Raw genomic sequence first — 70900 nt, 5'->3', positions numbered from 1 at the left:
GCATTTCTTGTTTCACTTTTAGACTAGCATGATCAACCCCTAGATCACTTGATATGTTAGGCATAGAGGGGCTAGGAGATGATACCTCGGAGGATTTAGCCATGAGACAACTTTCTTCCTCCACATGAATGACCTCATTGGGGGATTCACTTGGTGATGAAGAGTTAGTGGAGAGGGAGGCAAGAGCTACCAATCCATTAGAGGTTGCATCTTCTTCATCATCAACATCATCATCTCCGGAGGTATATTCTTCTTGAGTTGATAGCACAATAGATGTGCCAAGGAGGACCTTGCCATGAAGCAATGTGCATTCTTGATATGAGAATTCTCATTGGGGGATTCAAAGAGAGAAGAAGAGGGAATGTTGGTAGTGACAATGGCGGCCACTTCCTTTGAGCTTTCTTCTTCTTCATCATCACTAGAACTTTCAACTTCATCGGAAGAATATTCTTCCCTAGTCACTAGCACAACTCTTGAGGGCATCTTGCCCTTCTTGGTCTTGTTGTTGTAGTATTTCTTGTTGGGGGCTTTTGCATATTTGCCCTTTGAGTCTTTGCTCTTGTCCTTGGGAATGAGCCTTCCATTATGATTCTCCCTATTCTCATAGGGACATTCGGTGATGAAATGGCGCTTGTCATCACAGTTGTAGCATGTTCTTGTTTTTGGACAAAAGCTAGTGAACCCACTTTTGTTGTTTCTCTTGATGTTGTCTTCCTTGGCCTTGGAAGGATCAACCCAAAAGGACTTTGCATGGAAGGCCATGTGATCATGATAGTGGCATTTCAAATCTTCCGGATAGGTCATACTCCAAGATGCCATATATTGTTCTTGAGGGTGCACTTCTTCTACGGAGTTTATCATCAAGGCAAGATCGTTCCCTTTTGACATACCAATGGCACGATTGCGAGAATCACGGGAGTTTTGCTCGAGCACCTTGAGGGCTTGCATCTCATGCACGACTTGTTGAGAAGTGAGAGAGGAATAGCATTCTCTCCCAACAAGGGTCTTGACATCAATGGGTTCAAACGGCATCATGCACTCGATGTACTTTTCCTTGATCCAAGAGTCATTGATGTGGGTCGCACCCCACATTCCGGAACGCATCGGCAACGGTGAGAAGCCTTCCATACATGACTTCATGATCTTCATCCGGTAGCCTCATGAATCCTTCGGCTTGATTCCGAAGATACTGGTACTTGTTCCTTCTCATGCTATCACTTCCAATGCAACTAGCGGCCAACCCATCCCAAGCTTCCTTGGCGGTGGTGTAATTCCGAACACGAGACAATTCTTGTGTCCCCACACTAGTTTGGATCATGTGCAAGGCGGTGTTATTGAGTTGACTATCAATCGCTTCTCTTCTAGTCAACTTTTCGGGGTTGTATGGCTTGAAGCCTTCCACGATGATTCTCCAAAGTTCATTGGAGGCACTGCAAACATGAGAGCGAAACTCAAATTGCCATGTATCGAAATCTTTAACATTAAACTTAGGTGGGTCGCTCCGAATGTTTACATGAGGATGGGGAACCGGGATATCGGGAGATAGGAAAGGCGGAGCCACTCGATTGTAGCTCTCACCTCCACTAGTTCCCCTAGGAGATGCAATGGGAGATTTGATAGAAGTTGAGTTATCACCATCCACGGGTTTGGTAGAGGAGGGTAATGCCGAAGCACCTCCCTCTTCTAACACACCCGTGTCCTTTACCTCTACGGCGGGAGCCATGGGAGGGACCGGAGTCAAAAGCTCGGAAATCATTTTTCTCATGCTTTCCATTTGAGCTTCCATGGAGGACCTCAACGAATTGAAGTCATCCATGGAGACCATCTTAGCGGCCTCTTCCGCAGGCCCATCGTCCGGCATACTCTTAGGCGGTTAAGCCCGAAATAAGAGCCGAGGCTCTGATACCAATTGAAAGGATCGTATGCCGCACCTAGAGGGGGGTGAATAGGTGCTAACCAATTTTTAGTTCTTTTTCAATTTAGGCTTGACACAAAGGTAAATTCTCTAGATATGCAACTAAGTGAATTTACCTATATGACAAGGTTACCAACTAAGCAAGATATAGCTACGCAATATATAGGAGATAGAATAGGATAGAGGTAACCGAGAGTGGAGCACGTGATGACACGGAGATGATTCCCGTAGTTCCCTTCCTTTGCAAGAAGGTACGTCTACGTTTGGAGGAGTGTGGTTGCTACGAAAGCCAAACCAACAGCCACGAAGGCTTCACTCAGATCTCCTGTGAGCAACGCCACGAAGGCCTAGCCCACTTCCACTAAGGGATTTCCTCGAGGCGGAAACCAGGCCTTTACAAAGTTCTTGGGGCACACATCCACAACCGAATTGGAGGCTCCCAAATCTGTAACAACACAACAATCAACAACAATACATCAACACAAATCAACTAGGGATCCAAAGAGGAACACTAGCAAGGGGGCCCTCAAACAAATGAGGGGGAAATGTAAATCGCTTCGGTGAGGATGTAGATCGGTGTCTTCTCCTTCGAATCTCCAAAGATCAAGAGCTTTGGTTGGGGGAGGAAGGAGATCTTGCAAATCTTGAGTTCTTGAGGTGGCTCTAATGGTGGTGAAGCTTGGCAGATTTTTATGCAATGATTGAGCAACGAGCAAGGTAGAAGAAGGGGGGTATAAATACCCCCCTCCAAATTCCAGCCGTTGGAGCTTCCGGGGGGGCGGATAATCCGGCCTAAGTTAGGGCCGGATAATCCGGCCCAACCAAAAGTCCGGCCTCTGGGAAAATCCGGCCAAATATCCGGCCAAATGTTCGGCCCTTGTTCAGAGCCGCATTGCCTCAGGTCCTTAGCCGATTTGGGGGGGGGGGGGGGATATTTGGGAAATATCCGGCCCGGATTATCCGGCCCTGGGGCAAATCCGGGCAAATATCCGGCCCATGTCCAGGGAGTACTGAGCCACAAATCCTCGAGTCCTTAGCCAAATATCCGGCCAAACATTAGTGTATCACATACATTGACATCAAACACAGAAAACATATTATGAGAGATGTTCTTTCAGATGGCTATGCTCGTGTCACGGTTGAGGACATAGTCCAAGGGTTTGAGGACCTGGAGATTGACTATGCTACACCCGAAGGGGAGACAAGACTTGGAGATGTCAAGCGCCAGTTCATTCTATGGAAAAAGAAGTACATAGTGTTTCCAGACGAGGCGCCACGGCCAACAAGTCCACCCCCCCTCCGATGGTGGTGGTGGTGGTGGTGGTGGCGGTGGTTGTGGTGGTGGTGGTGGTGGTTCACCTACACCTCCTTCACGTCAGCCGACGCCGCCCCCCAATCCACCTCCGGTGGGTAAGCAGCCGCCGCCCCCAGTCCGCCTCCAGCGGGTACGCCGCCCCCCAATCCACCTCCGGCGAAGAAGCAGAAGAGTCCTGGACTATTAACCCGGACCCTTATGTACCTAAGACCACAAAGGTACCGGAGCCATCACTGAAGCCTCTCACCCCGAGACCTTGGGAATGTAGTGTCGAGGAAACCAACGCGGCCGCGGCTGCTCACCATGAGAAATGGAAGGCGGATATGAAGGCGAAAAGCGAGCCTGAGCCCAAGCCAATATTTACTGGGAAGGAAAAGAAGTGGGCTAAGTCATTTTTGACGACACCGTCCCAAGCCGAGAAGAATATGCCTGGCGACTATGGACGTGAACTTCGTAGGCAAGCAGAAATATTGGTGGAGAAGAAAGCCTTGGCGGAGAAGAAGAAGAAAGCCTTGGAGGAGAAGAAAGAAGAAAGTAAAAAAAGTGGGAAACAAGTTGCCCAGCTCAGGGTACAGAATAAACAATCGATCCCCCCGCTCATAGTGAAAGCCGCCGGTCCGGATGCTATGAAATTATCCTTCAGAGCCGATATGGATAAGGACTTTGAACTAATGGACCCCGCTATCATAGCAGCTGCGTTAGAACAGGGAATGACTGTAGCGGGTGCCAAAGAAAAAGCGGCCGAGTTCGGTATGACTCTTCGTGCAGCGTTAGGCCTTAAGGATGCGCCAATGAGTGAGGTAGCATTTACATATGTGCCGAATGGGCCTCTCGTCAAGCCTGCGCAGGAAGAGGATCTACCAGCTGTTGCTGTCAGAAACCCACCGGCGAGCAGCGACGGGCAACACAGTAGAGCCGGGAGGCTCCCAGGATTGCGGCTGACCCTGGTCCCTCGGGCGATGGCCCGCAATGCCTTCTGGCACACGTGTCCTGGTGCTCACGAGGGCGTGCCACCTGACCTATACCTGGTCAGGAAGGTGATGGATTGCTTCGACTAGTTTCCTGCATGGCAAACACGTAAACATTAAATACGAGCCCCAATCGGCTCTTAAATTGTTCTGTGGATCGGCTCAAAGAGCCGATTGCCCCATGGTTCATGTTAGATTTATAAGGACATGGGGATCATGCTTTATCAATATCAAGCTAAACTAATCTACGATAGTCTAGGGTTTTCACCGTATAATCGGAACATCCTATGCGTAGTTGAGCCTAACGGATACGCAAGATAATGGAAAACCAGCCCTAAAGAGGCCTAAAAACCAACGTGAAGTTGATCCCGGAACAATCCCTCTAGAGCTTAATAAACCACACCTTACGCACTACCGGATCGTTCAACCCGTTTATAAGGCCTAACCATACAGATATCAAACCAATCCTTGAGGAACAAGGAGCAACTATAACGGATTAGATCTACCAAATAAAGAACAAGCAAGATGCTGCCCCTACACCTAAAATAGGTGTAAGGGCAGCTAGATATCGAGGGGTAGCGTAGCTAAACAAGTACATCGTGAAAGCATCGACGTCAACCCCAAAACACCTAAGATAAGGGTGTTGCTCGCCATCAAAAAGGCTTCAGCACGAGCAACACCAATAACGAATAAACTAGTACTGCCTAGATCGCAAGATGCGATCTAGGCAGCATGTTGCTTACCCGGGAGAAACCCTCGAAACAAGGGGTGGCGATGCGCCTAGATTGATTTGTTGTGAACGTATTCGTCCTCCTTCTCAATAACCCTAGATACATATTTATAGTCCGTAGACTTTCTAACTTTGGGAATAAACCCAACTGTGTATGAGCTAAACTCTATCTCTTAATTCTAACCGACACGTATCCTACTATAATTTACAGATACACGGGCAATCTTTCCCAAACTTCTTGTACAAGGCCGGTTTGGGAATATTTTCCGTGCATATCCCTTAAGCCCATTTAAACACGGCCCATCTCCAGACTTGGTTAAATTCTGGTGATAACACATGCCCCCTGGTTTTGGCAATGATAATTTCAAAACCACTTCGTTCTTTCCGCTTCGTAGGGTCACGTCGTGGCAGAGCAGAACCGCCGCAGTATCCTTCATCATGATGCCTTGCCTTCTCAACTTCTCTGCACGATTTGACAGTTCTTTGGCACCACTTCCTCGGAAACTGCTGTAACATTAACTCTCCCCCATATCCCTTTATTTAACCGCGTCGAGCAGTTCGCCTCTTCACCCTCTTGCCCCGTACTAGCCATCGGCAAAAAAACCCCTTCCTCTGTAGCCATGTCTTCTTCCTCCTCCTCCTCCTCTGGCCTCTCCTACGTATCTTCTCCCCTCCGTGAGCCCACGTCGGAGTGGGACCCGGTGGCGGCGTACAACCGCCGCGCCCCGGAGGAGTGGGACATCGAATCCCATGATTCCTCCGTCTGGTCTGAAGACGACAAGTCCTTGACCGACGGAGAGGACGACTTCCAGTTCTTCGTCGACGGGGAGCTGGAGGCGGGGAGCGAAGACGATCGCTTCTCGTGGGACGGCTACACCTCCTCCGACGAGGAGGACGAAGAGGAGGACGACGAGTCCTCCGACAAATATCCCCCGGCAAAGCGCTTCCGCGCCGGATCGGACGACGACAGCGACGACGACGACGAGGAGGACGAGGCTCCCGTAGAGGGCTACGGGAGCAGCGACGAGGAGCCCACCAGCAGCTGCGCCGGCGGCAGCGATGACGACGACGAGGGCAGCAACGGCCCTTAGATTAGGGACTACTAGTATAGGACTAGTAGTAGTAGTAATCGGCTTTTGTTCTTTCTTTCTTGAGCAATCGGCTCTTCTCTGTAAAAGCCCTTTTATTAATGAAGAAAATATTTCTAAGCCGATTTCGCCTTTTTACCAGTTTTGTCGATTGTCAAAGCAAGTCAACACACCAAGAGCCGATGGCAGCGCATCGGCCCTTGCCATAAAACGCGAGCAAGGCCAGCTCTGTTGCCTATTCAAACGGTAACCTGCGACTTATCCGAAAGAGCAACACTCAGATCCCCAAATCGCCGCTCGAACAGATCCAACTCACGGCCACACGAACCTCAGATCTCAATCGTGCAGGCTCGAACCCGCAGCGGATCCAATGGCGGAATCATCCAATGCCAACGCTATGGTCTCCGGCCTGAAGGTAACCCTCAACCGCTCCTCGCTGTCCGAACATAGTGCTAGAATTAACGACAAACATCTGAATTAATGCTTCATTCCGTCATTGATTTCTAGGTATCAGACATTCTACTGCCACATCCTTCTCTTCCAAATTCTCTCTGTCTTGGCCCTCGTTCTACCGAGAGTCCTGCCCATCTGATTTCATGCGAGGCAAATAGAATTCCCTTCGTGAACCAAAACCTAGATCTGACTTCTTGGGCCGACTGCTTACGAGCCTGGCCTAATCCTCCTGAAGATTGGGTTTCATGGTACAACAGAGTCTCCAAAACTCACCACGCCACTTGGGAAACCGCAGGAATAGCCGATGCTTTAGCTTTATCACTGTCTCCCCTTGAGAAACATGAAAACCTTCTGAAAACCATCGGCTATTTTTGGTCCGATGCCATGAATTGCTTCATGTTTGGTCATGGCCCCATGACACCAACCTTACTAGATGTGGCCATGATCACTTGGTTTAGACATTGCATCCCCAAGCCCATCTCGCCTTTAGGCTGCCAAAGGTCCCCTTCGCGCTTTCTTCCAAAACGAGTGCACAAGCCGGGGTGCTTACCTTCGGCGCCACATGAAAAACAAAGGCCCAGAATGAGAGAAAGAACACACGGCCTTCCTGAATTTCTGGTTGGAACACTTCATATTTTGTGGTCCTTCACTTGCTCCAACCAAGAATTATCTTTCCCTGGCCTATGAACTTGCCAGAGGCACTCAGCTTGGCATTGGCAAACTATTTCTTGGAGAGGTCTATAGATATCTCCAGCTAATGTCTGCTAAACTGTTCTCCCAAAAGACAGTCAAAACTGGAGGTCCCTGGTGGTTTATTCAGCTCTGGGCTCAGCTGTACTTCCAAAACCAGATCCCAAACCTTCCACCCTTGGCCACTTGCACCTTCCCAGATACCAACGGGAGACAGATCCGATGCACTAGCTACGGCCAAGCTCTATACAACCTCCCAGGCAGCAAACTGACCTCTAAGGGAGCATCAGAGTGGTTCAGGACTTTCTACCAAGGCCTGGACGACCCTCTCTTCTTTCCTTATACGGAGTCTGAAAATTTTGAAAATCCAGTCTCCTTCAGGTTAGATAGTTTTGCCGATGATGCTGACACTCGGCAGTTGTATTCCATCATGATCCGTCCCTGCTTCCTTCCCGTTGGTATGAGCACCTCAAACAGGATCATCAAACCTGGTTATGAGTCTTATCAGCCGGTCGTGGTAGCCCGGCAACTTGGTCTTGGACAGGTATCTCCTCACTTCTTTCTGCACCACCTAACAGAGAGCAGAGCTGATCTACCTGATGTCCTCACCAGTCAAAGGTGTTATTCCTTCTTTGACGCTCTAGCCGCTCCAATTCCTCACAACCTCTCTTTTACCTCATCAACCGACGGTTTTGAGACTTGGTGGTCAATGTGGAAGACTCATGCCTTCAGGAGAGCTCTGGGACCATTGCTGAAACAACTTGATGCTGAATATGACATCCCTGCAGAACAGGTACCACTACTCACAATTTATTTTGAAGTGGCTTGCAAATGATTTCCTTTATGACATTGCTTTGCCTCCTTGCAGCAACAAGACGGTCCGGATCCTGTAGATGATGACGGCTCCCCTTTCAGATTTCTCCCACCAGCTCCGGTGGTCCTCTTCTGCAAAAACTCACCATCTTTGAAAAAGGTTGTGATGCGAGCCAGCCGATGACACCAACATCGGCTTCCAAAAGCAGAGTGTCTTCCAGGTCAGCTGCCCCCCGAGCCTCAGTCAAGGCGAGAACAGCAGTGAGGAAAGTAGCTGCCAGGAAGACTCTGAAGCGTCAAAGCCCTGCTCTGGCCCAAAAAAGTTTGCACGTAAGTTGACCCATGCTTTGGCTGATTTCATTCACTCTTCTAGGCTTCTGCAGCATACTTGTATTTCTTTTACAGACCTCCACTGAAGAAAACTCCAGTGAGGGCACACAGTCCAGTCGAAGGGACTCGAGCTCAGGCAACTCTGAAAAGACCCCCACGCAGAGCCGGCCAGACCTGCCACCGTCGGCTTCCAAGAAAAGATCAGCCCCTGAAACTGCTGACTCCCAAACTCCCACCAAAGCAGGGCAGGGCAGTCTACGGACAAAGAGCCGATGCATCAAGAGAGCTCGCAAGGAACCGCAAGTCTCTCCATCAAACCAGGAGATATCAAACGTAACCCCCTCCATACTCTCCTTGGCTCATTTTCCATGTTGGCCCATTGTTGTTCTCATCGGCTAACCATTCCCTTTGCAGACTGATGACACCTCTAGTGGGGAAGTCGAGGAGGTACCAATGCCATCCGCCACCCTGGACCTAGCAACTTCTAGGAGTGTAGCTGACAAGGTGGCCAGCTTGGCCGAACCGACAGCTGAAACACCAGAGCCGATCACCTCTTCATCGGCTGTTCCTCTGGTTTTAGGAGAGGTACAATCCTTCCCCTTAGCTCTACCTTACTCCTTTGCTGTCCCCTGACGTTTCTCTTGTTGTTTGTCAGGGTTATGATCTTTCTAGCTTGCTAACATTTGACCCCGAATCCATCGAGCCGGCTACTGCTAAAACAAGCGAAGAGCCAGGACCCAGCACTACACATGGTCAACTCCAGCATCTCAAGGCCCTGCTCTCCTCCTCCATCGAGACATTGGTTGAAGACTCCGAGGTAGTGAAAAACATTCTGGAAGATATCCAGCCTCATCTTCCGGTGACGCTGCAGGTGAAACTTTGGCCAGTCGTAACTCTGTCTGCCTACAGGTCAAGAGTGGCATCGGCTCGTCAGAGAATCGACCTGCGCCACGCCCAGCTTCCGTTGAAAGCCGATATTGCAGACAAATGCCAACGGCTTAATGAGAAAAAGGCTGCCTTGGACGCCAAAACTGACACATCCAACAGCACGGCTGAACTGGCGACCTTGCGCAAAGAATTGGAGGCCCTTGAAGAAAAGGTTCGGGCAACAAAACAGCTCATTGAAGCTAAGGAAGCTCTTATCGCCCACTCCCTCGAGGAAGCAGAAGGTCTCAAAGCTGAACTGAAGACTGATTTGGCTGAAATCCGCGCCTTGAACAAGCAGCTGGTAGCAGGTAGAGACGAAGATGACGAGGCCGAGATCGCCGAGGTGGATCGTGTTCGTGCTGATGCCCTCCATGCCCTTGAGATGTTCCTTCAGTAGAGTCTCCCTGTGTAATCTGGGAAACAAGTTTGAGGACTATAAATATGTTATCGTCCATTATTCCATATTATGTGCCCCCCGAGCCGAATCTTTCAAGTGATTGAAGATATCGGCTCTTGCTGATGCATGTTGGTCGTAGCTTATCCCACGGACCAATGTAGATCTCTTCTAGCTCATCAGCTGACGTAAACCCATACCCTAGCCTTCCGTCGCCTGTTAGATCGACGTTGAAAACAGGCAAAACGTATGGCGAGGATAGTTTTGGCCGATTGCTGGAATCGCCTCCATGTTGATTGAATTGCTCAATGAAGGTTTACAACTTGTATGTGCTCCCTTGCAGGAGGAAGCCTCCTTACCACGACTACGTGACATGTTTGAAGTAAGATCCTTGCAGGAGGAAGCCTCCTTACCACAGCCTCCTTGGGAACTTTGGGAATAAACCCAACCGTGTACGAGCTAAACTCTATCTCTTAATTCTAACCGACACGTATCCTACTATAATTTACAGATACACGGGCAATCTTGCCCAAACTTCTTGTACAAGGCCGTTTCGGGAATATTTTCCATGCATATCCCTTAAGCCCATTTAAACACGGCCCATCTCCAGACTTGGTTAAATTCTGGTGATAACACCAGCACAAATGCGAAATCTGCTACGTTGGTACAAGGGTTTCATAAAAAAATAAGGCCGGCAAAGAATATATTTATGCGGAAGTTAGACATGAGCATCACTTCAAACATTACTATGTACAAGTTCATATGAGTGAATTGTTCCAGCTGTTCAATCTGCGCGAGCTCGACAAATCTTTCCTGAGTTGCTACATTCTGTAAGTGATTTATTTCTACCTCATCTCGTTCATTGCCTGCACTATATATATTGTCCTAACTATATTGTTGTGTACGCTATTATGCAGAATGAAGATTGGGGAATGCTAAAAAAGGAACATCCATGATGTTGGGGTTCATTGACCCACATATCATTAATGGATATGTGTTAGAAAGACACCCCCGCGACGTGGAGCAGGACCTGTGGGATTTTCTTACAAAGCAGCAACTCAAAAGTCAAATTCTATTTCCTTACCATTTTGGGTGAGTGTTTCTGTCTTGAGCACATTCTCTTTTGTTTACTCCATGCATGGTATGTCTAATCAATGAGTTATGCATGACTGTGCATGTATCGTGTCCGCAGGTTCCACTGGATTCTGCTAATAATTGAATTTGACACCTCCAGAGTTCTCATCTTGGACTCTCTGAATATGGATTCAAAACTTTGGGCCAACATGAGAAATATGCTGCAAAAGTAATTATTTTCAATCATTTGCGCTCTATATCGATCGGCCTCTTTCGTTCATTTCCTAATATCAAGTAACTAATAACTCCCTTGTTCATTTAATTTTCTTTGCCTTGTAGGGTTTGGAGACGGTTCTCAGATCAAATGGTCGGTGAATTCAAAAAATAGCTAGAATTTAGAAGGTTACTTAATATGGATATTCAGCCACCGGGACCAATCTATGTGGATACTATGTTTGTGAGTTCATCCGGAGATACACATCTGAGCGGACGCCGTCGGATAACAATGTGCGGAGGAATAACTTGCGGAAGACGCTTAGTCCAGAAGCTCGCTTCCGACCAATTCAAGAGGAACTAGCAGGATTTTTGGTGAGGGAAGTCCTCCATCCTAAAGGAGAACACTATTACGAAGACGAAGAACTTCTGATCCCGTAACTTGTGTATGGAAACTTGTTCGAAGTTGTATATGGTCATCCAAGATTGAATATATATATTGTATATTTCTCTTGAATTCTTCTTGTTTCTAATTTCAAACTTATTTAAAATTGTACATTCATATGCATGTATATAGTAGCGTAGAATATGTGTACTGAAACTTCTTCAAAACTAGGTGATACCCCGCGCGTTGCTGCGGAATTTGTAGCTAAAATTTTCTAAATCCGAACATGTGCAAATTTAACATATATTGATCAGCCGCCTGGATGATATGTACAACTACACTTCTTGCTTGATTCGAGTGATCTAGAATTGAAAATTTGCAAAGCTTAAATGTATGAACAAAAGATTCACTAAATTCAGTACATAGTTAATACTTAATTGTACAATTACCTGAAAATCGATGAGGAAGATTAATGCAGAATCAACAGGTAAGCATAGGAAGAATTGATGTGGTGTTTTTAAATTTCTTGACCAACGGACATTTAAGGGAAATCACCTGTCACCTAACATTGCCGTCAAATAAAACATCAAAAATATTGAATTGCGAACACAGAGTAAATATTCAGTGCTACATGGGAATATCCAGGGCGGGGACTGATCCTCCTTGTACCATCCAGTGGTGCTGAACTGCACAATAGAGTCTCAAGAAGAGAATATGAACATACATTGGATACAAACATATTGCTCAATATGGATAGATACACAGCGGGAAGGGACATACATGAAGATAAACACTCCACGGAGGACCTTCCTGTAGCTTCTGTACCTTATCACCTGCACGAAATAGCAGGACACTTATTTTCACATGGAAATTCTATCAAACATTTGCAAATAATCCAGGAAAACCTGGAAGGGCAAGAAACTGAACAACGGCAAAGAAAAAAAGAGGGCAAGCAAATCGGAAGTGCAAATTGGAGGAGGTACTGTATGACATGAAAAAAGCAGGCACCTTGCCTCGCCTGCCCAACCTGCGTTGGGAGCAATACATTAGTAAGATCAAGATTTCTCCTGATATCTTACATGGATGAAACTGAAAGAATATAAATCTCATAGCTACACGCAAAACAAAGGAAAAAAGTGCAACAGTTGGAGGATTTGAGGATGAGGGAGAGGATGAACCGTATCTATGTAGAATGGTGGATCAGATCGACCACTCTGATTAGGCGGCTGTGCAGGGCGAGCCCCATGGTGTAGCTCGGGAGGGAGGCATCGTGTGTGGTGTATGATTTCATAATCCATCACAATCGCGTATCTCGCCTCAGCAACATCGGTACCCCACGAGTGAAAGATGAAGATGTTATGTACTCCACGAGTAGTGCTATTGTGAGAGGGGTGTGCTCCGGTGTCCCCCCCCTGGTGAACGACGTTCAGGTGGGATACCCGTTGGAGACGGTGGGGCCGTATTAGTCGCGTATAATTATACTCCACGTCATTTTCCACATAGATGATCGGATGCCACGTAGATATTGTACGTATCTTAGGTGAAGACGGTTTCCGCCGGCCCCACGTCATTAGAATTGGAGTTGGACCCGATAATTACGTCGATCAGGTGGAGTTGATGCCGGCGATAGGCGGTGGTTACGGGGAAAGATTCGAATCCTTGCGTGTGCGCCATTGCTGGTTCTCCTTAGGGTTTGAGAGGTTGTATCGGGAGTGAGACGGCAGGGACGACGACGTTGGGAACGGCAAGGCGTAGCGGTTTCCTTCGTGTGCGCCATAGCTCGTCCTCGTTTGGGTTTGGAAGGTTCTGTCCATCGGGAGGGAGACGGCAGGGAGGACGACGTTGGGGCGGCAAGGCGTAGCGCACGGCGACGAGGAGTCTGGGCAAGGTCGGACGTGGAGGCGGGAGGCGGATCCGGCGACGAGGAGTGCTGGGGCAAGGTCGGACGTGGAGCGGGAAGCGGATCCTGCGACGAGGAGGCTGTGCAAGGTCGGACGTGGAGGCGGGAGGTGGATCCGGCGACGAGGAGGCTGGGCAAGGATCGCACGCGGGTTGTTCCTGCTGCTAGAGGCGGCGTTAGGGTTTGGCGGATCATTGTTCGTTCGTGGTAGGTAATTGATTGTACAAAGTAATTGCATGTTCATGATTTGGTAGATGTTAGGGTTTGGGTTTGGAGCTCCTTTTTTGAGATGTACTTATTTTGGTTGTTACTTTGAACAGGCGATGGACGTTTCAGATTTGAGTGCAAGTTCAATGGAGTACGAAAGCGGAAATACAGATGAAGAGGAATTCAATATTTCGTCTGCCAACTATAATGCACCTCGTGAAGATGAACAAAGTTGGGGAGACGATGATGTCGACGAAAGTGTGAGTGAAACGGAAGTACTAGTTTTATTTAGTAGTTCCATGTAAGTTGTTAAATACTGATTGTGCTTATTTTTGCTAATAGATGGATGCAGATGGTGTTGATGTAGAAGATGATAATGTAGAGCAAGAAGAAGATGTTGACACTGATAATGTGAGTTTTGTAGTAATAATTGTGTGATTGCATAAAAATATGGAATGTGTGATAATGTGAATTGATGTTGACATGTTTTAAAATGAATTAGATTCAGAGTGATGTTGTGGAGGAGGCAACTGATGACGAGAGATTGGACTGTGGTTTTGTTGATGAGGTATGCATTTAAATATTATTAGGTGATATGTATGTTTAATTTATATTTAATAAGTCAACAATGCATTTTATATAGTCGTGACATGGCCGTTAATATTTCTTGTTTGGTCAGGTCTTAGTTGGCGATAATTCTTCTTACGACTATTACGGTGATTCAGACTTGGAGACTATAGAAGAACCTGTTAGAAGAAGACATGTAAGATTTATGAATTCATTCGTTGTATGACTCGCGGCCATGGCGTTAAAAAAATTGTTTTAAATGTTATCCAATTGTGCATGCAGGTGAAATCAGTTGGTAAGAAAAAGAATGGATCAGAGGATGAAGATGAGAGTGATACAGAAGATAAGAGGAAGTTTTACTCGGGAAGTAATGGAGAAGACCTTTGTGTCCGAGGCAGCTGCTTATACTTTTTATAATGGATATGCTCGACAAGAGGGATTCGGTGTAAGAAAGTTCAAGTTCAAAGAGACTAAGGGTGCTAACAAAATAGTTCGCAGAAGGCGGTTTGTGTGTTCTCGGGAAGGAAAACGTAACAGCAAGTTTCGACTATGGACAACCGCACTCGTAGGTTGAGACCTTTGTCACGTTGCAATTGTAAAGCGGAGTTGGATGTGAAGCTTGATAGAGGTTCGGGGGTTTGGCGAGTTGCAAAATTTGTTTACAAGCACGGTCATAAGTGTGCAGAACCGAGCGAGAGCCCATTTTTATGGTCACATAGGAGGATAAAAGATTTCCAGAAAGCGGAGATATTAGCATTGGCAGCAGCTGGGGTTAGGAAGCATGTGATCATGGATACCTTCCTCAGCAAGTATGGTCGGTACACCACTGTTGGGTTTACGAGGAAGGACTTGTACAACATGTGCTGCGGGGAGAAGAGAAAGTTACTTGCAGGTGGTGATGCTAGCTCAGCCATTGCCATGATGGAGAACCGGAGGAAGAAGTTTGCTGATTTTTTTTTTGAGTACGACGTTGATAGTAAAGGTCGTTTGAAAAGCTTGTTCTGGTGTGATGCTCAGTCCCGGCAGGATTACAATGATTATGGAGACGTACTTGTGTTTGATAGTACATATAAGATGAACCGATATGGTATGCCATTTGTTCCGTTTGTTGGAATTAACAATCACCGGAGGACGACAGTTTTTGCGTGTGCCATCTTATCAGATGAGAAGGAAAGCACGTATGTATGGTTACTGAAGACTTTTTTGAAAGCTATGTTGCAGCAGAAACCCAAGTCAATAATCACCGATGCCGATAGTGCGATGATTAGAGCTGTTCGAAGTGTGTTTCCGGAGCAGTCGCACCGTATTTGTTCATGGCACATTGAAAAGAACATGGCTCGGCACCTAAGTTTCAAGTCGTTGAGTGAGTTTTGGGCTCTGTTGTATTACACGACCACACCGGATATATTCGAGGAAAGATGGCACGCTTTTATCCAGAAATGGCAGACGGAGAAAACACAGACGTGGCTGAAAAGAATGTACAAGAAGAGGAGATTATGGGCAGCGGCGTACCTATCCGAGGGTTCGGCTTGGTATGAAAAGCAATCAGCGAAGTGAAAGTCTTAACTCATGTCTTCACCTACACCTAGACTACGGTATGACACTAGTGGATTTGATTTTGCACTACGAGAATGCTATAGTGCGCATTAGAGAGACGGAGGCAAAAGATGACTGCATCAGTTCACGGACATCACCTGTACCGAGTAACCAATTTGAGGAGAATTGAGAGAGCTGCTGCAAAGGTATTCACTCCGGCAAACTTTTATATATTGCAGCAAGAGATATACAAAATAGAAGGCATTGAGGTTATAGATCGAGTATAAGGGAACAGAAGGTGAGATGCAGTTTGTTGTTGCTTGGAAAAAGAGAAAGCATGCAAAGTTTTATGTTGACTATAAACCGGCCAACTCGGATAAATTAGTAGAGTGCAGCTGTCGAAGGATGATCCGGAGGGGACTTCCTTGCAAGCATATTCTGCATGTACTTGATGTGCTGGATTTGGATGAAATACCGGGTTGTTTAGTTCTTCTGCGATTCTCTAAACAAGCTAGGGGTGGCTTGCCAGCGAGGCGCACGAGCGATCTACATGATTGGGGTTTTCCCGTAGCGGAGGAGCGACAAAGATTTACGGAGTTGAATGTGTTACAAGCTGAAGCATTGCAAGTTGCATACAAAGATCCACTGTTGTTCGAGCGGACCAAGGCATTTTATGCTGACATTATTTCAAACAAGATGGAGTATGATAATGTACCCAACCGTCTCACAAACTCGGTGAATACTAATGTAAATGAATTGGGTGACCCTGCTCAAGTTGCTGCTCGAGGTGCGCCTAAGAAACGAAAGCGTAGAGATGATGGACAAGGACCCGTGACAATGAATGGAAGGCCATTATCGTATGACGAGCGGGGTAGGGGGATTCGATGTACCAGATGCAAAAAGGCTGGACACACCAAACGTAGCTTGAAGTGTGACCTGAATCCTAGGTGAGAGTATAAATTTTTCCTGGCGATCAATTATTTATGAATCCTTTTAAACTTTAGTTATTTACTTTATCATCTGTTTTGTTAATTGCAGGCATGTTGCGCATATTATAGGAGGTCAGGATGATGAATGACTTATTTTGAAGGACGAACTTGGCACGACATTATGAAGCTTGAGTTGGCATGCCGATATGTTTTATGTAGTCATTGGCTATATGAAGCTGTAGTCATTGCTCATTATGTGTTGTATTACGTCACTATACCCTCGGGTTTAATTACGTCATAACAGTTTTCAACATCATGCGACAGGAGATTCGAACTTCACGTGATAACAGATTTGAACTTCATGTCATATCATATATGAACTTCCTGTGAAAACACATCTGTACTTCGTCTGCTAACATGTATGAACTTCATGTGATAACAATGAAGTATTCCGTGTGGTAACATATATGAAGTGCAAGCTAGCAACATGAATCAAGTCGTAAGTACCTGAGGCTGGCTAAATACAAATAAATTAACGACTCAGTTACATAGACAAACATGCATGATTTCGTGGAGATACATGACTATGGGGATCGTTCATTTGTGTTGCATGTGATGACGACTATCTATACCGCATGTGCTGAGGAAATTACAAAAACCCACCACAATTGCGGCTATGGTTTAAAAAAAGCACCGCCTTTCATATTTTTGACAGAAAACCAACAGTTTGATCTAACAGCGTGACAGATACCCACCACTTCGCGAAATGAGCTCGGTTAAGCGGGTTAAGCATCAAACTGACAGGTGGGGTCCATAGTCAAGCTGACGTGGCAACGGAGACAGGTCAAAACGACCCGGCCAGGCCCGTGCGTTGGGGTCATTCTGTTCTTTTCTCCCCTTCTCCCGTCCGCCGCCGTCGCACGTCCGCCGCCGCAGGAACGCCGCCCTCGCCATGCCGTCGTGGAACGACGATGAGAGCAGCAGCCAAGACAGTCTGCTCTCTGAGTTCGCACATGGGGCCGATCTGAGCCCAACGTCTCGGGTACGTGTTGAGCTAGGGTTAGGGTTTGGTAAAATTTGGGAATTAGTTGATTTACTCTGTTCTATTCGAATTGGTTGCATTTTATCTTGTGATTTAGGTCCCAGAGAGCATGTATGACCCGGATTACGCCAGTGTTCATGTTGGGCCGGAGCACTGCCACCATCACTTGCCGTGCCACAAGTATGTGGCATTCGAGGGGACGAACACGGGCCGGAGGTTCTTGGGATGTGGATGCAAGGTACGAACATCTCTTCAATATCTTGTGCATTTAGAAATCCTTGTGCATTTAGAAAATGTTGTGACAGTTCTAGTGCATTTAGAAAATGTAGCAAAAGAAAACCTTGTGTCATATTTAGCACCATATTTTTGAGCTACATTGGTTTATGAAAACTTGTACTAAATTTTGGAATAAAAATACTTTTCAGGAAAATATTTGTGAGACGGTATTTTGGGTGGATCAGGAGTGGCCACAATCTCTGAAACATGCATTGCTCCAGTTGTGGCATTCATTTGAGGAGGAAAAGGAAACCAGAATCTCTGGTAATGTAGAGTATGCTACTGCCAATTACCAGCTAGTGCTTGAGAAGAGGGAGTTGGAAAAGAAAAACCTTGAACTGCATAAACAACTTGGTAACCTGAGTAGTGAGCAAGAAGCAATGGTTCCGAAATCTGCTGCTGAACTTGAGAAGGTTATGAAGGAGAAGGCAGAGCTGCAGATTGCCACTCTAAAGGAGGAGAAGAAGAAGCTGGAGTATTACGTTGCAGATCTCTTCAATATTAGAGATAGAAACCTGAAGAAGATGAAGGCCATACAAGAGATTTGTGCAAGTTGGGAGTGAAGCATGCCACTATGTTGATGTAATAAATGTAGTAGATGTTCTATGTCTGATATTTGTGTAACTGAACCAAGTACTATGTATGTTCTATCACTGTGTGGAGAGATGTACTGTGTGGACCAAGTACTAAGTGTTGTTCATATAAGTGCTGTTGAAATTTTGGTAACATACTTTTTTTCTGTCACACTACTAGCTTAATATATAGATCAATCACACTAGTAGATCAATCACACTAGTAGCTTAATATGTAGATGAATACTTAAAATCACACAATCACAGTACTTGCCAACCGTATTTAAATGTCATACATATAGATTCACAGAAGCCGAGATTGACACAAGCTGGGAAACCTTCTACGGGACTAAAACCCAACCTATGATCACTGCAGCTTTATCTACTTAGTAAATCTCTTGGAGATCCGGACAACCTTCGTTTTCACCGTCTCTAACAGATTTGAAGTTGCTAGAACTATCTGTGCGTTAATGAGGTTCCTTGATCCGTTTATCATCTCCTGCAAACAATAGGCATCGGTTATTCATTTTATGTACCATGGAACAAAGGTGTTTGGTCACCATGTAGAATATCAGTACCTGTGATATTTCTTTATTCCATTTATCTCCATCCCAATGTTCCATGCATTGAAGAACAAATAAGCCACATGAATTGCTGCACAATTAATTCGGTTCATTGAGTTAGTACATGCAATAGTAGCGTAATATGTATTTAGTTGTAGTTTGCATGTACTGACCCATCTTTTTGCTGCGGCATATCGTATGATTTTATATCCCAAGATATCACATCAGGGAAAAATCCAGATGTAGATTTGTTGTACTCTTGGATGTCAGCAGAAATTTGTTGTCTCTATACAAATATAGATAATTAGATGTTTACGTACGCATGCAATTTGAAGACGAGTATGTAGTAGAAGAAACAGTATCAGAGCCCGACAGTGTCTATGGTCACACTTAATGGAAATAATGAGTCAAGAACTTGGAATTCTTGCTTGGGTGTGTGCATGATCACGGTAGTCCAGTGATTGTTCGATATGTTAACTGGAAAATATGCCTGTGTGACAGGAAAAATTGTGAGTACATGCAATGTAAATTAGTATTACTACTAAATTTTGTCATATTGATGGATTACTTTACCTTCTCCCGCCTAAAATATTCGTCGATAACTCGTTGAATGGTTCCAGTTCTTACAGCTAGGAGATCATTGTTCTTATTATTATTTTTTGTTTTGTGGCCCTTGCGATGTGCTTCTAGCAGGAATGATGACCTCCACGCTGCACATAAGTACCGATCATCCCCAACACGATGAGACAAATCTCCAATGTAAGCATCGATAACCTGAAAAACAAAGGTTTCGTGTAGTTAACACACAAACATACATGTGCATAATTCATACATTAAAAGTATGTGCACAGTTGAAGCGTCAGCAATATACTTACATCATCTGTACACCATTTATGGTCTAGAACCACTTTAAGCCGTTGTGATGTCAACGTGACGCCAATATCATTTTTGTAGATAATTTTTTTCCCATTTACCTCACTCTTGCAACATAGTTGAACAAAAAGCTCTGCTGCTGCAATGTGTTCCGCTGTTAAGGCAGTAGAGTCTTGCGGAATTTCAACATCATTGGTGGACAGAGTAGCTGTACACAAAAAATGCATTGTGTTTAGTATCACATTACTAATCAAATATTTAAGTACATATCTTCCGTTGCGTACCTATTGCGGGAGTTGGCTTTTTTCGAGGTTGTCGTTTCGTTCGATTCTCAATGATGTAAGGATACTGCAGTTTAAGAGGGAGCTTTCGCTTCCTCTTTCCATTTACATCTTCATTCTTGCCGGTTGCACTGTTGACGCTTTTTGATCCTTCTGAGGCAGCCTCTTTGTGTTCGTCTTCTTTGTTCATATTTTTGAGGGCAGGTTCAAAAATATGTGATGGCACCTCCGATGAAGAGGCCTCCTTAAAATCTTCAGCAACTTGCCATGGATTGTCTGGCGTGCCATCCCCTATGAAGTCACACTTGGTCCTTGCAGGTGTTATGTAATCCTCTTCTTTATTGTCCTCTTTCGACACCTACGGAAAGGAAACATACAAGCACGTGACGCAGGTGAAAGCATGTTAATCTGCATTATTCACAATAGTGGAAGCATGTTAATCTGCATTATTTGTTGTGAAACTAACCTTGTGAACATCTTCTTTAGGTAATGACACACTCCGGGTGTCACTTTTTTTGTCGTAAACAAATTCTTTCCGTTCAAGTACTCCGTTGAGGTAAGATCCGCAGCCTTCGTCATAACAGTACTGATCTGAAAGTGTTTCCGCGGATGGCTTGTACCTAACACCTGATTTGTTTAATAATTTGACAACATCCTGCAACAAGGAAACAAATTTTAGGATGTCAATAATAATTAAATACATGGTGAACTTTGTTGTTCATAATTATTTACGCCTAATCACCTTCGCGCATCTCTCTGGTAGTTCTTCCATCATATCCCTCTTAAAATCCTGCATCATCCTCTTCATGGTGGTTTCCATCTTTATTTCCCACGACGGGCCGGGTTTTCTCGAGCTACTAGCCTTCCCAGTGCTCCTTCCATTGCCCTTTCCATTGCTCCTTCCAGTACCCGGTTTTTTAATTTCTGCACCCATGTTTTTTCCATCTGTTTTCTTCCCATACTGTCGCCTATATGCCTCTGTGATGTTATCTTCAATCTAAAATTAACAAATTTAATATGTCAGTACGATATTTGACAGTACATAGTTATATGCAAAACAACTATAATAAATGAAATGGCCGGTATATGTATGCTTACCTTAAGGATACCTTTGCCCCGGCCATTATCTTGATCATAGCTATCTCTCAAGGCTACAGCAGCTTCTGTCCAGTTGATCATAAGTGGGCGTGAAGAGATGCGAGCATATAGTGCTATCTCATCAAGAGGTTGCACTTTCTCCCAATACAAGTACTACATGCAAAAAAAATATAAAGGATAGTTAGTATATGTTGCAACATAATTAAAAAAAAACCATTAAAGGACATGTACCTCTAAAATTGCAACATTGCCTTTCGGCCACTGCCTAACATATATTCCTCTCCGACAAGGGCTGATCTGGTCCATGACATATGCAAGTGTGAATTGGTTCCAATTCAAGTTGTGTAACTTGTACATTGTTTCCACAAATGCATAGAACGGCTTGTAAACCGTAGCTGTCGAAGTAGGAGCTAGAACAAGCCCTATAAGAATTAAGACAGCTCTTCGAAGGAAGTCGTCATTTGTGGCTTTTGATGTAATGATTTCATCAATCATATCTTTCATGACTAAATTGCCAGTTTTTTTACTAAGAAATCTAGTAGGTATGTTTGTTTTCCATTCTTCTCCTTCCTCTTCCAAAATATCAGCAGACGACAAGCCTTCATCCTGTAATCCTAGCAAGCATTCCACATCCTCATTTGTTGCCGATATTTCACCCACCCTAGGTTCAATGATGAACCTACCCTTTTCCTCGTCATAAACCTGCATCATGTATTTGACCAATAGTGGCCGTATCTTTCTGGATGGAATTTGCATCATGCATCGGCCAACAGCACAAGTGCGTAATTTGTCTCGTTGCTCGTCTGTCATTGCTGCTACGACTTTCTGCCACCTAATTATGTCACAGAAAATCTCCCCATCCGGGTCTTGCATCCTGCAGACCAATTGAACAACATCAAATTAATAGGAGGTAGGAAATAAAATTGTACAACTGCATCACATGAAACTAATACACTATACCCTCGGGTTTAATTACGTCATAACAGATTTCAACATCATGCAACAGCAGATTCGAACTTCACGTGATAACAGATTTGAACTTCATGTCATATCATATATGAACTTCCTGTGAAAACACATCTGTACTTCGTCTGCTAACATGTATGAACTTCATGTGATAACAATGAAGTATTCCGTGTGCTAACATATATGAAGTGCAAGCTAGCAATATGAATCAAGTCGTAAGTACCTGAGGCTGGCTACATACAAATAAATTAACGACTCAGTTACATAGACAAACATGCATGATTTCGTGGAGATACATGACTATGGGGATCGTTCATTTCTGTTGCATGTGATGACGACTATCTATACCGCATGTGGTGAGGAAATTAGGGTTGAGGGAGGAGGATGCGACCGTGAGAGAGAGTATGGTCGCGTCACAGATGATGGTGGCCGCGGCATACCTGCGTTTGTCGAGGCAGAGAAGGTGGCCGCCCTAGATACGAGGATGTCCGCGGCAGAGACGATGATGGCGGCAGCAGACACCCACGGTGGCCGCGGGAGAGATCTTGATGTCGATGCACAGACGACGGTGGCCGCCACAGAGATGTGCGTCCGAGGGTCGGTGATGTGCGGGGTGCCGGACGGTGCTTCAGCTCGGGGGCGGCGGACGGTGGTTCAGGTGGGGGGCGGCGGCGGACGTGGGAAGATGGAGGTTAGGTCAACGAGTCCACGACCTGCACTATTTCAACCCAATCACCCCGCACTACTCGCACGTAATGTACCGACCAACGCATTCATTAATCATTAAATGGGCCGAAAGCCCATTAAGTTGTCCCAACTCATAATAATGCAATTTAAGTCCCATATTTGTAATTATTATTTTCAATGCAAAGTTTCAAATTGCATTCTGGTTTTTACAAATAATAATTTCCAAATTTTACTTCATGCACATTACATCTATGTCTGTAAACTAAGATCTATCAAATATGAATAAAGTTACAATTTTATTGTTTCATACAAATTATGAAAAATATTATGATTTTTTTTTTTTTACCCAGCCTTAAATGGTGCCAACTCCAAAATGGTGGTTTGGTCATTTTTGACAGCACAAGGTTTCACATCACAAGGTTCACAATTGTGCCAAATCTTGGCCAATTCCATGTTGGTTTGGTCATTTTTCATGAATTACCCCCTCATTTCCTCCGAAAACCCCTCTATCGACACATCTACACCATGGGGCCACCATGGTGCCAACTCCAAAATGGGAAAACAATGAGCAACCAAGGTTTCACATCACAAGGTTCACAAGTGTGCCAAATCTTGGCCCAATCCATGGTGGTTTGGTCATTTTTCATGAATTACCCCCTCATTTCCTCCGAAAACCCCTCTATCGACACATCTACACCATGGGGCCACCATGGTGCCAACTCCAAAATGGGAAAACAATGAGCAACCAGGGTTTCACATCACAAGGTTCACAAGTGTGCCAAATCTTGGCCAATTCCATGTTGGTTTGGTCATTTTTCATGAATTTCCCCCTCATTTCCTCCGGAAACCCCTCTATCGACACATCTACACCATGGGGCCACCATGGTGCCAACTCCAAAATGGGAAAACAATGAGCAACCAAGGTTTCACATCACAAGGTTCACAAGTGTGCCAAATCTTGGCCAATTCCATGTTGGTTTGGTCATTTTTCATGAATTTCCCCCTCATTTCCTCCGGAAACCCCTCTATCGACACATCTACACCATGGGGCCACCATGGTGCCAACTCCAAAATGGGAAAACAATGAGCAACCAAGGTTTCACATCACAAGCTTCACAATTGTGCCAAATCTTGGCCAATTCCATGGTGGTTTGGTCATTTTTCATGAATTTCCCCCTCATTTCGTCCGAAAACCCCTCTATCGACACATCTACACCATGGGGCCACCATGGTGCCAACTCCAAAATGGGAAAACAATGAGCAACCAAGGTTTCACATCACAAGGTTCACAAGTGTGCCAAATCTTGGCCCAATCCATGGTGGTTTGGTCATTTTTCATGAATTACCCCCTCATTTCCTCCGAAAACCCCTCTATCGACACATCTACACCATGGGGCCACCATGGTGCCAACTCCAAAATGGGAAAACAATGAGCAACCAAGGTTTCACATCACAAGGTTCACAAGTGTGCCAAATCTTGGCCCAATCCATGGTGGTTTGGTCATTTTTCATGAATTACCCCCTCATTTCCTCCGAAAACCCCTCTATCGACACATCTACACCATGGGGCCACCATGGTGCCAACTCCAAAATGGGAAAACAGTGAGCAACCAAGGTTTCACATCACAAGGTTCACAAGTGTGCCAAATCTTGGCCAATTCCATGGTGGTTTGGTCATTTTTCATGAATTTCCCCCTCATTTCCTCCGAAAACCCCTCTATCGACACATCTACACCATGGGGCCACCATGGTGCCAACTCCAAAATGGGAAAACACTGAGCAACCAAGGTTTCACATCACAAGGTTCACAAGTGTGCCAAATCTTGGCCAATTCCATGTTGGTTTGGTCATTTTTCATGAATTTCCCCTTCTTTTCCTCCGGAAACCCCTCTATCGACACATCTACACCATGGGGCCACCATGGTGCCAACTCCAAAATGGGAAAACAGTGAGCAACCAAGGTTTCACATCACAAGGTTCACAAGTGTGCCAAATCTTGGCCAATTCCATGGTGGTTTGGTCATTTTTCATGAATTACCCCCTCATTTCCTCCGAAAACCCCTCTATCGACACATCTACACCATGGGGCCACCATGGTGCCAACTCCAAAATGGGAAAACAATGAGCAACCAGGGTTTCACATCACAAGGTTCACAAGTGTGCCAAATCTTGGCCAATTCCATGTTGGTTTGGTCATTTTTCATGAATTTCCCCCTCATTTCCTCCGGAAACCCCTCTATCGACACATCTACACCATGGGGCCACCATGGTGCCAACTCCAAAATGGGAAAACAATGAGCAACCAAGGTTTCACATCACAAGGTTCACAAGTGTGCCAAATCTTGGCCAATTCCATGTTGGTTTGGTCATTTTTCATGAATTTCCCCCTCATTTCCTCCGGAAACCCCTCTATCGACACATCTACACCATGGGGCCACCATGGTGCCAACTCCAAAATGGGAAAACAATGAGCAACCAAGGTTTCACATCACAAGCTTCACAATTGTGCCAAATCTTGGCCAATTCCATGGTGGTTTGGTCATTTTTCATGAATTTCCCCCTCATTTCGTCCGAAAACCCCTCTATCGACACATCTACACCATGGGGCCACCATGGTGCCAACTCCAAAATGGGAAAACAATGAGCAACCAAGGTTTCACATCACAAGGTTCACAAGTGTGCCAAATCTTGGCCCAATCCATGGTGGTTTGGTCATTTTTCATGAATTACCCCCTCATTTCCTCCGAAAACCCCTCTATCGACACATCTACACCATGGGGCCACCATGGTGCCAACTCCAAAATGGGAAAACAATGAGCAACCAAGGTTTCACATCACAAGGTTCACAAGTGTGCCAAATCTTGGCCCAATCCATGGTGGTTTGGTCATTTTTCATGAATTACCCCCTCATTTCCTCCGAAAACCCCTCTATCGACACATCTACACCATGGGGCCACCATGGTGCCAACTCCAAAATGGGAAAACAGTGAGCAACCAAGGTTTCACATCACAAGGTTCACAAGTGTGCCAAATCTTGGCCAATTCCATGGTGGTTTGGTCATTTTTCATGAATTTCCCCCTCATTTCCTCCGAAAACCCCTCTATCGACACATCTACACCATGGGGCCACCATGGTGCCAACTCCAAAATGGGAAAACACTGAGCAACCAAGGTTTCACATCACAAGGTTCACAAGTGTGCCAAATCTTGGCCAATTCCATGTTGGTTTGGTCATTTTTCATGAATTTCCCCTTCTTTTCCTCCGGAAACCCCTCTATCGACACATCTACACCATGGGGCCACCATGGTGCCAACTCCAAAATGGGAAAACAGTGAGCAACCAAGGTTTCACATCACAAGGTTCACAAGTGTGCCAAATCTTGGCCAATTCCATGGTGGTTTGGTCATTTTTCATGAATTACCCCCTCATTTCCTCCGAAAACCCCTCTATCGACACATCTACACCATGGGGCCACCATGGTGCCAACTCCAAAATGGGAAAACAATGAGCAACCAAGGTTTCACATCACAAGGTTCACAAGTGTGCCAAATCTTGGCCAATTCCATGTTGGTTTGGTCATTTTTCATGAATTTCCCCCTCATTTCCTCCGGAAACCCCTCTATCGACACATCTACACCATGGGGCCACCATGGTGCCAACTCCAAAATGGGAAAACACTGAGCAACCAAGGTTTCACATCACAAGGTTCACAAGTATGCCAAATCTTGGCCAATTCCATGTTGGTTTGGTCATTTTTCATGAATTTCCCCCTCATTTCCTCCGGAAACCCCTCTATCGACACATCTACACCATGGGGCCACCATGGTGCCAACTCCAAAATGGGAAAACAATGAGCAACCAAGGTTTCACATCACAAGGTTCACAAGTGTGCCAAATCTTGGCCAATTCCATGTTGGTTTGGTCATTTTTCATGAATTACCCCCTCATTTCCTCCGAAAACCCCTCTATCGACACATCTACACCATGGGGCCACCATGGTGCCAACTCCAAAATGGGAAAACAGTGAGCAACCAAGGTTTCACATCACAAGGTTCACAAGTGTGCCAAATCTTGGCCAATTCCATGTTGGTTTGGTCATTTTTCATGAATTTCCCCCTCTTTTCCTCCGGAAACCCCTCTATCGACACATCTACACCATGGGGCCACCATGGTGCCAACTCCAAAATGGGAAAACAATGAGCAACCAAGGTTTCACATCACAAGCTTCACAATTGTGCCAAATCTTGGCCAATTCCATGGTGGTTTTGTCATTTTTCATGAATTACCCCCTCTTTTCCTCCGAAAACCCCTCCGTCCAAACACTTCCCTTTGCTCTACTATATTTACAGCCAAGGACTGTTGCTGATCTGCTCTAATATTTGGATGATTTGTTGCTGATGTGCTCCTATATTTCGATGATTTGTTGTAATATTTAACTTGGATTAAATTTAAATTTGCATTACTCATAGTGTGCTAGTATATCAGCTGATGTGCTCCTATATTTCGATGATTTGTTGTAATATTTAACTTGGATTAAATTTAAATTTGCATTACTCATAGTGTGCTAGTATATCAGTAAATCCACAGCCATGTTACCTAACCATCTAGATGCAAATTTGTCACTACTAATACACTAGGATTCAGGAAACGCCCTCATCATGTTAATGAAAGACATGCATATTTTTGTTTTCAATTACGGATTACGTTTTTTTGTTTATGTTTCAAACTTGTGCTAAACTTGAGCTGTGCTTCCATTCACAAATAAATGCAACATGCAACCACCATCATTCCAAATGAAACACAAAGCTAAGCATCATAACCTACATAATAATTCAACACACAACATAGATCCACACAGATTCAGTAATTAAGACCATCACTATAGTAGATGGTCTGACAACTCAGTTCAAAAGCATAACAAACATTGTTCAACACCACAAGCAGCAGTAGTTCCAACATCATAAACCTAAAGCATATCAACAAAAGCAACCAGAGCAACCACCATCCACAGGAGCTAGGCTTCAAGCATCCTCCATAGCAAGCACCAACAGAAGCCCATGATGCTCTGCCCTAATCTGCTTGGAGGTGCCAGTCTGGGATAGCTCCTCGCAGTGCTGCCTCAGGCTATTAAGCTTCCCATCCCCGGGCTTCACCTTGTGCCATGGACAGAAGTACTTCCCCCTCTTCTTGAAAGGGAAGGCCCCGAGCATCCAGCTTCGCAGCGAGCTTGGTCTTGAAGGATCCAATGTTCCTGCTCGTCCACGGACTCGAGCTGAATCTCGGGAGTCATACTGCACAACAACAAAATGTACAAGTTATGATTAAAGATACAAACCAAACACAATGAAATACAAGCAATGCTACAGAACAACTTGTATAGCTCACCTCCAGGGAGCCATCTGAATCCTGTAACTCCTCATATGGAGCAGGGACAGGTGGAGCAGGCACTGCTGGAGCAGGCACAGGTGGAGCAGGGACAGGTGGAGCTGGCACTGGTGGAGCTGGCACTGCTGGGGCTGGCACTGGTGGAGCTGGAACTGGTGGAGCTGGCACTGGTGGAGCTGGCACTGGTGGAGCTGGCACAGGTTCTTCCTCCTCCTGGATTGGAGGAGGGACAGGCTCTAGCTCCTGGATTGGAGGAGGCACATGCTGCTCCTCCTCGCGCTTCCGCTTCCTGGAACCTTCACCAGCCTGCATAGAAATAACATAAGTCACCACAGTAATCACCTTAAGGAAAATAACATCCAAATACTATGCATACCAAATAGATCATCTTAATTATTCTTCCATTATATCTTATGTATACTCCAAACTACCTGATCATGCATACAAGGGAATTATATTTATAGTTACATTATGCTAGCACCTAGCCTGATCATGATTTGACAAGGGAATTATATTGTCTGCCTGATCATGCATAGTTATCATTGACAAGGGAATTATATTGTCTGCTCTGTTAAGCAATGCATCAGAACTACCTGATCATGCAAAGTTACATTATACTACAAACTACATGATCATGCAAAGTTATCATTGACAAGGGAATTATCATGCAAAGCAATGCATCACAACTGCAATAAGTCAACAAGCTTCATTTTGCTAATTGGTAGTGCCCCATCAGTGCTACAATTTCCCTTGTCAAATAAGAAAGGAAGAACAAAATTCATTTTGTTATTATTGGTACTGGCCCATCAGTGCTAAAATTTGCTACAGAGTTGCATCACTTTGTCAATGCTAACTTTGCAAACATGTATGCTCATACAAGCAAGTTATCTATCACTAATTTTTCTAATTTCAAGCTATTTGTACCAGGCAACATATGAATATCAAGCTTTTAAATGTAGTTAATGATATCTTAATCTAGATAGGAGTTCACAAAGCATTGAATAGATCAATTTAATATTTCTGTCTCAATAATTGTGAGTCTACTAAAATTTAAGTTAATTCTTATGTCACCAAATGTTACTTCTAACCCACATTGCAACTCATAACTAGCATAAATCAGGAAACAAATCAACAATACTGGTTTTTTTCTCACTTACAACCCATATTGCAATTCATATCCACCATCAATCACGAATCAATACAACGGGCTAGGTTATTTATTGCATTCACAACCCAATATAAACCTACAAAAATCTCTGTTGCAACAAAAATCCGATCATATTAACCAGCATAGCAAGATATCTCTACAGCAAAATGACTACGCCCAAGATCCATCGATGTCCAGCATTTAAAAAACATAAAAATCAATCGTTCTTCCTAGGTCATTCTCATCTCCAAGGCACTCCCCCCATGCATCTGTAGACCCGCTTAATCGAAAGCAAAAACAAGGGACAGAGAACTTACCTCCATCTGCATGTCCGCCTGCACCTCACTGACGTCGCCGGCAGCCGGCGCAGCCACCAGATCAGCCACCGTCTTCACCGCCGCGGAGGATGAAGCCTCCTCCACAAGATCCGACGCCACCTTCACGGCTGCGGCAGCATCTCCGCCCGCATCCACATCTCCGCCCGCATCCACATCGGCCGTTGCCGCCACCACCGTGCCGACGACCACCGACCGGATGATGGAGGACTCCACGGCGGTGGTCCTCGCAGCGACCGCCGACCCTCCAGCAGCGCTTTCCCCTCCAACCGCCTGCGCCGATGGATCAACTTCCACCACCGCCACCGTCTTCACATCCTCCGCCGCAGCTCCCCCAGCATCCATCGCGTACGGATCTACTGGATCGCCGACGATCTAATACCTAATCTACCGGCGGGCGGAGTGAGGGAGAGGGAGGCGGGTTTTTTGGCGGAGTGAGCGAGAGGGAGAAGATGGGGAACGGGGGGAAATGGCAGCGGGCGTGCCAAAAGGAAGGCTTTTATATTCCCCGACGATTACGCTCCCTAGCCACGTCTGACTACACGTCACCGACGCCTCCTCTTCCTTGCCACGTTGCTGGCCACGTCGCAAACCGTATACGTACAGAATACCGTACAACCGCATCCGCGCGCCCCGCTATACACAAGGCCGAAGGGGTATCGGGTAATCTTGACCGTCAATGTGTTTTTCACCCCAACGTCGTTCGCCAGGGGGGGGACACCGGAGCACAGGCGATTGTGAGAGGGAAAACGGAGGGTCATATGGGGTGGGAAGTGAGCAGACGTAGGAGGCACATGGCGCCGCCTGAAGAAAATAGCTGGGTTTTAAAGTGCCCGCTCAACTTCAGTAACAGATGGAGCGAAAGAAGTTGTGCCTCATCGTTAGAATTAATTACCAAAGCATGCATGGGACGGAACGATCACTTATTGTTCTGATGCAATGAAACTTACTTATACGATCATAATTATCAAGCTTCGTCCACTACATCCGTGATGAACACATGACTTTAATCAAACGGACATGCAATGATGTGAGGACACATAACTTCAATCAAACGGCTGACACAAATTGCGGTGATGTGGACATGTTGCATGTGCAGCTTGCAAACATTGAATGCTTATAGTGGGGATCAACTTTCAGTGGTAGGTGACGTGCCCGTCAACAGCGAGGCGCCAGTGGTGACTTCGTCAACCTCAAGATATGCCGGCTCAGTCCCTCGGAGGTGCTCATAGGGGTAGGGTGTGCGTGCGTGCGTTCATAGGGGTGTTTGTACGTGCGTGTTTGTGAGCGTCTGCGTTGTATTGTGTTCTCAAAAAAAAACACAAAAAAATATATAAAAGAAATAAAACAATACAAATTAAAAAGAAACCAGATTTAGGGGGGGGGGTAAAACCCTAAACCTGCGGAGGCCTTTAGTCGCGGTTGGCCAGGCGAACCGCGACTAAAGGTCCTCCGCCCCGACGGACGGCTGGTGCCCACGTGGACGGGCCTTTAGTCGCGGTTCGTAAGCAACCGCGACTAAAGGGGGGACCTTTAGTCCCGCACAGTGGCTGCTAGTGATGAGGAGGAAGAAGCGGAGGTTGCAGACGTACAAAGTGTGGCCGATGATGAGCAGCCAGTAGAGGCGCTGAATATTTCGATGGATGATTATGACGTGGACGGGCAAGCAGTGGAAAATGATGAGAATGATCGGAATAACATAAACTTTGATAGTTGCCCACATGATAACAAAGCCGATGACGAAATCATTATCTCGAGCTCGCACCTAGTCAAGCCATGAGGGAAGTTGCTCATGGTGATAGCAATACCATTTTGGCTACCATATCTCCCTGGCCAAAATCCGTATCCATGTCTATTTCACGTGTAATCCCCATTCACCCGATAATAGAAAATACCATATAGGCTACCATATCTCCCATATGTTACCTCAAAGACGGATGCATAGTCAAATTCAGGACAGAATTTATTTCGTAGTGTTTACATCCCTACTTAGCCGTAAACGTTGAGGGAAACTTTTTTAGAGGATATTTGAGCAAACCTTTATTTTCTTTAGGGGAAGAGGATTTTTTTAGGGGAAGAGGAAAACTTTAATATTTGTATGGATATTTTTAAGTTAGTAACTTTGAACGGCCCATGTCACTGGCGGCCCATGGAGTGAAGAAGGCTCCTGCCTCGGGCTTCAGGACCTTGCTGTGGGCTACCTCTTCTCATCTCGTCTCGTCTCATGCCGTCGCCGTCCTTTCCTCCGGCGAGCCGCCGCAGCCATGGCAGGCCTCCCGCCGCTTCTGCCAACGCCGCCCGCAAGCGTAAGCTCTCCTCTTCCTCATTCTCCTCAACTCCGAGGCTGCCTCTGCTTCTCCCGCCGTCCCCACTCACCCTTTTTCTTCCCTTGCTCCAGCTCAAGCTGCGGGACACGGCCGTCGAGCCCCGCGCGCCCAAGCGACACCGTCCCCTGGAGCCGCCTGCTTCGGATAGCCGCCGCCCGCAACCGGATTCTCCGCCTAGCAGTAGGGAGCTGCCTCCGCCGCCGAAGTCCAAAGTTCGGCGTCGATCGAGGTCACCGCCGCCGTTCAGTGTTCGGAGTCGATCGAGGTCACCGCCGCCGTACAAAGTTCAGCGTCGATTGAGGTCACCGCAGCCGTCCAAAGTTCGGTGTCGATCGAGGTCTCCGTCGATCGAGGTTTTCTTCAGTCTTAAAATTCAGAGTACTTCAAAGTGGGCAACATTTTATTGCCCACTTTGATTTAGTTTGCTAGCATTGAGGGAATTGATTTTTTTTATCCATAATGAGTTAGACCGAAATTGCTGCATACAGTGTGCACGCACATCCTTCATGAACTCTTAGCAATAATAAGTGATTCCTTGCAATTGGTACCATAGTAATACTTTTATAATCAAGTACGAGAGAATGTGTAGGTGTTCTCGCTTATCACCGTTGCTGGTTTTTTTTTACCTACTCCTACTTCCTTTCATGGCTGCATTCCATTTTGCAGCACCCAGAAACTTCCTCAGCTACAGTAGGGAATAGACCTGGTCCTGCAATCAGGGGGCATGAGCAGAAGTTGGATAGCAAGAAGATGGATGGAAAAAATCAGAGTGATGACAAGGTGAAAAATATCTCCTGCTGTGTACTGATGCATATTTCAAAGTTGCCGTGATGTCAGGTTGAATGAAAACAGGGGCAATTGTTAAATTGACCAGATAGTTGATTTGCGCTTCACGGTTTTTCTGTTTACTTCAGTTTTGGATTCGTTGGAAGTTGGAACTGTCTATGCTACGTGGTTAGAATTCCATTGTCAATCATTTTGATGCAGTTGCATTAAAACATTATCTTAAACAATTTCCGCTAGACCACTCCAGACCAACTTGTTCTGCTAGGAATTTAGCAAGACTGACAATGATGCTTACCGACAAACATAATACATGCTTGTCAAACAAATAACCAAGAGAGAACATTCGACATATCATTATTCCCCTTACACGTTTATTGCTGCGTATATACTTATTGAAGCACATACAAATTTAAGGTATTGATTGATTTACTGTTTTGAGTTTCCTCTTTTGGGCTGTTTAGCGGGGTTGATCCTTTTACATGCTAGTTCTGGGCATGTTCTATTAAAAAGTATACGACTAAAATTCAAAGGTTGAGATGAAATTCAATGTTACTGTGCATGGTTGTTTTATTGTCTATCTCGTGTTACTTGTCAGGCTCCAAGCAGAAGTGCTCGTCGCAAGAAGAGAAAAAGACAGATACGAGCGGAAGCTAAAAAAGAATTTAGGGAGGTATGGAATAGCTTGATTTTGGTTTGGCTCTTGGCTGGTTGTATCATGTAAATGATTTGTTTCACTTACTTGACTGGTCGAAAGGCATTCAATCAATGTACCTTGTTTGCCTTTTGATATTAAGTTCATTAGTGAACCTGATTGAATTGCCAATGTAGTTGCAAACCCGTAATATTTGGAGCTCTAGGTTACTGTGTAAATTGTGAAGTCTATGGATGTTTCACATGGATCTAAATGGTAAACGATCAAAATAGGCACACCTCACCTGTTCGCTTTTATATGGTATATATATTTCTTGTAACATGGAAAAAATTATGGTACTGTTGACAGTTGACGTTTAAACTCAATTGCATCTCTGCTACATGGTTATAGCCCAATTACAAATCATTTGGTACCGTTGACATTTGACATTAAACTCCCTCGTAAACAAATTTCCGCTATACCACTACAGACCAACTTATTCGCTGGAAACTTAGGAAGACTGACAATGATGTTTACTGACACATTACATGCGTGTAGAACAAGTACCCAAGAGAATACCCGACCACCGCCGCCCCTGTTCTTTGCCTGGCGAGGGAATCTGAGCGGGGTCAACGATGAGTAACTTGGGTAGTAACATAGAACTACATGCAATGTGCCAACTAATCATTTTGATGACATATCATGTTATTAATTGAGGAAACAGAGCATTGTGGTAACTAGCTATGTTACCATAACATCACATTTCCCAAGACTAGATGAGTCTACACCTAATTAATATGACTTTGCATGACACCACACGTATGTTACTACCCACTATGGAGGTGTTCTTCCCACTATGACTAGTCTAAAATAGTACAATGTGCATGCACATAGGTGTTCTTCTCAACGTTGCAGATTTTTTTTTTCATTTTACCTACTCCCTCCGTTCCCAGAAAAGCTTCTTAACTTTGTCTAGATACGAAGGTATATAGACATGTTTTAGCTATAGATTCATCCGTATCTAGAAAAAGATGCCAAGCTTTTTTAGAAACAGAGGAAGTACTTCCTTTCATGGCCGCATTGCATTTTGCAGCACTCAGAAACTTCATCAGGTGCAGTAGAGAAGACACTTGATCCTGCAGTCCGGGGTGATGAGCTGGAGTTGCATAGTGAGAAGATAGATGGAAAAAACCAGAGTGACCACAAGGTGAAAAAGATGTCCTGTTGTGTATGTCTGCATATTTTGAAATTGTTGTGATACTAGTTTGAATGAAAATAGGGGGAAGTTATTAGATTGACCAGAAAGTTAAATTGCACTTATCAGTGAAAATTCATCGATGGTTATGCTGATTACTTCAATTTTGGAGCCGTTTTGATGCATTTGACGTTGACATCAAAAGCTCTTGCTGAGGCTATGTGGTTATGACCTCATTGCCAATCATTTGGTACTGTTGGCAGTTGACATTAAAACTCCCTCTGAAAAAAATCTGCTATACCACTACAGACCAACTTATTTGCTAGGAATTTGGGAAGACTTACAATGATGTTTACTGCACATATTACATGCTTGTAGAACAAATATCCAAGGGAAAGAATTTAAGATATCATTGTACACTATCATATGCTTATCGAAGTTAATCTGTCCCTTCTATTTTCTTGATTTTTACACCATTGCCCTTTCACGTTTATGGTACATATATTTCTTGTAACACGGACAAATTTAAGGTATTGATTCACTCTTCCGAGTTTCCCTCTTTAGGCCTGTTTAGGGGGTTGATCCTTCTACGTGGTACTTGTCTACCATCCGGACATCTTATATGAACAGCTCCATGCTCCTTCTGTTCTCTAATTTATCAAACAAAACCTCGATATCCCAGCATGTTCTATTTGCGACCAACATTTAAAGGTTGAGATGAAACTCAATGTTACTGTGTACAGTTGCCACAGCTGTTTTTACCTGTCTATCTCCTGTTACTCATCAGGCTCCAAGCAGAAGTGCTCGTCGCAAGAAGATGAGAAGACAAGTATGGACGGAAGCTAAAAAACAAATGAGGGAGGTATGGAATAGCTTGATTTTGGTTTGGTTAGTGCTTGGCTGGTAGTATTATCTAGATGATTTCTTTCACTTGACTGGTTGAAAGGCATTCAGTCTATTTCTTTTGTTTGCCTTCTGGTACTAAGTTCAGTAGAGAATCTGATTGAACTGCCAACATATTTGCAAACCGGCAATATTTGGAGCTCTCAGTTACTGTATAAATAGTTAAGTCTTTATGGGTATCTCAAATGGTTCTAAAATAGTACAATGTGCATGCACATAGGTGTTCTTCTCAACGTTGCAGTTTTTTTTTCATTTTACCTACTCCCTCCGTTCCCAGAAAAGCTTCTTAACTTTGTCTAGATACGAAGGTATATAGACATGTTTTAGCTATAGATTCATCCGTATCTAGAAAAAGATGCCAAGCTTTTTTAGAAACGGAGGAAGTACTTCCTATCATGGCCGCATTGCATTTTGCAGCACTCAGAAACTTCATCAGGTGCAGTAGAGAAGACACCTGATCCTGCAGTCCGGGGTGATGAGCTGGAGTTGCATAGTGAGAAGATGGATGGAAAAAACCAGAGTGACCACAAGGTGAAAAAGATGTGTTGTGTACGGGTGCATATTTTGAAATTGGTATGATACCAGTTTGAATGAAAATAGGGGGCAGTTATTAAATTGACCAGAAAGTTGAATTGCACATATCAGTGAAAATTCATCGATGATTATGCTGTTTACATCAAAATCTCTTGCTGAGGCTATGTGGTTATGACCTCATTGCCAATCATTTGGTACTGTTGACAGTTGACATTAAAACTCCCTCTGAAAAAAATCTGCTATACCACTACAGACCAACTTATTTGCTAGGAACTTGGGAAGACTTACGATGATGTTTACTGCACATATTACATGCTTGTAGAACAAATATCCAAAGGAAAGCATTTAGCATATCATTGTACACTATCATAGGCTTATCGAAGTTAATCTGTCCCTTCTATTTTCTTGATTTTTGCACTATTGCCCTTTCACGTTTACGGTACATATATTTCTTGTAACACGGACAAATTTAAGGTATTGATCACTCTTCTGGATTTCCCTCCTGTTTAGGGGGTTGATCCTTCTACGTGGTACTTTTCTTCCATCCGGACATCTTATACGAACAGCTCCACGCTCCTTCTGTTCTCTACTTTATCAAACAAAACCTCGATATCTCAGCATGTTCTATTAGAAAGTGCGACCAAAATTTAAAGGTTCAGATGAAACTCAATGTTACTGTGTACAGTTGTCACAGCTGTTTTACCTGTATCTCCTGTTACTTATCAGGCTCCAAGCAGAAGTGCTCGTCGCAAGAAGATGAGAAGACAAGTATGGACGGAAGCTAAAAAACAAATGATGGAGGTATGGAATAGCTTGATTTTGGTTTGGCTAGTGCTTGGCTGGTAGTATTATCTAGATGATTTCTTTCACTTGACTGGTTGAAAGGCATTCAGTCTATTTCTTTTGTTTGCCTTTTGGTATTAAGTTCAGTAGTGAATCTGATTGAACTGCCAACATATTTGCAAACCGGTAATATTTGGAGTTCTCAGTTACTGTATAATAGTTAAGTCTTTATGGGCATCTCACATGGCTCTAAATAATAGTCGACAATCAAACAGTCTCACCTCACCCTTTAGCTTTTATATGGCAAGCAGCCATGTAAATGGCTGTTATTTAGAAGACTGGTATTTTGAATGTCATACCTCACATGGTTCTAAATAATAGTCGACAATCAAACAGTCTCACCTCACCCTTTAGCTTTTATATGTCAAGCAGCCCTGTAAATGGCTGACTGGTATTTTGAATGTCATACTTACATTTCTCAACTCTGATGCATTGGAATTGTGGCTATTTAGATGAAAAAGGACAAGCTGTTAGAAAAGATTAAAAAGCTGCAAGATTGTGCCTGGCTTATGGAGAAGGATGGTGCAGACAAGGCTGAAATCATGGAATTCAGGAGTTTGATTGAATCAACAAAGAAGCAGTATGAGGAGAATGGTAGCAACGTGAAACATTTCAACTTCATAATTTGGTGCCTATTTGTCTTTGCTAACCTAATTGGTATGTGATGTAGAGGAACTATTGGCCCAGGCAGGATCAAGTGCATCACAGCAGGTGCTAAACAATGACAGACTTGACAAAACTGTGGGAACTTCATATACATTTTGCTACTTTAGTATTTTGTTGCTAAAATGCGCGCAGTTAACTTTTAATGTCACAGCCTATTTTATGACGATGACGACGTTATGTGTTTTGCAGCATGTGGAAACAATGGCAGCTCTTGTAGAGACGGTTGAGGGAGATGAGCAGAACATGGATTCTGGAGAAGCGGAGGGCAGAAGCCTGAAAGGTTGCAAGGTAAGCACTTTTCGTGACGAGTCCCTTTGGGTGCGTGCTTCCTTTCTTTACCTATGTCAACTACTTTGGTGTCTAATTTGATGTTGAATGAAACTCTTGATCATAGGAAGCTTCCAAACAAAGCGAACTAGCGGAGGAGGTGAACCGTCTCAAGAGTGAGATCGAAACGGTCAGGCAAGACCGTGACTACCAGTCAGCAAAGGCGCAGTCTTTGATGGCTGACATGGCTAAGCAGAAAGAAGTCGCAAGAAGATACGGAGTCGAGCTAGAGGATGCTATGAGGAGAGTCGCTGCCCTCGAGGTATCCTTGTCGCGTTCCTGTTTCCTGGATGTATCTGCAAGCTGTTGAACAACTGACCAATGGGTATCTATTGTAATCGTGTACTACTAGGAAAGAGGGCTACTGGAAAGCGAGACAATCAGAACGTTGCAGGTTCAGCTTGCATGTGCAAACGAGAAACTAATGGTATGTAATGATTTGTTCTAGCGTGTTGCATGTTTGTTTCGGCAAACTTGGCTTTCTAGTCCTCTCTTTCGTCGGTGACTCAACAAGCCATCCAGGCAAATACGGTCTTTTTTTCTTTTGTCGGTGACTCAACTAGCAATTATTTTTTTGCTTTGTCTGAGAGTTACCTTGTGATTTGTGGAAACGCGACTGACTGACCGTTGTTTCGGCTGTAATCAGGTATCATCTACCGCAAGAGATTGATGCCAGGCCGGAGCACCGACCTGGCTGGCAATGTTGGTTCCTCGTCATCACGTCGTCGATTTGCTCAAGCGTCCGCGTCGCATACCACAGGCGCCTGGAATCCTGATGAAGGATCGGTTGGTTTTTTACTGACAGCCATAGCAGCAGAAACTGCTGTGTCGAACCCCTGATGGAAATGTAGACAAGTGTAATGTAACTAGTGCCTCTCACAACTGTTTCTTTTAACTAATGATGATTAATGAAGTGCTGGGTTTCGTTCACAAAGCTTGAAAATCCTCTTCTCCGTCTCTGTTGGTCTCTCAAATCGAATATGAAGCCTGAGAGCATAAAAATCTGTGAAATCTGAAAGCCTGAGAGTATATTACCAATTCTCGTAGGAAGCTGACGTGGCGGTTCAATCTCGGTCCTGATCGAGCTTACACACACGTGTGCTCCCCATCCAAATCCAGTTCACTTCCCTCACGTCTCCACTCTCCTCACTGTATTACGTTTCTCCCTGCATTTCTTCTTCCTCCTCTGAGACAGAGATAGAGCATGGCGATGGCGGCGGCGTTGGTGGCCAGAGCGCTCCGGCGGGTGCGAGCAGGCGGCGCGCGAAACGTGGCCGGGGAGGCGCTGCGTAGGCTCGTGAGTTCCCCTCCCCTTTCCTTGCCCTCCGTGCGCGTTCGATCCGTTCACCTCGGCCGCCCTGTGACGGGAGGTCGGACCGTCGGAGAGCCCAAATCAGTCAGCCAGGCAGGCTAGCTGCGGCGAGATGCTAGCGAGGACCAGCCGAGGCAGCATGCCCGCCTGCGGGCGGGCGGGTGCATCGATAGCCTAATTCTTTGATTCCGAGGCAGCCAGTCGATTCGATCACCATTGCATCGACCAGCCAAGACGCAGGCCGAATCCCCCCCGTCTCTGCCGTGCTGCGTCCGAGAACCCTGATAAGCAACGAGATAAGTAGAATTCAGCTGTGTATATCATCTCACAAACCTGTGAGCTTAGGTTCGGAGTCCTGCAACTTTTTTCTGTTTATTAGTACATCTCCTAGATGCCTGCTATGTATGCCCTCATAATCCCACGCTCTATGTTACCGCAGTCGAATCCATCAAGTGGAACGCTCGCAGCTTCAACCTACCTTCCACCATTACTCACGCTGAGTATTGGTTCTGAATCTTTTACCTGTGTGCTGGGATCTTCCCATTTGAATCCCGGTGGTAGCACTGGATTGAGTGACCCGGACATGGTTCTGATTGTCTTCTCGGCCAGTGAGAGTTTCTAATTTAGACTGATTGGTGGTAGGCTCCGACGAAAAGCTTATGGATTCAGCACTTTCCTGTAAGACCGAATCCAGGTTGTCTGACAAAACTAGAGTTGTTCAGTAAGCAAGAGATTGATTCCCTGGTACTGGTAGGGAAGAAAGGAAAGACTACAAAGCGAGGGATCGTTTGGGTATCATTGCCTTCTAGCTTAACTCTGGCGTCATCCTCCTAGGTGAGCACTCTGGTCGTGGCGGAACATGAAGGTGGGCTCGTGAAGCCCTCGTCTCTGAGCGCGTTGGCGGCTGCGGAGGCCGTCGCCAAAGACAACAAGGTCTCTCTTCTTCTAGCTGGATCCGGACCGGCGCTGCACAAGGCCGCTGAGCATGCTGCGTCTAGCCATCCGTTGGTCAATGAGGTACTGTTACGACCGGCTACCTTTCGTGCCACCATGTAGTTCTTCATTTTCAGTTCGGAGGACGAGAAGGTAACTTAGCGAAAAGCAAGCAGATGCTCTTGCGCTCATCATTTGGTTGTCTTGGGTTGCAGGTTCTTGTCGCTGATTCAGACATATTTGCGCATCCTTTAGCTGAACCTTGGGCCGAGCTGCTCCGCTCCGTTCAGCAGAAAGGTCGATACTCTCATGTTATAGCCTCTTCGACGTCGTTCGGGAAGAATTTGCTTCCACGTGCTGCGGCTCTTCTAGATGTCTCCCCTGTTACGGACGTCACTGCCATATCTGAGCCACGGGTATTTGTCAGGTTCGATATTCTATCAGGGCTTTTTTGTGATTTGCAGTTTATGAAGGATATGTGATGGACAACAATACTTACCCACCCAGAATGTCAGGGGCACATTTGCTTTCATTTGTAGTATAATCAGCATCTGCCTTGATGTTTTAACATAGCCAACTCGGTGCTATATCCCATCAGAGATTTATGGTTTTATTAAGACATGTCCTTTTCTTCAGGCCAATTTATGCTGGAAATGCACTGTGCACTGTGCGATATACTGGAGAAAACCCTTGTATGATGAGTATTAGATCAACGTCATTTTCTCCAACTACTGAATCTATGTCAGAAACTAAAGTGGCGCCTATAACCCAGGTTGATCTCTCTTTCCTCAGTGAAGGTTTGTTTTATTTCCCCACCGTGATCTTCTATTATTCAACACCCTTTTATGCCTTACATAATTATTCTTGTTCATTTTGCATTACCTACCTGGATCTATCAGAACAAAATTCCAAGTTCCTGCAGTAAAAGTCCAAGGACTGTGATTGGCTATTGCTTGATTTTCTTTTCCACAGTCTTATTATGGTTTAGGGATCTATAATTCATTCTTCAGCAGTCATTCATGCTTGGGTGTGTTGGCGGTGCTGTGTGTGTGCATCTGTAACATGTTATAATGAAATTAGCGCTCTTTTAATCTCTCTCAATAACAGTTTACAGTCTTAAATTATGCACCATATTTGTAAAATTCTTCTCCTTGACGTGCAGCAAGCTCAAGCAAATCGTCATGGGTGAATCTTACCTCCCAAGATACCGAACGGCCAGATCTTGCAAATGCACGTGTCGTGGTCACTGGAGGCAGAGGTTTGAAAAGTGCTGAGAATTTTAAATTGCTGGAGCAGCTTGCTGAGAAACTTGGGGCAGCAGGTTTGCACTCTTCCCTACTCTGTGTTGAACCTAGGTAGCACTAAAATTGTTAGTATTCGTGTAAATTCATTCCTTCCTCTGCACACAGTTTTCGTTCGGAATTCTTACATATTTTTTCCTTGTGTAGTGGGTGCGACAAGAGCGGCTGTCGATGCGGGATATGTGCCGAATGAACTCCAAGTAAGCTCCTCAGGTCTCCCGTAGTGGTCAACCAAATCACAACTAAAATGGATTCAGAACCGAACTTGCTGTATTTTTATTTTTTTGCGAATTCTAACTCACTGTATTACGGCTTGATATTGCATCAAACCGAACTTTTGGAGCGTAGTTTCATAAAAACGTCCTGGTCATGTCTATTGCTCATGTACTACTAGGTAACAACACCATACATACAAGTTTTTTGATTCGCTGTCACAATGCCTTGCAGGTTGGGCAGACTGGGAAGATCGTGGCGCCTGAGCTCTATATCGCTTTCGGAGTCTCCGGGGCGATACAGCACCTGGCAGGGATGAGGGATTCCAAGGTCATTGTGGCCGTCAACAAGGACGCGGATGCGCCCATATTCCAGGTTCGATTCCACTCCCGCCTCGATTGAGCTTCGAGCAGCATCAACAACCAGATGTTGTACTGCTAGTTAGTAAGCCTGTTTTCGTTGCTGCTGCCCAGGTTGCAGATTACGGGATCGTAGGTGATCTGTTCGAGGTTCTCGGTGAGCTGTTAGAGAAGATTCCAGACAAGAAATAACTGGGTGGTGCAAGTTGATCAGTGTTAGTAATAAGCGTGAGGGTTCAGTGTATAATTGGAAATTCTGTGTGTAATTGGATATTCTGTCATTGTTGTATGGTTCCCGGTGAATGAGCATGTTTCGGTAATAAGGTCATCTTGACACTTGTATATCAGTGAAAGTGGAACTTAACCCTGTTTTCAGATCATATAGGGGGGGTAATAACTAGACAGTGAGCACACAGACAGGAATCCAGGAGTTTTGCCAGAAATATGGGAGTAAATAACATGAGCATGCACCAGCATATTCAGCGAAGCTACAGATTCTTTCTAGCAGCAAATTGCAATGCGATCCAGCCGGCTGACAAGATAACACTGCCCTGTTTGGATGCAAGGAATTGGGCTTGGTATTGGGGAATCTAGAATTGGGGCCCTGATTCCACCGTTTGGATGTCTTTGGTATTCAGTTCTGAAATCGTTGGCCAATTCCGAGCGCACCCCCCGCGGGCCAAAAATAACGCTTGGCTCGATTCAGACCTCGCGAGCTCCGTATTCGTGCAGAATTGAGCGAGCGGCCTCTCTCTCCCGAAAACGCATGGACGAGCCCGTCGCTCCCTCTCTCCCTCCGACGCAGAGAACCTCATCCCGGCGGCGCCGGTAGGTGAGCTCCGCCGCCAGCCTTCTCCCCCTCCGTTTGCGAGTCCGGCCGACTTCCTCCGCCCCCGGCCTCCCTCTTCCCCTACCTCCCCTTCGCCCTGGCTACCCCTACCCGCGCCGAACCCTAACCCTAGCGGAATGGCGGCATGATTTGGTCGACCGGCGATGGGAGGTGGTTGAGCGACGGCTGGGGCTCCGTCCCGCCTCCTCCCTTGCTCGATTCACCATCTGTGGGAGGCCATGGCGACGGCCGGGCGCCCAAGCAGGGAGCTTTGCCCCGCGACGCACATGGCTGCTGACGGCAACGATGCGTGACGACGACCCGTCCCCGCTGACCTCGGTTCTTCTCCGAATTGACACTCTGTTCTAACAGGAACAACTTTGCTTTTGACACTCTGTTCTCTGTGTGATCTTACACACTCTGGTACCTAAAAGCTGGAATTAAATGATTAATGCAGCAAGCTTATGGAGGCTGTCTAGTAGTAACATTTTCTTTTTTTTGTATTAGCTTCAACTGGGCTATATTTTGGGTCGATTTTCATTCATATTACAGAGGTTATTTTGTTCAAAGTCAAAAATACTCTCATTTCCACACATGTGACATCCAAACAGCATTTGGTATTCCATTGAAACCTGAATTCTATAGCTGAATACCACGCGCATCCAAACAACATTTGTGGTATTGAATTGAATTGGTTGATTTGGTTTTCCATTGCCAATTCAATTCAGAGCCCAATTCATTGCAACCAAACACAACATAACATAAGACTCATCTAGCGTACCAAAAACCTTTGCAGTTCAAAGTCAATACAAATGCACGCATACAGATTCATCCCATTTCACTTGCTAAGATACACAAAAAATGTTGCCCACGCAACTGTTCGCGTCAAAACACACACGACACCAAGGGCAAGTAACCGCCATACTGTAAGGTCCTTGCACATTTCTCACGCACTTAACTAGTACTCGGACAAAAAAAAACTTTAGTTACATCTGAGTAAGAACACCAGCCACGGTGAAGGAACGCAGGTGCTTGTGTCACATCTTCGTGGGCTCAACAAAGCACATGTTCTGCAGCAAGCCAAAGCAGCCGGTTCCCATCTTGGCCGGCTTCCCCAGGGACACGCTCGCTGAGGGGCCATCGAGGGTGTCCACCTCTCCGTAGAAGGCAGCTTCCGAGATGAACCTCGTGGCCTGCTCGAAGCTCATCTTGCCGAATGGCGACGTGCAGAACTGGGCCATCCCTAGGATGCTCATCGGCCGGTAGGAGCCTCCTGAGGTCATGAAGTCAGCAACCAGGCTCAGGTGCCTCTTGTTCACATCTATACCGAAGGGTTGAAACACAGCATTCACTTCATGGATGATGGTCGCCCTTGCGGCCTCCACCCCATATGTCTTCAGGATAGCATGTATGTCGTTAGATTTAACGTCTTGGATTTTCAGGATGTCCTGCAGAGCCCAGAATACCTCAAAGTCCACTCCTGCAGTTCGCAGTGCTAGCATTTTTGGAGATGGATCGCCTTCCTTTTCTACCCAAACAGCTTTGCATCCACCAATGTTTCTGTTATGGGATCCACTGACAAATAGGGACTTCAATGTCTTCTGGGCTATCTGGAAAAGCAAATCAAAACATTTCTATCAGATTTTTGTTCAAAATAGTATAATACGATGACAGAAAATTAAACAAGCCCTAGCATTTCAATAATAAAGTGCAACAGTTTTTAGTTATGACATGTTCAGTTACTAGCCTCTGGAAGAACAGTAAAATATCATATTGTTCTGTTTATGCTGAGGTACCTGGGCTAGTAAAATAGTTGGTTCCTTGTGCAATAGATAGTGAACCTCAAACTTCAAATCTGTGCTTTCAACATGAACAGCTCGCTTCACCTTCTTGCTGCGTTTCTGGGTTGTTTGTGCCTGCTTCTGCTCCAAATTTTCCACGGTTTCACTTTTTTCCTTCTTGAGTTTACCAGCTGCAGAACCATCTTCTAATTTCCCTGACCTGTTACCCGAATCTGACATATGTCCTTCGTCTTCCACTTCTGATTCTCCGCCTGACTCAGCTGGATCATCCTCATTATCAGGTTTGTATTTTGTCTCTTCTTCAGGGTCACTGTCCATAACATCTGCATTTCCAGTATCATCATACTCCAACTCATCATTCTGTTGCTGTTTCCACTTTTTTGCATCGGCTCCCATGTCATCCTCATTTTCATCGTCGCCATCACTTGCAACAAGCTCTTCCCTGTCAATAGATCTGCTTTCAGGTTCTTCAGGACCCTCTGGTAGTGAGCTGTCAGTGTCCTGTACCCTAGTTTCCTGGATTCCACTAACTTTGTGTAGCAAATTTAGGTGTTTTTCGATTGCATATTCCATTGCATCAATAAACACTGTTCTCAAGGCAGTTTGACACTCGTCTGCTGTAAGTTCTGACTGATCAGGGTAATCCTCTGGTGAGTGTAGTTTTAGCTGTAACTTATAGAGATTCGAAACATGCCCGTTACTGTTGTGAAAATGAACTGTGCATACTTCAGTTCCAGCCACAACATCAGCCAACCTAACACCCCTTAACTTTGCAGCCAGCCGCTCAGCATCACCCCTAAATGTCCATGAAGAAAGAATTAGTGCAAGTATCTAGCTAGTGTACTTGAAAAATTGAGTATAGATTTCGACAAAGATTTATATTTACTTATTATACAGAAAAGTAGAATTAATGCATGTACCTTGCCAGTACGGTGAAAAAAATGAGTACAGTGTGGTTGGGATTTTTTGTTTACATCTTATACAAGAAAGTTTGATATATCATGTAGACTGCAGAAATTAAACTAAAAAGTATTAAGAATCTTCAAAATAAAGCAAATAAATCTCACTTAGTGATATTCTCGTGCAGAGGGCACTCCATATAGGGCGTAGAAATGTTAGCGGATGCTTTCATTAGAATTTCTTGTATACGAGGCATCCCAAGTGTGACATTCATGTCACCTCTTCCAGCAAGATGAAAAGTGTTGAGCCTGCAAGGCATGAGAAAAATGTACGCATGAATTTTAACAAGTCCCCAGATAAGAAATACAATATACCCCGAAACTAACATTATATGGAGTCGACAGCCAGAAGTTATAGACAAAACATAGTTTATCAAATAAAAAATGCTCTTACGTCATCTGTGTTGAAGGTTCTCCTAAGGACTGGGCAAGGATCACACCAACAGCTTCACCAGGTTCTATAAGACTAGCCCGGTACTTTACATTCAGTAATTTCGTTAGTTCCTCAATTTCGATGTCATAACGGCCCGGCTTCCTTATTAACCTGAGAAACTTCTCTCTTTGTAACTTCTCCTCCTTACTTAACTTCCCCTCCTCCTCCTTTTGTAACTTCCTCTCCTCTTCCTTTCGTAACTTCTCCTCCTCTTGTGAACTGACAAACTTCTTTGCATTGTCCGTGAGTGTTTTGGGCAGGTTAGTGATGTAATTGGACTGTAATAACAGGCTATCGCCACTGTAGCTGCCAAACCTGTCAAGGACAGCTTTTCTATTCTGTAATATGGAATAAATTGCAAACAATTATCAGTCAGATCGAACAAATGCATAGAGCAAGGCATACTACAAATCTGACTTGGTATAGTTATGAACTTCAATGTCTTACAGCAGCAAGTTCTTCAAACTTATTGAGGAAGTTACTTTTATGGACATCAACTCCATCTTCTCCGTAGCAGAATTGTATGATTGATCCATCAACATTACGGACAGTATGATCGTATGAAACAAACAATGATTCAAGACTTTTGACAAGACAACGTTGAAGATATCCACTACGAGATGTTTTGACTGCTGTGTCAATCAACCTGCGATGAACATGCAAAAACTATATATCAAAATAAAAGCCAACGTAGTTGTAAAAATGAATGACTCTAACAAGAATATAAATATAAATATACATAATTATAATGGTGATATGGGCAATTAAGGGTATGAAACTGTCACTATTCCTGTTTGTAAACAAACAGGGATACTGATGGATGTAGATTAAATCTAAGTTCCAGCAAACTTCACATCAGCATATTATCAAGTTTATCAACCTGTCCAAATCCAAACTGCCTTGATCCATCAAGAAGATTATTGCCCACGAACCAAGTTCAAAAGCTCAACCCACAGATGTGGACAAGAACTTCAGTATGATCTTGCGATATAAGCATAACTGTTTGTGAAGTTACTGGTGCACCGTGCACGAGAGAGTATCATGGTTCAAAAAAGCGTACGCCTAGGCGCGCTTAAGCGCTGAGCGGCGGCCTTGCGCTTCGCTTATGGCCTGAGCGCGCAATTAAGCGACCTTGTGTGCTCATGCTAGAATCTAGTCAAGGAAACAGGGTAGGGAAGGAGCGATGGATGCAGGGAAGGTGGGGCGAAGCCGTGGAGGGAGGGGCGGAGACAATCCATGGAACAGGAGCTGCAGGAAGGCCATTGCGGCTGTTGATGCGTGATTCAAAGGGAGCAGGTGAGGGAAAGAGATAAAAGAGAGTAGATGGATGGTTGAGATTAGAAAATATAGATGGTTCAGATTGAGCTGAGCAGTCTAGGGTTTTGTATGGGCCTTACTGGGCTAATATTGTCTCGCTGGGCTAACTTTAAAGGAAGATTGGAGGTTGTATGCGCTAAAAATGCAACCGACTGCACTTAAGCAGCACTTCCGTACAATTTTGGCCTGAGCGCTTAAGCGGCGCCTAAGCTTGCTTAAGCAACACTTCCTCTAGGCGGTGCCTCACTGCTCGCTTAGCGCTCAGCGCTTTTTTGAACCTTGGAGAGTATGAAATGTTGTGTGGATGCAACAACTATCTCAATTCTCAAATAAACGAATACAAGAGAATGTTCTTAGTGGGAACAAATTAGACCATTTGTGCAACTCATTTATCTCCATTTGTAACAAATACCAACAGCCAAGTATGCCTGTTATAAATCTATGTACATTTAATACTAAACACCTGCTTAGAAACAAGATATAAAAGACAAACATGGCTGGTAAAATTTATGCTCTTCAGAATAAAAGGTAGTTTCTTATGTATTAAGAAAGAGTAAAGAAAGCTTTACCCATTTCTGCCAGCCATACAATGGAAATAGTACTCTTGAGGGCGGAGACCAGTTAAAAATCTGTCACTCACGTAACCACCAGCTCTAGAAGAAGTATCCCATGGTCGAAAGCAAGGTAATGCCTTCCCAGATACCATTCGTGGAACGCGCGCACCTTCTAAATCTTGCGAGCCTAATAATGACGAGATTTGTGTCATGTTAACCTAGCAAGACAAATGAAGTGGCAGGATGTTAGTCCCAGTAGGTAAAGTAAGTTGCGCTTCGAGTTTGCAATTGTATTTGCATGGAACAGTTCACTTCCCCAGGTCATCTGATGATAATTCTAGTTCAACACAGAATATTACATTGTTCTGCCCTTGCTGAAAAAACAAACTTACATCTGAACCTTTCGCACCAGTTGCAGTCATAAGAGTGAGACAATTTTTAGGGAAAGGCTTCTGTAGACCATAGGGAAACATGCTTTGATTGACCTCAGATGTTAACTTATTTAGAGCACTTAGCATCATTTTATCCAATGTGACATTCCCAGATTCTCCCATCCTGCGTACAACCTTCTCGACATCCATTTGCAAGTCCGCTGGATCTACACAAAAATACAGAATGTACTCCAATTTATATCGTACAAACATAAAGGACGATATTATCGACTAAAGAGGTAGCCGAGCCCATGAATAACATAGATGCAAAGCAGGCTTATTAGGATTATGGAAACATTGAATAAATATTTTTCTTTTGAGGAAAATCATATAAATGTTATTAGCGCGCTCTAAACCAGTTACTACTCGCAAAAATGGCCTGCACAGATTAGATGTGGTTTGCACAGATCAAAGAAGCTTTATATATAAACTGGCGTGTGCCTCTACTTGATGGATGTAGTAGGAGGACTATGAAGGGAGATGCGCCTAAACATAATAATGGTCTAAAGAATTTTTACTGTAAAGCACACCAGCTAACATTTAAGAAGTATTAGCCCTTGATCAACTTCCCCTCCCGGGCGGTGGTGAGCGTCAGCGTGCTGAGTGGCGACTGAGTTGGAAGGTGGTGTGGGCGTGTGGCTGAAACCCGGAGCTTCGAGCAGAGCCAGCAGAGCGGTAGCTGGCGCGCAACATGGGCCAGAGGCGACGGCCAACAACATGTGGAGTAGGTCGTCAATCAAGCGGCAGCACCGCGGGCCATTATTTAACTTAAGCTATCCAGTGACAGTGAAAGAGTATAAATGACGATCTACGGCTCCACCATTTACCAATAAATATAAGGTGGCTGATACAATTCAAAGATGTCCTCAAGTCCTTGTTTCGGGTGAGCGGCCCTGGCCAGGTACTCTGCTTCGATTTGCAGGTAAATCCATGAAAAATGTATGATTGGGCCACTGCTTCTACTTGGCAGGCGCAGCCTCAGACTGGCCTTCCTTACAGTATTGTGCAACCCAGCATCGCAAAGCCTGCGAGTACGGAGGTATCACAGCAGTCTGAAACACCGTTAACAGGTGGACAAGGTTTCTGTTTCAGTAGTAGGAACATCTCAAGAAAAGAACAATAACTTTCAGAGGAATTACTCATTTGTTAGTTAAACAAGTTTTCTTCTACATCAACGGAACATAGGACGACTAGGTGAGCAGACTGTTAGGAAATCGAAGATGCCTAGTAGAATAGTACCATAGCAGAATAATAGCACAGCAACAAATTAGAAAAATCAGGATGGTTACCTCGTTTTAGTTTCTGCTTAAGGGTTACCTTTTTCCCAGCAATAACACTTGGAGGTTTTGCCTACATCACAATCAGACATATGATTACATCTTTTCTATCGATAACAAAGGAAGATAACCTTAAGAAAAGGTGAACCTTAATTGCTTCGAATGATTGCCGGGATTCAAATTCAACAACAAACTGCAGCAAAAAGAATAAGAATGTCAGAAAAAAATAGCACAGCTGGTACCAAAACCAACTGTTACCAACCTTCTTGTTCCTAACTTGGACGCCACCTGGTTTGATTGCACCAATTTTCGCAAACTCTTCCTCAACCATTTCAACAGTTAAACCGGAATCCAAACTTTTAACACAAACCGGATAGCCATGCCCTGCAAAGTAAAATCATGTTATCAGATCTCAAAAACAACCAAATGAGGATCTAATTTTCCTCAATGAGATATACTAACTGTCCTCAAGAAATCGTTATGAACTTCCGGCTCAAGATAAAAGTATTTGCTGTGAGGATAATGTTGAACAAACCTGCAAATTCCCAGTGGACATCCTCACTGCGTTGCTCGCTTTCCAAGAGAATTTTCTCCCTCAGCTGATCTTCGTCTTGGGATAGTAACAGATCATCTACTCCACATGTAAATCCATGAAACTACAAGAATTAATTTACCTTAGACCAACATAATCACAACTGAACAAATACACTGTGAAGAAACATGACAAAACCTAATGACAGTGTAATGAAGGAATTGGGAAGGTAAATTCATAACCATAGAACAGCTTACAACAAAGGTGACAACAAGTAACTCACCAATATTTCACAGTTCAAGGACAGCATCTCACCATTGAAAGCACAAAAATTATTTCATACATAAACTGAAGCTCCAGATAAATCGAATTTAATCAAGCAAGAACAGGAATGTGCCTAAAGATATGTCGAATCAAGCAAGACTGGGGAACTGCCCAATGACAGCAAGATTTGGAGCTCCATGGAAGAGAGAAGGCAGGGAACAGGGTTGCGCACACACGAGAGAATGCATATGGTCCTGAACTGGGAAGCGGGATGGGGGGTGCACAAATACAGTGAGGCATGTGGGCCTGTTTGGTTTATCTTATAAAGTTGGGTCGCGGCCATTTGTTGCGCCATGCCACATGCCACAGCTCACATGTGCAATATAGCTACCCAAAACTGCTTGGGGGTTATCTGAAGGGTTTCGCAAAGTTCAGGTGGTGCAATAGCCAGTCTCAAAGGTTTGAGGGGTTAAGTAATCCAGAGGCCAAAAATCAGGGGGTGATGTCAACATATTTTCTAAACCACAGTGATTGGTGAGCAGCAAGCGAGCAAAATCATTTGAAACAAATCCGAAGACTAGCATTATAACATTTGGGGGGTTAAGTAATCCAGAGGCCAAGGGTCAGAGGATGATGTCAACATATTTTCTAAAACAAAGTAATTGGTGAGCAGCAAGCCAGCAAAGCATTGGAAACAAATCCAAACACTAGCATTATAACGTCGGCCTGAATAGCGAGCAAAAGAAATCTGATGATCGACAGTTACTCAAAGATATACTGGATCGATCAAGATTGCTTCAAGGGAGACCTATCTTCTGTCGTAAAAACACTGAAGATGAATTGAGCATTAAGTGATTTAATATTATGTTTTTTAAGGAAATACAGCAGAGTTTGGTAATATTACAAATAGGAGGTACATCGACAGTATAGTGTACAAGCTTAAATATGCAAAAAGAACGAATTAAGTTGAATTAGGCAACTACATTTCAATAAAGTAACTCTTCTCTATTGCTTCTGCAACAACAAAAAGTAGGTTGCACTGAGCTGTTGTGGCAGCTGGGCAATTTTATGATCCATTGCAGGATAATGATATGGTCCACCGCAGGGCTGAAAGTGTTCAGTCTGCCTCTTGACAGCACTATATGGCTCAAAGAGACAACTCAACAGTGGATTGGCCCATTCAAAGTAGTCTGATGTACAGATCCAGATCAGATTTCCTTTTCATTTCTTTATTTGCTCCACATATCCCATCTAAATGAATTTCCAAGGCAGGTTATCTAGGTACATCACCAATATGTGCTGCATGCTGGTCACGAGTATTTAAGGAACGGTCTTCAACTAAAAAAGAGTAACTAAAGACTAATCACCTCATCTAATGCCAAACATGCTTTATCTGCCAAAACATTTAAGCCACATGTATAGGTCTAGGAATACAATTTGTTGCTACTAATGATGTTAATTGGTACAGCCGTTTTAGTAGCACCAAATTGCAGAAAGAATAGACTGTCTAGTGCAACTAGCCTACCAGTTAGACACCCCACATATGATGAAAAGATGGAAAAGAATTATGTTTTAGATGTCACCTGCAAGAACAATGTAAACAAGCGGCTGAATATTGAGAGCAATCTTCCAGCTGTATCTGCGCCATAGAGCTCCTGAACTGTATGAACTATCCCGTAATTTCCGAACTGCTTCTTATCTATCATGCCCTTTATAAGCTCATTATCAAGAACATATAATTCTTGTTCATCTTCTTGATTTCTAACAAGTACTTCTTGTTCTTCTTTTTCTTTTTTAACAAGTTCAGGATCCCTAGTTTCTCGTTCTTCATCATGGCGTTTTTTAGGTAATAAATATTTTACTGGAATTTTCCCTTCCTTCTTCACAGTGAATGGTGGGTGACCATTTGTTAAATGGTTCAAGATGGTTGTTATGACCTGTAAACAAAAAAAAAATACATGACTGAATTCCAAGCAATGTCAAGATTGAGACCAACAGTGACACAAGTTTCTTTCTATTAAAATCTAACCTGTTTTCCCGTCCACAGATGCTTTGGCTTAAAAATAGCTGGAGGGAGAAGTTCCAATGTGTCATCATCATTCATAACAGATACCCTTTTACCAGATTGACAAGGGCTACAAGATGAGGACACACAAGACCCATAGACAAGCTGACTATATTCCTCACGGCTTAAGAACGTGTCTGGCTTTGTCAGAAGAACAGCACCAACAATGTGGTCCTACAAAAATAAATAAATAAATAACTGTTATTGCTTGTCAATATCACAGGCACATCGCTAGTTAATAGATGCATGTGGCAACTAATTACACAAAAGTTACTAAGGCTATTGACATGTGAATACTAAGTGCTCCATGCTACAAGTATACAGAAAAACAAAATATCACAACCACATATACATACCTGAATGAGACCTCTGACAGCCTCCCCACTCCTTGGACCAATGTACTGCTTATTTGCATCAACAATGTTGATGGCCTCAGCGCGAGATATTTCATCTTGTGGGAAGTGCACATTCATTTCATCTCCATCAAAATCAGCATTGTATGTGCTAAACAACAACAAAAACATCAGAGCCTTTGTCCCAAGCTAGTTCTGGTAGGCATTGTACTCCCTCCATTTCAATGAATAAGGCGCCCTCATTTTGCGTGTTTTTTCTTTGACTCAAAATTAATCTAAATATATGAAGATTGTTGGTATACAATTAGTATCATTGGTAAGTTCTTTTCAATACGAATCCAACGATACTAATTATGTACAATAAAATCAAAATTTTGTTGCTCAACTTTTTCAGTCAAAGTTAATCTTGAAATGTGTGTGCACCTTATTCATTGAAACGGAGGTAGTATGTGCTAAAAAGATAAAAAATAATAATTTTATGCAAGCAAAAGAAATTAACAGGAACAAGTCAAAATACCTGCAATTGGCATAGTGCATTCGAATTGTCTTCTCTCCAGGCAAGACACGTACAACATGGGCCATCATGCTGGGCTTGTGAAGAGTAGGCTTCAAACCACAAGAGAGGGATTAGAGATGTAGACAATGACTTCACCGAAGACCTACATAAGCTAAATGTAATGCTACCACACAATCCTTAATTAGTATATGATTGGCAGCAGAATGGTGGGTGATTGCAAATCAAGCCGCGAGTTTTCTTTCAGATTGTGATGTTTATACCTTTTGACTTTACACTTAAGCACTTCCTGAAATTAACATGTCAAACCATGATTTTGCCCTGCCAAGTAGCGCTACAAGTCATATGATTTTGCATAATTGTAGTTGTCCGGTCCCTGGTTTTTAAGGCGACGCTTAGGCATCAGGGCGCCCTGTGACATCAAGGCGTCAAGCTCGCCTTAGTTTCATGCATAAAGCGCCCGCTTTACCATTTTAGCCGTCCAGAGCGTTTCTGAGGCAGATAAGGCAGGGCTCTTGGCTATTTTGGACGGCATAGACAGAGGTGGTCCAGCTTGAGCAGGAATCAGGGAAAAGAGGGAATCTGGGGCCCAAAGTAAGGGAGAAGAGAGGGGAGAGGGAGAGGAGCAGACCAGTACACAGGAATCTTTTCTGTCTGGCCTACACTGCTATCTTTTTTTCCTGTGTCTGCTTGCTCTTGTGTATACCCGTGGTGATACTTCGCCTCTATGCCTCTATTTAAGTAGTAGTAGTAGTAGTAATAGTAGTAGTAGCTGCTGGTCCTTGCTAGGTGCTGGTCCCTGTTAGCTGCACTGCTATTTGGTGGTTAGCTGATCGACATAGCTTCTGCTTGAGGTTAGCTGCATGTCTGTTAGCTAATTAAAATACTTGATGATGACTCCTAATTTGCCGATTAAAATAGTTGATGCTACTCTAAGGCGTCGCCTCGCCTTACGTTTTAAGCGCTTAAAAGGTGAAAAGGTCCACGAGCGCTTTAGATCGCCTTACCGCCTTAAAAACCATGGTCTGGTCTACTTGATGTCATTTTAAATTAAAATAGAACAATGAGGCAAAAGCCTTGTTTTGCATCTACTTCCATAGACCCAATACAGTTGTGTTTGTTAAGCTCTATGTACATAGAGAAATGAAGGAATTGATGACTAAAATAAGTTCTGTGCGATGCCGGCTCGCCATATTAATTACATATACATCCTGCTGCAAGTAAGTAACAAATATGCGTATTTGTACAGAAAAGTTGCCTATAAAAAGTAATAAGAATATTTGGAAACCCACTTTGCTAAAAAAAACATCTAAATGAAAATGAAGGAAGATATTTCCGTTGTTTTCAATTATTATTGCTCAAGAAAAGGAAACGGAATACTTGCTAGCAAAATATTTATACCTGTCTGTTGACCAGTACAATGTCACCATCTTGAATATGTCGATATACAACTTTGCTTTCAAATTCACGTTTAGGGTCCTTCCCTGGATGAGAAATTGATCCTCTAGAAGCAGGCAACTGCTTAGCAACGGCCCTACGTTTGGGGGGATCAACCGATAGTTTATACATGTGATTGTTAACCTTGACATGCGTCGCACCAGGATGAATTTCACCACCATTATTTATAGCTTCTTGTAGCTTTTTGGTGTTCCAGTGCGTCACTTTCTGTGCAGGAAAAAAAAACATGGTGAATCCTATAAACTGCATACAAAATAAATAAAAAACAACTTGGATACAGTTGCAGTTCAGTTGCAATGACCAGCAAATTTGCAATGAAAACATGCGTATTAGTAAATCGAAAATAAAATAGACATCTAGGCTACGGACTATGAAAAAAGACATGAAGCGGAACTATAAGGGGTGAAACCATTAGTTCAAGAAACCAGAGACAAATGAAGTCTATAACTTAACCTATATATAGGAACTACCTTAGTACTACCTATTGTCGGTTAAGATCACGCGAATGCTAGCATGCAAAGTAGGTACAGCCAGCGTCAATTAATTCCGACCGGAGGGAGTAGTACAGAAGTGCACTTCCTCACTGTGCCACTAGATGCATACCTCATAACATCTTAGAAAAACTCTAATTGGAGAAAGGCAGGAAAATCACAAATCTAACCTAGTACAGCCAATCAAAAGTTAACCCTTTGATTCCTTAAGGGAAACATGTTCCGTATAATGGTACGTTTTCTCTCTTTCCTGCATCGCCAAAAACTTCAGGACAACCTCGTATGTACAATCAAAAGTTAACTCCTGATTCCATAAAGGAAACATGTTCTGTGTAATGGTGCAGTCTCTCTTTCCGGCATCACACAACTGCTAACTCAGCAATAAAATGGTCCTCTTATTTGGTAACTAGCAACCAATCCACCTTCAATGAATCAATGTAGTTCAAGTTTCAAGGATTCATCACCGGCAAATATAATTCAGTGCTAAATTTCCATTGCCAAGAAGCCAAGTGCTTTATTGTATAGTGGTAGCGTACTAAGATAGCATACAAGAATAAAATAGAAAGCTTGGTGGATATTTCTAGTATAGTCTGACCACAAACATAAACATGTCAATTTCAATTAAATGGCCAATTCAAAAGAAATGCATTACGAGGGTACCTCAGGATAAGTCATCTTTAACGCAGCAGCAGGAGGAATACCAATTTCGTTAACAGCCAAAAATGGATCAGGAGATATAACAGTCCGGCAGGAATGATTAACTCTCTTCCCCATCATCTTCTGTCGAAGAATCCCGGTTTTCTTATCCAGCAACTGTCGTATGCCCTGACCATCATTCCCGCTTTTTACTGTCGTCAGAATAAACATTTCAGAAAAAAAATGGGCATGCTGTATAAATGCCAGTAGGACCAACCCAATTAGTGAAGGTAAAATGCTACAGTAACATATGCCTTCTATTACTAACAATCATAAACATCATCAATAAAAAGAAATAAATGTGCACATGCATAATCATTCTACATTGCAAGGGCGGACTAACTTCAAGCATTTCCCAAGTTGATAGCTTATATCAATACAGCTAGATACATTCATATTAGTCTCCACATAAAGGGCACATCATTCAATTGTATTAGTGCTATGTGCTATCCACTTCCCGTTCTAAGCAAATACATATAGCCCTGAAACTGAGGTGATCCAGTAGAGAATAGAATCAGGCTGCTCATAGTGGAGAGTAACTTAGACTAGTAACATATGTCATGTTACTAGTGTAAGTTACTACGTCCATAGTGGGTAGTAACTTAGATGTGGTGTCATGTAATGTGTCATTAATTATGTTGTAGACTCATATTGCTTTGAGATGTGTGATGTTATGGTAACATAGCTAGTTACCACCTCACTCTCTTTCTTCATTTATTGATATGCCATGTCACCAAAATGCATTGGAATGTGTGATGTTACCACCTATGTTACCCCCACTATGAGCAGTCTCAAGCAACTCCAGGGCAGAAAGAGCTCAACCATTTATAAATGCAGAATCTGATTAGGGTCGAAACTGTTTGAAGCAAAAAAGCAATCCACTCAATACAATTATGTTTTGCCATATATGATTGCGTCTAAACTGAGAACGAACAGGTAACACCTAACAATGTATAATAGTCCTAAAAATTCAACGAGTTATCTAAGTAGAACCCAGAGATATAACACTTTTACGTGTTCTTTAATATTAGCTAGTATCAGAAGAAAATGGGGTGATCTAATTCATCAAAGAAAAGAAAGTATACTAACCAAGGCCTTTACTACTATCGTAAAATAAATTTACACTTGTTTGCAGATCCCTCCATCTTGTAAGAATGTCCAGGTGATTCGGCTGGGCATTGGCATGCTGTAGCGCGAGATTAGCCTCTTGCACTTTACCTAGCATAACATTTTGTGGGTGTTCCATAATCTATACCAAAAAATACTTAACACGATTAGTTTAGGAGAAGATTTCAATGAATTAGAATAACTAGGATCTACTTACTCCAAGGCTAGAAACAGTCGAAGGACGGAATCTGTTTGGCGGAACAAGCAGACTCTTTAAGAAAAACATCTCATAGCCCCTCCTCTTTTCTGATACACTTAAATTCTGCTGAAAGTCGCATAGTAACATGCAGAACCTGGGTTCCTTCTCCCACAAGTCTCTCAGAATAGATTCAACCTGACACAGTTCAGAAAGAAAGTACTCAGTTGTGTGTGCTTTAAAACATGCACAATGCATCTCAATGGTGAAGGTATAACGTTTTCTGAAAGTCTAAGAGAAAAGGGATATCTAACCTCTGTAGTCAAGAGAGGAACTTCGTTATCAGAAATGTGTCTTGTTTGATTCCTTGATACCTTAACAGTATCATCCGAAAGACCAGAAACAGCATTTTCACTTGTGTTGTGACTATGACCATCTCCTTCAAGTTTATAATCAGCAATCGCTTTTCTTCTTACAGAAGAACCATTTTTATCCTGCAAATCACATATAACGAGGATTGAGGAAATATGTTGCAAGAAAATGCTATTCACATAAAAGGTGTAAGATACTGACATCAAGGATAAATCAACCATGCAAAATATGAGATAAATATAGCTGGTAACAGTGCTGATCAAGGCACCGTGAAATCTAAAGACCACAACATCAGGCACAGGGAGATAAAACGAGTGAAAGGATATACAGAAACCCAGTAAGGATATACTAACTAGTAATAATTAAAACGAGTGAAAGGATATACTAACTAGTAATAATTAATCCCACTCCCCACTACCAAATTTATGAGTTCTACAATTGCAGATAAATACCACCTAATCTGCTCAGAAACAAAAGAAACCCAACGTGCTTTAATCAGGAGAGAACCGAAGTAGGTTCGGTTCGCTTTTTCAGATGAATACGGTACCTGAATCTTAAGCCAACCATATATCTGGCATTTGATTGGTGGAGACTTTGCGCCGCAGTTTGCGCACTTGTTGACTCGCTTCTTCATCAGCTTGGAGAAGACAGAGAGGGCCTCTGTTAGTTGGAGGGATGTCCAGGTTCTACCCTCTTGGCCAGAGGGAGAAGTGACCTCGGCTGTTTCATCATCTTCCTCCTCCTCCTTCAAACCGGCCGAATCTTGCAAGTTTTTCGCCTGGGCAACATCGCCCTTCGCCAGCAGCTCGAGCTCCCGGGCGTACCTAAACACCTGACACGAAACACGCACGGTGAATTGCAATTGATGTGTACATCCATGGAAGGAAAAAAAAATCAGTGGCAGGGGTACCGACCAGCTGGCTGCTGAGGCGGAACCTGCGGCAGGTGAAGCAGGTCGAGCGGAGCAGGTCCCGGAGCGTGTCGAAGAGCAGCGGGTTGAAGAGCGGCTTGGCGAGCTCGATGTGGCCGAAATGGCCCGGGCAGTTGCCGGGGGGCTGGGCGCAGGTCTTGCAGCTGCACGGGCGCACGAGATTTTCAGAGGAGGCTCGGGGACGGGGAATACATACATCTACTGCTACTACGGTTGGTTCTCTCTATTCCTAGCAGCAGAAGAAGGTAGTAAAATAGCTGAACGGCAGCGGCGGTGGCGGCGGGCACGTACGTGTCGTTGGCGTTGAGGGGGCCCATGGCCGGGTCGAGCAGGCCGCCGGGCACGGGGCAGCCCTTGGCGTCGAGGCGTTCGGGCTTGGTGAGCTTCCTGACGCTGAGCCGCTTGACCTCGTCCTCGGTGTAGAAGCCGAAGAGGATGGAGTCCAGCTCCACCGACGTCGCCTCCAGGTCCTGGTGAGGAAGATATAGTTACGACATTAGATGATTGCCCGGAGCTCTGCACGAAAAATTGACGGTGCTGGTACGGGGATGAGGGGGGGAACTCGCCATGGCTCGCCGGCGGCCGAGAGGACGGCGTGCTGGGAGAGGCTATGGAGGGAGGGGCGGCCCCCGACGGTACGACGTCGGAGAGCAGGAGGGGGAGGATTCGCGGGCGGCCAGCGGCGGCTAGGGTTTTTGCTTCTTTTCACGAGAGAGAGAGAGACAAAGGGGTTTAACGTTTTCGTGGAGGGCCAAGCAGGCCCATGAGCCCATACGTATCGCATTCCCGCGTGCGGGCGAGGCGGTGGCGTTAAGCGGGCTGGGCTTGTACCTACCCGCCGGCCCGATCCAACCCAACTCCACTACGAAACACCATTCTAAAGCCTTTTGAAGAAAGACAAGTGAGAGAGGCTCTTTTTCAAATGTTTCCAACTAAGGCTCCACGACCAGATGGGTACCCCGCACATTTCTTTCAGCGGCATTGGGATGTGTGTGGGGGTGAAATGACATTGGTGGTACTACGGATTTTGAGAGGGGGGGATGACCCTACAGATATTAACAACACGTTTATTGTGTTAATCCCCAAAGTTGCAGATCCGGAGGAATTGGGACTGTTCCGACCTATAAGCCTACGTAACGTTTTATACAAGATTGCATCTGAGGTGGCAGCGGACAGACTTAAGGTTTACTTACCAGAGATTATCTCAGAAGATCGAGCAGTCGGCTTTTGTACCGGGACGATTGATCGCGGACAATATTATTTCAGCTTTTGAATGGTTGCACTTCATGAGCCGCAAGAGAGCAAAAAATCTGAGGTGTCGTGCGTTGAAGCTGGACATGAAAAAAGCCTATGACCGAGTAGAGTGGGACTACCTGCGCGCTATCATGATTCGGCTAGGCGTTCATCGTTTATGGGTGGAGATGGTTATGCGGCTGGTTTCAACTGTCTCCTTCTCAGTTCTGTTTAATGGTGGACATCTCGAGAGTTTCACGCCTTCGAGAGGTTCGCCAATGTGATCATATCTCCCCCTATTTGTTTCTGTTGGCAGCTGAGGGCCTTTCGTGCCTTTTAAATTTAAGAATTCAGTCATCAATCTTAAGTGGAATTAAGGTGGCACCATCTGCTCCGATGGTTAGCCATTTACTCTTCATAGATGACAGCCTGTTGTTTTCAGAGCCAATAGCGAGAGTGCACATGAGGTGAATGAAGTATTGCAAGTGTCTGGTCAGCAAGTCAATATGGAGAAGTCATCAATCCATTTTGCTAAAGGTTGCCAGGAGGGGGTACGGCAAGACATCATGGATGTACTTGATGTGCATAATGTATCTTTGAGTGAGAAATATTTGGGGATACCGTCAGACGTAGGGTCCTCGGTGAATGGTGCGTTTAAGTACCTAAGAGACCAAGTTTGGAAGAGAGTCCAGGGCTGGTTGGAACTCTTGTTATCGGCAGCAGGCGTCAACATATAAACGCCCTGTTGGGGAGCTTTTGGTGGGGGAGCAAAGAGGGGAAACGGAAAAACGTGTTGGGTGGCTTGGGAGGATATGACAAAATCAAAGTACATGGGAGGTCTAGGGTTTCAAGACATCGAACTCTTTAACCTTGCACTCCTAGCCAGGCAAGCATGGAGGATCATACAGGAACCATCTTCACTAAGTGCACGAATCCTCGAGGAGGTATACTTCCCGAATGGTGAGTTTCTGGAGGCGGATGTGGGTGCTTCACCATCACGGATATGGCGAACTATAATTGATGGGAGGGATGTGCTCAAGCAAGGGTTGATTAAAAGAATAGGGACGGGAGAGGAGACAAATATATGGAACACAAATTGGCTTCCGAGGGATGGTCTTCTTCAACCGATTGCATGTTTGTCAAATGATGATCAACCACAGTTGGTGTGTGAACTTATCGATCCATGCATGGCTACATGGGACATGGAGAAGATCCAAGGGCCTTTTCTGCCAATGGATGATGATATCATTAGAAATATACCATTGAGCACGAGGAGATAAAATGACTTCTGGCGTGGCATTATGACAATAAAGGTATTTTCACCGTACGTTCAGCTTATCGCATGTTAGTCCAAACAAAGGAGAGACGGACTGCATGGTTAGAGGAGAGTTCAGCTGCTTCAAATGTTAAAGAGCAGGAAAACAGTTGCACATGTCTCTGGAAAGTCCAGGTTCCGACGAAGTTGAGAGTTTTTCTGTGGAGACTTGCATGACAGTCTCTACCAACGGGTGACGTGCTTCATCATCGGAATATGGCGACACAGAGTGTGTGTGCGATTTGTGGTGGCCAAGACTCATGGTGGCATTCGCTTGTTGAGTGCCATCATGCCAGAAGTGTTTGGGCCCTTGCACCAGAGGAGGTTAATGATTTCGTCTTCAATCTCCAAGAGCCGCATGCGCGTGCCTGGCTAGCAACGATTATCAAGAAGTTATCGCATGGAGAGGCGACTAGGGTCGTAATTGTTTAATTGAGAGATTCTTATCAGATTTGCAGCTGCTTGAACCTACCAAGGAGAGTGCGACGACAAATTTGATCCCAAGGCCGAGTTGGATTCCACCGCTGGAAGGGATGGTCAAGGTCAATGTAGATGCAGCGTTATCAAAGAATTCTTCAAGAGCATCGATCGCAGCAATGGCAAGAAGCTCAGCTGGTGATTTCATGGGCGCCTCATCGGTTGTGATCGAGGGTATGAATGATCCAGAAACTATGGAGGCAATGGCCTGTAGGGAAGGGATGGCTCTGGCATCCGACCTACTGCTATAGCGCTTTAGAGCTGCGTCGGATTGTATTAATGTCATTCGGAGCATTGAAGGAGAAGGAAACCGTACGGCCACATAGTCCGAGAACTCAAGGCAGAGAAGACGGATTTCCAGATGGTTCAGTTCGTCCATGAGGGAAGATCGTCGGTCGACGCACACTGCCTAGCTAGATCCTCAATCTATCTAGAGGTCGGCAGGCATGTGTGGTTTCAAACTCCACCTGAGGGTGTTTGTAATATACAAAACATTATATGAATAAATGGGTGTGAGTTTTCTCACAAAAAAAATGATCTTGTGTAAACTCAACAAATCATTCAATTCTATGGTTTGTACATCCAAACAGTAATTGGAATTTGACTTCAACACAAAATTCCAAACACACCCAAACAATAGCATTCAAATTGTAAGGCATTCCATTCTATCTTGGATTTGGTATTTCCAGTCGAATTCAATTCTAGACTCAATTTTGTGCATCCAAACACGGCGTCACGGAAAAAGAAACTCCACCCCCTCAGAAAAAGCTCGGCATCGTATGAAGGTCTCATGAACTAGCCATGACTTCATCGGACTTGCACGAGCCCCCTAGAAAAATTATCCCCACAAAACCTCAGTACCAAAAAAAAATCTATACAATAAAACGTTTAAGAGGAAACAAAGATGAGTACAGGGGAGGCTCTGAGGTAGAGCAGGAGCCACAACAGCTCAGGGCGTACAAGACCATGCCGCCACAGGCCGGCGAGCAATGGCACACACAGCACCACCACACCACTCTGAAACCGCACCCAAAAAAAACGTTTAATACCAAACCAGACCTGAGTGGAGACGGGCAGAGAGGTTGGCTGAGTTCAATGGGATTTCAGAAATAGGCAGGACAGGCGGCGAAACACAGCCGAGAGGGCCCAAAGCCACGTACCTCTTCTGCCAACTACAGCCAAGTGGTTCACATGATGCTAACAAGTTTATTCTAGTTGTGCAAGTGAATTAATGCCAGCTTCCTCAAGTCAAGCGTCGCAATGGAAACACTTGGGAGGTGTAAGCAGTGCTGGAAGAACTAAAAAAACAGTACAAATGGCGGCCAAAACTGGCCGATATCCATAACAAAAGTTCAAATAATCAATACTTGCAACATGCATGGAGGATGGTCACAGGACCTAACATTACACCCTGCCACAGACGGTCTCTGATGGTTGGATAAATTAATAAATATCGCTAGCCAGGAAACACCTTATTGTCTCGTTGTCAAATGAACATGGGAAGCCAATGGAATGGTATAAAGAAGAAAGAAAACTCTATGAGACATCATCAAAAAGCACATCGTTTGTAAATGGTACAAGTATATGAGATCGCTGCCTGTATGTGGTATTGGGAGGAAGAAGCCGGGGCTCTATCACGAGTCGGAATCATCAGGTGGGGTTCCGACAAGCCAGCCCCACACGCCTCCGGAGCCCTGCTTCTGCTTCGCGTCCAATGCTGCCTGCTCAGAGGCGGCTTTCTGCCTTCGAAGCAGCTCCACCTCCCTTTCCAATGCATCCAGGCTCTGGAGCTTTTGTCGTAGCTCCGCAACATCCACCTAGGAGGCCATTTATAATACGAAGTAGCATCAGAATGTATTATTTAACAGGAAATATACCAAAGGGTACTGCAGACATGTTCTAGCACTCTGGTTCACATGAAATATACCCATGTTCTAGCACTATGGTTCACAAAAATAATATACGGCATATTTATTTAGGACACAAGCACACCCCAAAACCTCGTGTACGGAGAGAGTAAAGTCATCATATCCCATGCCCTCTACTTGAACAAGTGCTTAGACTTAGAGATGATCTGTTTTTGTCTGGGATCCTAATTCCAGTAGGTAGTGCTGGTAGTCGCATAAAGGTAGCCATTCTGTAAAGTCACACGATGTAAGATAAAAGTGTACCTCAAGTTTGAAGCATCTTGACTGCTCAGCAGCAAGTTGGCCACGGACTGCTTGAAGTTCCTACACAGTTTAATTCAGAAAAATAAGGATCCATATGTCTGATAAAAAATACAATTTCTACAGAAGTGATTTAGGTTTCTTTTCATTGCACGTTTGTACTCAGTATGTAGTGCCACATCACTATTTGTGACGCCATCTTAGTTCTCGTTTGGTGAACTAGTACAATGTCTCTTCGTGTGCCTACTTGCGAAATAGTGATGTGGTACCACACAGACACACATTATTATACATGAAAAGCTTAGCATATTATACGATGTTATTCATAAGTACAGCACTCAGGAGTCAGGCGCTGGGTGGTAAAGCCATTTATAAATCGACTGAAAATATAAATATTATACAATAACCTCGTTAATTTGCAAGAGAATGTCTGTTAGATGGTTGAAAGACTACCCAGGACTAAAGGACACGAGAAACTACAAATCCGTAGAGGCAGAAATAGAGCAACGGGAAGATAGAAAAGAAGACTCACCTTTGTCAGCTCGGTATTTCTGGCCTCTGCTTCAGTTATCTCTTCTTTAAGCTGTACAGTTTGCAGTCCTTCCCTGTTAAGTGTTGCTTCTAGTTCCTCTTTCTCAGCTTTAAGAGCTGCCAGAAGTTGTTCGTTTGCTTCATCGCTTCTGTTTTTCTGAAACTCAGGCACAACGCAATAATATAGAAAGTCAGTTTTGAGTATATGTTCCAAATAATTGAATGCATCATTATCAACATGTCACTGCCATAAGGAACTTCGTATCAAATAATGTTGTATGAGTACGTCTAGTTAAAACAATTTTAATTTGCACAAACCACATTTCTACATAAATCCAGATTCAAAGAACACTTTCTGTTGCATCCAAGTTATTAGGTCAACATAGAACAGCTCTAGTTAGTTCTATATTTGAAAGCAAGACATTACCGAATCAGCATTATCCACGGCAATCTCCCGGATCTTCCCATCTTGAGAAATTTCAACCTCAGGTTCCAGAACCCTAGATGTACTATCTGAGATGGGCTGGTCTTTAGTGCTTGACTGCAAATCTAACTTTACGCTAAGTTTAAAAGCATACACCTGTCCAACAGAGGAAAAAAATTGAAAATTTGGAAGCAATTTGCAGGTAAAGAGATGACACAAAAAAAGCCAGTTACCTCATTGCTGTACCGTCCGTTGTATCCTCCAAAAGAAATGAGATAATCTTCTCCACTATAATTGCTGTACAATAATGTCATGCCCTAAAAAATAATAGGGTGTGAAACATTACCAACCAAAAGAAAATCATTTCAACATTAACATATTGCTCAACAGTAATACCTCACTGGCAAGAGGAACACGTCCTTCTACGGTGCTAACAACTGACCATGCCAGAGTTGACATGTTAAGCACAAGTGTTTCAGAGACACCTGTAAAGAAAATGCATATGAGCTCACTGAATGCTAACACAGCTCAAAATAAACTGCAGGTGTACTTTCAGTTGACGGCCTGTAAGATGTTGTCTAACTGCAACAGAAGTACTGACTTAACAAGAACCTCATGGAAACAAAGATGAGTGATACATTAGCTACTTATCACAAGTCACTTGGATTAGCAAAGGTGTGTTTTATCTTAATTCTCTTAAAGAAAATAATATTCCCTCCATTCACTAATGTAACACCTTTTAGCTTTTTGTAGATTCACTCATTTTGGTCCATATCTAGTATATTTTTAGTGTGTAGATTCACTCATTTTGGTCCATACCTAGTCCACTTTGAAATGTTCAAACAGTCTTACATTAGTGAACAGAGGGAGTAAAATAATACAATTCTCATTTTAAGATTACAAGTACTTGACCACTGCTTTTGTGGATTTCAATAAAATTGATACTTTTTGAGATTGTGGCATTGTGATCACTCCACATGGACCAAAATGCAAGCCAGATTCTAAATTCAGCTGCTGGGTTAGTGTTCAGGTGCATAAGAAATTTCCCTGATTCTGTTATTCAGGGAAGGTTTAAGGAAATTGCACCTTTCCAAACTCTTCACAGCACATACAGTTAGCACTCACCAAATTAAATTGGACAATTTATCTCGGGGAGTAGAAATCAACAAGTAATATGAACATACAAACATATAATGAAAGCCATAAACAGATACATCTTGATATCATAGGTCAGAAGAGTCAGAATGTACTTAAGACCAGGCGCCTAAAAACCTACCGCTTTTGTTATTGCCACCACCAACAATGTACCAATTCTCCCCAACAGTTGCCCCTGCATGGCCTGCTCGTGGGCTTGGAATCAGACCCTGCTGCTTGGGTCTTGACCATTCCATCTATAATTCCAACATTAGAACTTAAAATCACAGGCAATTAATTAAACTTAGTTCCATCAAGAAATTTGTTCTTACTGTTTCCAAATCAAGGACATGTAAGTCATTAAAACATGTCGCATGAGATCCCCCACCAAAAATTAAAAGATAGCGGCCAGCATGGCAAGCAGCAGCATGATCTGATCTAGGAGCAGGAGGGGTGCCTCTAAAACAAAAGGCAAATATCAGAATGGATTGAATCCATTAATACGGTAATGTCAAGTTCGGCATCAAAAACAAGATTTAAATTGCACTCAATATCTCATCCCTGTTTTCACTTCTCATTTCATTTCATTTCATTTCACTCTTTCAATAAATTTAGTTCCACTGATCACATCTAATTAAGAAAAACTTAACAAAGTACTCCCTCCGATCCATAATACGTGTCGCTGATTTAGTACAAAGTTGTATTAAAGCAACGACACTTATTATGGAACAGAGGGAGTAGTAATAATCTAAATAAGCTAAGCACTTCAGTTCAGAACTATATAATCTGAAGAGTTATGTACTTGAAAAGCTTTTAAGCTAAGTTCGTGGAGCAGCTCACTAGGAAAAGGAGCTTCCATCACAATAATAACTGGTGAAAGGCAACACACACACACACGAGCTATGTTTGGACATACACATGCCGATTAAATTTAGTAGCTCTTAGCAGTAATTCAGATGCAATGAACCTAACAGTGTTTTTTCACAAGATGTGTACATATCAAAATAATTGCACATGAGATCTATATAAAGATTCCAGTACTCACATTGCATCAACATCATCCCATGTCATGGTTTCAAGATCAAGAATGTGCAAATCATTCAGAAGACCTCGTTTTGCATCTTCGCCACCAAACACGACTAGAGTCCTTCCAACAAGAGTCACTGACTGACCTCCACGAGAAACCTGCAGCGGATAAAATTTACATAATAAATATACCTTACATTTTAATAATTACTCAGTTCAGTATTTGGCAAGATTTTGCATCATTAATTCATTTAAGGGTGTTTGTGACTCAAAAATGGTGTCTGTGTCATCTCAGCATGCACCAGTGAATTATCTCAAGAATAAAGTTAGACATGGACATGAACTTGTATTACACTTAGAATTTTGGTGCAAGAGATAAGATGCCCTCAAGTGTGATCGTGGTACAGATAACACTGACAAAAAACTTTTGCATAAGCTATTGATGGGGTGTGTTTGAATCCCTAGCTGCCCATGCTAAAGAGCCAATTCGCCTTGCCTTTGAGGGCAAGTTTTTTTGGGGGGTTACTAGCAATCTAGCCAAGCAAAGCAAGCTTCTCTGATGTTACCAAATAGCCGCCCTTGCCTAGCAACTAGCATGGTTACAAGAGTGCTAGCTTCAGAACCAAACGCAGGCTTAGTCACCCTTAATTTTTCCTGATAACTACTCCATGCACATAAGTTTAAGGCCTTATTTTAGGCATAGCATACTGTGCTAAACTAAAATTAAACTCTCAGATAATATAAAGTGCTACCTCCGTTCCCTAATATAAGACGTTTTCGCAAAGCTAATTTAGCTTGCCAAAACGTCTTATATTAGGGAACAGAGGTTGTACATGCTAACAGAGGAAACAATTAAGACAGATACTTATCAAAGAAGAGCAAAAAAATAAACGAAGCGGTCATTATCATAACAATTGATCACATAGACTACAAGAGAGCTATGTGTTGAAGAAAATTATTACCGGTGGTTTTCCGTAAGTCCTAACAATTGACCAGGTACAAGTATGTGGATCAAATTCCTTCACTAGCATAAAAACACCAGAAGCACAATAACAACATCAACAAAAAATCACGGATATTAGAGACAGCGCTAATCTGACTGAAAAGTGGGTTTTAGCAAACCTGTAATGCTGTCAGATGGATCTTTTGTATGCCCAGCAACTGAGAAGAATTTGTTACCGCATGATATCTACAAAGTGGTAGTGCAGGATTACCATCTGATGAAAGATAATGATTAGGAACAGTTTTTAACTAATTGTGTAAAATTTACCAAAGAATGGCCAGCACATGGAGAGACTTGTGCTGTTTTAGCTGAATCGGACATTCCTTCTTGCAATTTGGCATCAATCTTGGACCAAGTCAAACTCTTCAGATCCAAAACCTGCGGTGGGAACAAGTTGTGGTAGAGAAAAACAAGCACTACATCAGTGTTACTTAATGCAGTGGTTGGCTCAAATGGGAACTATTTGAATTGATGCAATTGGCTCCTCCTCCATACCACTCTTAAACTACTCCAACTATTACATAAATAACTTGGACCTCTCAAAGTCACCTAGTTGATTCAACACTGGCAAGTCCCAATGCAGGAACTACCAACATCATGAATGACCAAAGAACTTAGTATGTTTAGTTTGCAGTCTATTTCAGGCAAAAATTGCCTTTATCCCTATGCATTTTGACAACATAATCAATTCGGCCATAATAACAATCTAAGAGCCTAGCTGCAATCTTTGCATTAAGAAGCACACAAATGACTGAAATTGTTACAGGACATGCTTCAACATCACACTAATATTACAAAAAAAAAATCAGGCTTAGGTATTATTAATTTAAAATGAATCTTTAATCTGGGTAGTGTGTACAGACAAAAACAATTCGTTAAGGATGATTTAGTGACAAATAGTGGAACAACATTGGCAGCCTCATATGCCTCCATGTTCAAGCCAACAATAAAGTAGGACTCATAAATATAGCATGCTGCACAATCACATTTAGCTTCACAAACCTGAAGGTCACTAAGATAACGCCCATTGTGGTTTCCACCAAATATATACATTTTGTCTTGCAGTATAGTTGCTCCATGCTGCAGCAGCAAAATTCACATCAATGCTTCAAAGGTAAATAAGGTAAACAGAAAGGAAAATCGGGTGATAGTCCTACAAGTTACGAAACAGGAGAGGCAAGGAAACATATTGCACACCTCATAACGGGGTTTCGGACGCTGGCCGCTAACAGATAATGCAGTCCATTCTTCATGAGCACTGACAGTACTAAGACCTTCCAGAATAACAACTTTGTCTTGTGTCTCCATTGAACTTCCGTTTTCAGAAATGGTTTTTGGCTCTGGAATTGATGATGTTCCATTTGTCGAAGCTGGTACAGTGTTTGCCTCTTCCTTCGGTTTCTTTACAATGAAATAGAGTTTAAGGATATGAAGTGAATTCTGAATGCTCAGGCAAACAACAGAGAAGCAATATAGTTTGGCAGATATAGATTATGTAATGTGACTTACATGCATTTCAATATCTACGACAGGCTGAGGGTTGAACTCAGGGACCCTCGAGTACCATCCAGGATCTTCCTCCTGCCACCACACCAATGTGTCAGTACAACATTACTGCACACACTGAAAGAACAACCTGAGGTAATTAGTTATACCTCCAATATTTTGACAAAGAGACGCATTGCCTCCGTGGACGGCATGTTTCCGAGCCCATGCCAGCTGAAAACACAAGCAGTGTAAGTGAATGGCGCCGATTCAAATGGCATGCACGGTAATTGCTAAACTGGTGTTTGTTGTGTATTTTTCCCGTTCCAGACTTCCAGCACATATCTAGGACTAACGGATCCAAACATCCCCACTAACAAGGAGTTAAGGTATCAGTGACAGCAAATTCACATTCTAACTCGTTCACTTTCTAAATTGTGACTCTGCAGCGACATTACGTTCTAGTAATGGCACGAGCAAGGGACTGACACTGCGGAGAGTAGAGCCACACTGCGGTGTTTTGCCTATGTCTGTCTACTCAGATTTCATGTTCGGAGGAAGCACTATATTATCTCCGTTGATCAAACCGAGGCTCGCACACAGGATAAAATACTGACAATCTGGAGAACTCGAGGCGGGATTAGAAGGTTGGAACGAGAGGGATCGGGTGGAGGCGGGGAATTACGAACCTGGTCCATTTGCTCTGCTCCACGGGGCTCCACGCCCTGGGCTTGGGCACGTTGCAGGGCCCCGCCGTGGCCTGAAAATGAAAACGAAAAAAACCCGAGATCACCAACCCCGGACTCCGGTAGCCAACAACGCACGCAAAGGGAGACTCCACGGGGAGGCAGGGCCTGGATCCGGGGCGCGCGCGTGGGTCACCTGCTGGTAGAGGCCGTAGAGGAGGAGGGCGACGTCGTTCTGGAAGCGGGAGATGGCCGCGGAGGAGGAGGCGGGGGAGGCGGCGCCGAAGCCGGCGTAGGCCGCAGCGGCGTAGAAGCGGTCCGGGTAGGCGATGCTGCCGGGGCTCGCCATGGCCCTGGATCTCGCCGGGATCTCCCGAACCGACGCCGCGCGTGGCTGGGTCGAGGCAGGTGGCTGCTAGGGTTCGGTCCGGGGCGGCTGCTCCGCTTCGTCTTCTTCTTCGTCGTCGTCCTCCGGGCTCCGAGGGGTGGGGGAAATGGGAGATCTGATGGAGGGAGACGGCGCGTCCGTTGGGCGTTGGCGCCTTGGCGGTGGATGCTCGAGGTGGAGGTGGAGGTGGAGCCGTGCAGGGGAGGGGGCGGCCACGTGTCGGTGACACGTAGGTCGAGTGACGTGGTGGTGCGAGTACAGCTGGGCACGGGCACCCTGGCCCGGACCGCCCGAAAATCCCGGGCCAGGCTCGGGCCTTCATTTTTGAGTGTTTTAGCCTGGTCGGGCCGGGCCGGGCTTTTTGCTCGTTCGAGCCGGGTTCGGGCTGAAATTATAGGCCTAACAGTCGGGTCGGGTCAGGCTCAGGCCTGACTTTTTACCGTCGGGCTTTTTTAACCC

At 44.2% G+C, this 70900-nt stretch overlaps 4 protein-coding genes and 2 long non-coding RNA genes across 6 annotated transcripts; 3 read left to right on the top strand and 3 right to left on the bottom strand.

Annotated features, from left to right (window-relative positions):
- The first annotated feature begins 13922 nt into the window (after positions 1 to 13922).
- Positions 13923 to 14328, top strand: LOC124681326. Its single transcript, XR_006995824.1, has 3 exons — positions 13923 to 13970; positions 14082 to 14165; positions 14252 to 14328. It is a non-coding gene; the product is annotated as an uncharacterized LOC124681326 (long non-coding RNA).
- A 4420-nt stretch (positions 14329 to 18748) lies between these two features.
- LOC124681330 lies at positions 18749 to 19174 on the bottom strand. Its single transcript, XR_006995825.1, has 3 exons — positions 19061 to 19174; positions 18903 to 18978; positions 18749 to 18823 (listed from the first exon to the last, which is right to left on the bottom strand). It is a non-coding gene; the product is annotated as an uncharacterized LOC124681330 (long non-coding RNA).
- A 12710-nt stretch (positions 19175 to 31884) lies between these two features.
- Positions 31885 to 38320, top strand: LOC124681324 (serine/arginine repetitive matrix protein 1-like). The gene is made up of 12 exons (XM_047216257.1): positions 31885 to 32340; positions 32654 to 32767; positions 33369 to 33443; positions 34498 to 34611; positions 35387 to 35461; positions 35920 to 36033; positions 36763 to 36837; positions 37332 to 37473; positions 37550 to 37590; positions 37735 to 37833; positions 37940 to 38134; positions 38225 to 38320. The coding sequence occupies exons 1-12, from the start codon at positions 31885 to 31887 to the stop codon at positions 38318 to 38320; spliced, it is 1596 nt and encodes a 531-aa protein (XP_047072213.1).
- A 756-nt stretch (positions 38321 to 39076) lies between these two features.
- LOC124681329 (electron transfer flavoprotein subunit alpha, mitochondrial) lies at positions 39077 to 42337 on the top strand. The gene is made up of 8 exons (XM_047216262.1): positions 39077 to 39169; positions 40019 to 40201; positions 40333 to 40544; positions 40754 to 40914; positions 41280 to 41438; positions 41566 to 41618; positions 41866 to 42006; positions 42105 to 42337. Exons 1-8 carry the CDS (start codon positions 39077 to 39079, stop codon positions 42180 to 42182), a joined length of 1080 nt encoding a protein of 359 aa, XP_047072218.1. The 3' UTR covers positions 42183 to 42337.
- A 1295-nt stretch (positions 42338 to 43632) lies between these two features.
- LOC124681328 (DNA-directed RNA polymerase I subunit 1) lies at positions 43633 to 59186 on the bottom strand. The gene is made up of 25 exons (XM_047216261.1): positions 59138 to 59186; positions 58863 to 59041; positions 58555 to 58714; positions 58188 to 58472; positions 57583 to 57762; positions 57290 to 57466; positions 57055 to 57214; positions 55930 to 56117; positions 54722 to 54985; positions 53324 to 53412; positions 52810 to 52957; positions 52418 to 52627; positions 51972 to 52325; positions 50128 to 50248; positions 49855 to 49976; positions 49741 to 49785; positions 49605 to 49665; positions 48277 to 48482; positions 47900 to 48102; positions 46461 to 46659; positions 45975 to 46351; positions 45689 to 45829; positions 44616 to 45417; positions 43847 to 44429; positions 43633 to 43772 (listed from the first exon to the last, which is right to left on the bottom strand). The coding sequence occupies exons 1-24, from the start codon at positions 59138 to 59140 to the stop codon at positions 43857 to 43859; spliced, it is 5247 nt and encodes a 1748-aa protein (XP_047072217.1). The 5' UTR covers positions 59141 to 59186; the 3' UTR covers positions 43633 to 43772; positions 43847 to 43856.
- Positions 59187 to 62895: 3709 nt separating this feature from the next.
- LOC124681327 (acyl-CoA-binding domain-containing protein 6) lies at positions 62896 to 70417 on the bottom strand. Its single transcript, XM_047216259.1, has 18 exons — positions 70250 to 70417; positions 70057 to 70127; positions 69538 to 69601; positions 69392 to 69463; positions 69080 to 69283; positions 68885 to 68962; positions 68150 to 68260; positions 68002 to 68068; positions 67842 to 67903; positions 66899 to 67038; positions 66186 to 66312; positions 65996 to 66110; positions 65116 to 65204; positions 64953 to 65036; positions 64723 to 64875; positions 64297 to 64452; positions 63768 to 63827; positions 62896 to 63413 (listed from the first exon to the last, which is right to left on the bottom strand). The coding sequence occupies exons 1-18, from the start codon at positions 70400 to 70402 to the stop codon at positions 63231 to 63233; spliced, it is 1989 nt and encodes a 662-aa protein (XP_047072215.1). The 5' UTR covers positions 70403 to 70417; the 3' UTR covers positions 62896 to 63230.
- Between the last annotated feature and the right edge of the window lie 483 nt (positions 70418 to 70900).

The sequence above is a fragment of the Lolium rigidum genome, unplaced genomic scaffold, assembly GCF_022539505.1.
Source record: "Lolium rigidum isolate FL_2022 unplaced genomic scaffold, APGP_CSIRO_Lrig_0.1 contig_39330_1, whole genome shotgun sequence".
NCBI lineage: Eukaryota > Viridiplantae > Streptophyta > Magnoliopsida > Poales > Poaceae > Lolium > Lolium rigidum.
This window is presented reverse-complemented; position numbering and strand designations above follow the sequence as displayed.

Coding starts and splice junctions, on each gene's coding strand:
- LOC124681324 (XM_047216257.1), top strand. CDS start 31,885: ATGCCGTCGCCGTCCTTTCCTCCGGCGAGCCGCCGCAGCCATGGCAGG. Junction 33,444..34,497: donor CTAAAAAAGAATTTAGGGAG/GTATGGAATAGC, acceptor TGCATTTTGCAG/CACTCAGAAACTTCATCAGG. Junction 35,462..35,919: donor CTAAAAAACAAATGAGGGAG/GTATGGAATAGC, acceptor TGCATTTTGCAG/CACTCAGAAACTTCATCAGG.
- LOC124681329 (XM_047216262.1), top strand. CDS start 39,077: ATGGCGATGGCGGCGGCGTTGGTGGCCAGAGCGCTCCGGCGGGTGCGA. Junction 39,170..40,018: donor GGGAGGCGCTGCGTAGGCTC/GTGAGTTCCCCT, acceptor TCATCCTCCTAG/GTGAGCACTCTGGTCGTGGC. Junction 40,202..40,332: donor GCCATCCGTTGGTCAATGAG/GTACTGTTACGA, acceptor CTTGGGTTGCAG/GTTCTTGTCGCTGATTCAGA.
- LOC124681328 (XM_047216261.1), bottom strand. Junction 56,118..57,054: donor CGATAGTAGTAAAGGCCTTG/GTTAGTATACTT, acceptor TTCTGACGACAG/TAAAAAGCGGGAATGATGGT. Junction 52,326..52,417: donor ATCTGTGGACGGGAAAACAG/GTTAGATTTTAA, acceptor TTTTGTTTACAG/GTCATAACAACCATCTTGAA.
- LOC124681327 (XM_047216259.1), bottom strand. CDS start 70,402: ATGGCGAGCCCCGGCAGCATCGCCTACCCGGACCGCTTCTACGCCGCT. Junction 69,602..70,056: donor GAGCAGAGCAAATGGACCAG/GTTCGTAATTCC, acceptor TTGTGTTTTCAG/CTGGCATGGGCTCGGAAACA. Junction 65,205..65,995: donor TGGTGGCAATAACAAAAGCG/GTAGGTTTTTAG, acceptor TTTTCTTTACAG/GTGTCTCTGAAACACTTGTG.